Source organism: Fusarium subglutinans (assembly GCF_013396075.1).
Source record: "Fusarium subglutinans strain NRRL 66333 chromosome Unknown NRRL66333_c0000099, whole genome shotgun sequence".
Classification (NCBI taxonomy): Eukaryota; Fungi; Ascomycota; class Sordariomycetes; order Hypocreales; family Nectriaceae; genus Fusarium; species Fusarium subglutinans.
This window is the reverse complement of record NW_023502162.1, coordinates 1-53854: the sequence shown is the minus strand read 5'-3', so window position 1 is coordinate 53854 and position 53854 is coordinate 1. Positions and strand designations below refer to the sequence as shown.

Sequence of the window (53854 nt, the reverse complement as noted above, 5' to 3'; positions counted from 1 at the left end):
TGCGATCAAGTGGACTTCGCATCAGAATCGACGTTGAACAAATAAGTGGTAATGTGCATGCCCGATTGAGAGCTGGAAAAGAAGCATGATAAAAGTGATATAAAACAAGAGCTGGTAATCGCGCGAAACCAGATATTGAAGTCTCGTAAGGGGTTTGAGAATCACATCACTAACGCTATTAACATCAAACTCAACAAAATCCTTGGAGCAATCTACCTACTCAAACTAGGGCCCTCTACACAAGCAGACAAGTTAGTTACTAACCCAGCATCTGGTTAATTAATTAAAACATGTGCCAAGTCGAGACAATATATGGCAAATTGTCTTTCATTCCAAGCAAGAGAGCAAGTTAAGCTATCCCACTGATAGTTTGGTCAATACCGCTCTTCAAGGCGCAGACAGCATATTCACAATACTGTAACTGGTCTTGTCCGTCCACAACGCGAGGCCTGGGTATCATGGTGTACGATTAGCAAACGAGCGGCTTCAAAACGGGCATGTCTGTGTTGTATATGTATAACCAGCTTTCGGACCGTCGGTGGCAGCGTTGACCCAGGCAATGACTCTTGGCTTCCTCATCCACCTTGAGGTGCAAGGTGCCGTCAAGATGCGGGTAGATGAATGGGGCTAGATCGTGGGATTAGGTCTTGGCGGACGATTGCGACTAAATAGCACAAAATGAGGCAAGCTTGTCAGCTGCCGCCTCTCTACAGCATCCCCAGTGTATAGAATCTGATATACAGTCCTCAGGGAGCAGGAAAACATCAGACCTTGATATAGAGTATCAAATTAAACTCAGCAAAGTTATCATAAACTCATGCTAAGGTAACTTAAGTCTTTTTCTCGTTTAGGATCGAAACCCTAAGTTTTCGTTCCTCCCATAGTTAGAGTATCTAAACGAGTATTCGAAGCTCATTTTCAGGTCACCAAGGGTGTTGCCAAGAACATACTACATGCTTATCTCAAGGGGGAAGTAAATTGCAGAGAAATCATTCAACAAATGACAGCACCTCACACCCAAAGAGGGCAATCCCACAGGGTTTTAGAGGGCTTCAAAGGGTACTTTGCGAAGCTGGATATGTTGTCTACTCATACCTCCATTGGCCTACACTGTTATCATAGACTTTTGGGTCATGACCAGATCTCAGAGAAGACGAGTGAGCCGTATGGGAAAATTTCGATGTTTGCCCTACAAGATGGTGAAAAATCGACTCCAAGTTAAAGATATTTACTTCCGCGTGGCCTTGCCGATCAGTCAACCCTCCAAAGTGTCGTATCAACGTCACAGAATTGCGTGATTACTAAGACAGGATCTGATCCATCATGACTGAGGGGAAGTAAAAAAAGGCGTGCTTCATCTTTTCCCCATTTGCCGGGCGATCGCTCCGACCGACACCCGCAATTGACTCGGGGAAACTTGACGCCCCAAGTCGGTGGGAACTGAATAAATACGCCCTAGCAACCGTACATATGCAAGGCTACGGAGGATCATGATCAGGGAAGTAATTGTATTCTGGTGTTGATGAAAGGATATCTTGTTTAAGATGCTTTGACAAGACAAGTCAGCTTGAACAAGATATCCGATAGAGAACATCTTCTAAAGCCCCAACAAGCCACGATTCTTCATGGAAGCAAGCCATTAGTGGATATAGATGTAAACCGTGGGTTACATGTGGATGAATGGGTGGTCAATTGGTCATGTCATGGAACATGTCCGTTGAATCTATTTCGTTTGCCCTTGCGCTCAAGATGGGTACTGAAGCGTTAGTAGACAGGGGGGGGTCAGTTAAAGAGGGACCCTACTGCAGCTGTAGCAGCGCTTGAAGAGTTTCCTTGCCGCTTCCAAGGTATGTACCAGGAACTGAATTGGTAATAAGAGATTCGAATAGGAAACTGATGATCCATGTTGTGCATGTCGTTCCGCTTTGTAATCGCATTTTGATATGTTGCGAGTTCCGAGCATTGACATTTCTTCAGCGTGTGAGCCGCAGCATCAGCACCTGTATCTTAACTATTGCACCTGTAACAACAACTGCAATATGCTCCTCGGAAACAGTAGATTTTACTCAAGATTCCCATCATGAAGCCCCCCATGGGCTCTAACGCCGCCGAGAGCGATGCTCCGACGACCTAGTGCCGCCTTGTCCGGTCATTTCGTCCCTGATTGGTCTTCTGGGTCGTCGGCGGCATGTATAAGCCTCAAGCTCCGAGCACGTCATTGAGAGCTAAAACCACGACCCCGTTGTTTTTTCCCTCTTTTCGGGGGCGAGGATACGTTCAGAGGATGAGGATTGGGTGCATTGGCCGATTTCGTCCGTTTTGCCTATGAAAACGCAATTTTTTCTTGCCTTACTCGCTGCATCATACACACCCCTCCAGTCCAATGAACCCCAGTAATAAAGGACGGGGAGAGGGACTAATCATGACAGGGTGGATGTAAGAATTGGATGGATATTGTGGTGGATGTGGTATCCGTACTCTCGTAGTGGATGGGCTTGAAGATCGAGGTACATACTTTTCTAATATCCCGCTGGGTAGTCGATTTAAAATCAAAGCACATCCTTCTCTCCTACTGTCCATTCTCATTCTTCTCGTCCTCTGTTTCTGGTCTGTTCGTCGTCGTCCTTCTCCGAGTAACACCTGTACAATCGTTGACCCCCACGATTGCGTGCTCCAACTTCTGTTTTCTTTTGCAAAGCCCCGAGAAGCGACTCGGTTTTTGACATTCTCGTTCATCCTCCTCTCTCCTCAACACCAAAACCACTTCACATCACAATGGCCAACACTCCTCACGGTGGTGTCCTTAAGGACCTCTTCGCTCGCGACCTGCCCCGCCAGGCCGAGCTCGAGGCTGAGGCTCAGAAGCTCCCTGCTCTTACTCTCAGCGAGCGACACCTTTGCGATCTTGAGCTTATTCTCAACGGTGGCTTCTCTCCTCTCGAAGGTATGCGCCTCTTGTTTTATTCGTGAAGATCTTTTGTTGCCCCCGCTGTGATGATGGGGGGTTGACTTCGGTGCCCCGCCCCCGCATCTTCCGCCTCCGGCGGGCGCTTTGCGACGGCGGCGATTCTGTCATGAGTGAGAAAGAATAGCGATTGACTGGTTATTCTATAGGTTTCTTGACCGAGAAGGACTACAACGGGTAAGTTTCAATGTAGAATCGTTCAATTGCTTCGTCCATGAGCTAACAGAACCCTCCAGCGTTGTTGAGAACAACCGTCTCGCTGATGGCGCCCTCTTCTCCATGCCTATCAACCTCGATGTTGACCAGGCCCAGATCGACCAGCTCGGTATCAAGGCTGGTGCTCGCATCACTCTCCGCGATTTCCGTGACGACCGAAACCTTGCTATCCTGACTGTCGAGGATGTCTACCGACCTGACAAGTACGTGATCATGGCAGCTCCCACTTACATGGGGCATTGGCGCTAATACGGATGCAACAGGGTCAACGAGGCCAAGAAGGTCTTTGGTAGCGACGATGATACTCACCCCGGTGTCAAGTACCTCTTCGACACCGCTAAGGAGTTCTACGTTGGTGGTAAGCTTGAGGCTATCAACCGTCTCGAGCACTACGATTTCCTCGACCTCCGATGTAAGTCACTGCGAGCAATTGAGGCCCAACATGAGAATAACAATGGCCAGTCACCCCCTCTGAGCTCCGCGCTCACTTCAACAAGCTCGGCTGGCAAAAGGTCGTCGCTTTCCAGACCCGAAACCCCATGCACCGAGCTCACCGTGAGTTGACGGTCCGCGCCGCCCGCTCCCAGCAGGCCAACGTCCTCATCCAGCCCGTCGTCGGTCTCACCAAGCCCGGTGACATTGACCACTTCACCCGTGTCCGTGTTTACAAGGCTCTCCTGCCCCGCTACCCCAACGGCATGGCTGCCCTCGCTCTTCTGCCCCTCGCCATGCGAATGGGTGGTCCCCGCGAGGCTCTCTGGCACGCCATTATCCGAAAGAACCACGGTGCTACCCACTTCATCGTTGGACGTGACCACGCCGGTCCCGGTAAGAACAAGCAGGGCAAGGACCACTACGGTCCTTATGATGCTCAGGTCCTCGTCCAGGAGCACCAGGAGGAGCTTGGTATCAAGATGGTCGAGTTCCAGGCCATGATCTACCTCCCCGACTCTGACGAGTACCTCCCCATCAACGAGATCCCTGAGGGCACCCGCACCCTCAACATCTCCGGTACTGAGCTCCGACACCGTCTCCGAACCGGCAAGGAGATCCCCGAGTGGTTCTCCTACCCCGAGGTCGTCAAGGTTCTTCGCGAGGAGAACCCTCTTCCTGCCGAGAAGGGTTTTACTGTCTTCATGACCGGTTACCAGAACAGCGGAAAGGACCAGATCGCTCGTGCTCTCCAGGCTACACTCAACCAGGGTGGTGGTCGCCCCGTCTCCATGCTTCTCGGTGAGAACGTGCGACATGAGCTGTCCCCTGAGCTTGGCTTCACCCGCAAGGATCGTGACCTCAACATCCAGCGCATTGCCTTTGTTGCCTCTGAGCTGACCAAGGCTGGTGCCGCTGTCATCGCCGCTCCTATTGCTCCTTTCGAGGATGCTCGTAAGGCTGCCCGCGACCTCGTTGAGAAGTCCGGTCCCTTCTTCCTGGTCCACGTTGCTACTCCTCTCGAGTTCTGTGAGAAGACTGATCGCAAGGGTGTCTACGCTGCTGCTCGCCGTGGTGACATCAAGAACTTCACCGGTGTCGATGACCCCTACGAGGCCCCTGCCAAGCCCGACCTCGTTGTCGACCTCGAGAAGCAGAACGTCCGATCCATTGTGCACCAGATTGTCCTGCTCCTCGAGAGCAACGGTCTCCTTGACCGCCTGTAAATGATGATTTTGGATGAATTATCTCGGGATTCAGCCGAGGAAGATACCCGCAAGCTACATCTACCTATCGCTTGAATGCGCATGAGTGGCGTGGCTAAAAGTAGCGTTGTGGTATGAATATTTATTATACCGCTCGCTCTACGAAAATTTGCAAATAACAGCGCAAGTGATAAACGGAATTGGCGTTAATTTGAATGAGACGGATGGGGAAAAGAAGCGCGAACGTGGTGAATGAATTACATCACGTTCCTGAATCAATTAGACGACGAGAATGTATCGGCATAGACTAAGTTAGGATCGATACAATGAAGATCATGATGAAACTATTTTCAGAAGCGAGCATATGCAAGTGATACGTGGGCTGCGTACTCGGCGGCCTATCACGAATGACAGTGTGACGGTTGACAGTTGTGTTAGGCTGTGAATGGACGTTGCAGGAACTCGTGACAGTTTGAGCGCTTAATCAATCGTTCGTTGGTTAAAGGTTTGGGCAGCACCGCTAAGAGTTGAGTGAGAATATGGGCCGTTAAGATGGAGATTGATGCGTGGCAGGCAGCTGTGGATAGAGATGAGATATTATATCTGAGTCATGTGAATCTAGGTAGTCTAAGGTAGCATACCTAGGGAGCTAGGTACCTAGGTAAGGTAGGCACCGGTTTGCATTCTTCAATAAGTGATATCGATACAAAAGGCCTCTCTCTGTCACACATTCTCATGTTCTAAATATGGTTCCATATGTTTCTACCAGGGGGTCACAGGCGGTTAAGATGTTGAAGGTGGTTGGTCGTCATTCACTCTGTGCCCAGCCTCCAACCTCGCATCTACAGCACTCCCCTGTAAGTCTCTTTTCATGGGTGTGGCCGTGCTCGGCTTCGGTTTGGTTCAACAAAGTTGGGCTCCACAGCAGAATTTGGGGAACGGGCCTTGTGGGAGGTAAGAAAACTAAAGGCCTCGATCCTGAGTAACAGAAATACTCAGGCAGGTATTACATAAATTCGATCAGGCACATGGCTGAATATTTTTGGCAGCTCAACTAAAGATCAGAAGATTTCTTGCTCCCCAAGGACCGGGCCACGGGAGACGGGATAAACGGGAGCTTCCATGATCGGGCTGTGTAGAGTCAAGATTGCGTATGCGTTTGTGTGTTTGTGGTGGCTCTGTGAATGACGAGAAATTGAAATTGGTGGTGATTTGCTTGTGATTTTTACTGGTTTTCGGTATCGAAGCCTCTTTAGAGGTTACATCATCTTTGTAGGTTAGTACTTTAGTACTTACCTTGGTAGCTCTGTGGGATCCCTTACAGTTTCAGTTGATCACCGCCGTTGAATTCACTCCCCAGCGAAAGTCCAAGCTTTCCGATCCCCTATTAAACGAGTTTTTATTAATCGCAGGCTGGGGAGCTAATAAGCGACTCTAATCAGGAACCATTGAGTCAATCGCCCGCATTTCAATACAGCCGTGCTTCTGACGGTGAGAAACAAGAATACCTACCTACCTAGGGAGAAGAATGAATGAATTACCTCCCTAAAGTGCTTGTCTTGAGGGTCTTTCTGTCCTGCCTTAGTGCCTGACTCTTCTCCCGGAACCTGACCTGAGACCTGGGCTGCAGGGAATGAAGCAACCAAGCCGAGCCTGACACTGCGCTTAGCTTGCTTCCATTCAATGCGCCTCACCTCACACACTTCTACAGCCAGTACAACCATCCCCTCTTTCTTCACGACTCTCCTTTGCTTCGCTGTAACCAAACTTGCCCAACGTTACCACTATTCTCACTTTTACAGCCTGAATCTCACTTTGCTTAATTCTCGCTGTTTTACTTTGTCATACGGCTATATCATTATCGACTCCTCCTTGCGCCCACTATTCTTGACCGCTTTCTTGAACTGAACAACCTTGGAATTATCGACGACAACCACGAATAACCGCGAAATCACTATCTGCCATACGATACTCTCAGCACATCTCCATGGTCCACCATGTCCTCCAAGGACCACGACCTTGAGGTCCCAGCCGACGAGCGGCCGCGTGAAAAGCCAAGACGCTCCAAATCTGAACGAAAGGACCACAAAGATCGCGACCGAGATCATGGTCGGGAAAAGCATAAGGACCCCGACCGCGAGCGTCGCCGACATCGCACCTCACGATCTTCTAGAAGCAAGCTCAGTGAGGTGAGCGACACCGTTTCTCACGCATCTAGTCGCCGACACCGTCACCGTAGGGAAAGGGACAGCGACGAGCATCAACACCGCCATCACCGTGCAGCTTCGACCAGTGACTTGGCTAGCTCAGACATGGCCAGGACGTCAACAGCTGCCACCTCTATACTTTCTGATCGCATCGGATTGCCTTACCCGTCTTTCAGCAAGGCACACAGTAAGGAGGCCATCGTTAGTCGCGACTCCCTGTCTCTTCCTCGCCAACGTAGTCCCAAACCGTCTACTCCTGAACCTACGGATGCTCCATATACCGCAGATGCGAGATCCCCCAAGGCTTCTGACAGCGGCAAGCCAGATGTGCCGCTCAGTCCACCCCGAACTGATCTCGATGCGGACAGAACAGCAGTGAACGAGGAGACACCAGAAGATCCAGCCAAGGAAGAATATCCAAAAGAGGAAGCCCCCGAGATTGAAACGCCAAAGGTTGAGACACCCAGAGAAGAAACCCCAAGGATCCGAACGCCTACAGAAGAACTCCCGGCAGCTGAGGCTGGTCTTGAACAGCCAAAATCAAGAGTGTCAAGTCTTTCTCGCTCAGCATCACGAAACGAGGAGCGGTCTCGTGTGAGTCGTCGGTCCGGAGTCTCGAGCCAAGCTACCTACGTCAAGTCTTCATCGCGCCGCTCTGGCGACAAGGTTCGCCGTTCTGATTCCCGGGCATCTAGCTCTTCTCATCGCTCTGTTCACCGAACATCATCTACTCGAAGTCACAGAAGGTATGATGTCGATGGTGCATCTTCTCCTTCAAGCGCTCAGGATTCGTCTCCCAGGACACCAACCCAGGCCCCATTCCCTCATGGATACCCGGATGCCAAGCCTGAGACTCCCTCAGTCATTGACGTCCAAGATGTCGACTCGAATCTGCATTCGAAGACGGCAACGCCTGCGTCTGCTTTTGGTGCTGCTCCTCCACCTCCTCCACCTCCTCCCCCTCCCGCGCTCGATGTTCACGATATGCCTCGAGTGGACTATTTGCTTCAGAACGGCGGCCTGGCTTACACAGCCCCTAAGAACTTCCTTTCTGTTTTACCCCGTCAGAATGGGAACCGACCTTCAAACCCACCTTTGGTCGGCACAGACACCCTATTTGCTCCCTTCCATAATCTATTAGACCAGTACAACACAGTACTCAGCAAGCAGGGCTCAATTGCCGTTGCTACCGGACACCGTTCTGTTGCTCGCAGGCTGTTGGACCGCCTCGAAAATGTCTTCTCTCGCGACCTGCCTCCTCATGGCTGCACTTGCATCATGTGCGATAACCCTCATGAAATTCACGATGGTCTCAACTGGGGCGACGTGTTGGAGTGGGTGAGTGGTCGAATTGACCTCCCCCAGTGGCCGCCCTTTGATCTTGCCGAAGTTGGCACCAAAGCTGCTGAAATCTCTGGTGACAAGCCCCCCCGACCTCAGTCACCTGTCCAGCTGGACCCTGATATTGCGGAGGAGTTTAGGGAGCACTATCTTCGCCAGTCGAAGAAAGTTCGCTCTGCTGTCGACCGATGGCTATCCAACACTGGAGAAACACCAGTGCCACCTCCCCAGGATGTCGATGACGAGACATTGTCCTTTGCTATCCTCACAAACCTTGACCCTGAGGACCGCCCTTACTTTAACGCTATCATGACTGGCTCGAAGGAGCTGAAGTCGTCTGTTCGTGCTCCCACCCCTGGACATCGACCACGAACAGATTTCCTCATCAAGACCGGTCTGGCCCTGCAGCGGCTATACAGATTGCAGCAAGTGCCACGAGACGCTGAATCGGCCACGTATCTGGTTAAGAACCCGCATACGCATGATCTCCTCGTTGCACTTTCCAACATCAACAATTCAGAATGGGAGATTCTCATTTCTGGACGCTTCGACGGCTTCCTCTGGTCAGGAGCTGATGATGATGTGCCGCAAACTCCGCACAACGAATCGCGCGGACCGACCCCGGCTAGTGCCTATTACAATACCCGAACGATGAGCCCTGGACCTCGAGCTTCCTCGTCGTTCAGTTCGAGAAACACGACTCCTTTTTCCGTTTACTCACGAGGTACAACACCAGCGTCTTTCGTCAGTGTCAACACCACAGGGATGCCTGGAAGTCGGCAGGCTGTCTCAAACGATGAGGAGATGGAGATGGCAGCCATTGCAGAGATTGAACGAGAGATCTACAAGGGAATGGAAACATTGGAGGATGCCTTCGAGAAGTTGCACAAGAAGGCCGAAGTTGTCCGGAATGCACTGCGCCAGCGAGGGGCTGCTTTGATGCAGAACTTGCAGAACCGCCGTCGCATCGACGTGCTGTCCGGGCCCAACTCTGGAAACTCCCAAGCTTCAGGCTATGAGCGCCCGGCTTGGGCTGGCGAGAGCGATCGTGATCCGGGAAGTGACGATGACTGGGCATTTGATGATGTCGACATCATGCCCGATGATTCGGCCAGTAACATCAGTAGTTCGCGACACCGACGACCTAAGAGGCGTACGGAACGACGAACACCTGCCCCGATCAACGAAGAGGATGAGGATTGAGTGTCAGACACCACGATACCCAGAACTCCATGGCATGATGGGGAAGAGTTATATGACTGACGACAGAAACGTTTGAAGGAAGCGCATCTTTTCCAGTATAGAGATCTCGAAAACCATTCCAATGGCAATTGTCACGAGAATTTGATTGATTCAATAACGACTTGTGAGAGCACACTAAGATGCTTGAGATTGATTGTCAGATACCACGCATGCATTCCCAACGTTGGAAAATGGGGACTACGCTATACCTTGACGATGATTGATGGGGTTTATTTTTTTGCTTTGCTTTTACTCATTCTTGCTATGTTGTTTTTACTGCCTCGTTCTACGGTGGGAAAAGAAAGACCGCAATGGTCTATCATGAAGAAAATGAAAGGCCACTCACTGATGGTGACGAATTTGTCAAAGTTTGTTCAGCGCTGGGGTTTTCTGGCCCAGGGCTGAAAGTATTTGTCGGGGTCTTGTTAAGTTGGTGGATGTGTCAACGGGAAGGGAGGGGTTCTGGACGTGAAGGATGCTTGGGTCCGGTCGATGATCAAGGACAGATGATAGAAGGATATACCTCTGGCAGATTTAATGATTGACAGGTGGAAATAAATGACCTGCTCCTTTCAAGACCATTCATGCAGTGACTTGATGACGATGAATGCATTAAGCCTCTGTGTGATTGCGCGTAAGCTTTACAGGAGAAATAGTATTGCTTGCCCGGATGTCTCGTGATGCCTCATCGTACATTAATATGGCATCACGGCTATACCGAGACAGCTGCTATTTACAGCTAATCATAGCTCGAATCCATGAATATCATTCACGCTCATTCCTTTCCATTCCGTACAAAGCTTGAAGCAATTCCCAACATCTCACACAAAGAATTGATGAACAGTCCAATCGATGATTTCCCCTTTTTCACCTCCTTCCCAGTTCCTGCTCCTCCCTTGCGTATACTTTCTTAGTCTTCATTCCCCTTCTCAATACTCCAAGCCACGCGTCTTGGCAAAGGAGATCAGTGTCCATGTGCACTGAATCGAGCATGAGGCTGAGATTATCTCAGCCACGTAATTATACAAAAGATCTACCCCAGCAGAGTGCGCCTGAAGATCTTGGTCCCTTGGTCGCTCGTTCCTGGCAGAAAAAAGAGAGAGGCCGTTAAATATTACAACGAGTTAGGCGTCAAGTAGGCAAATGGTCTCAGATGACGATAGGTCTTCAAACCGTGGTCTATTAGCGAGAAAAGAAATTTTGGCATTCGAGAGGACCCCTCTAGCTGTAGAGAGACTCCAGGAGGTAAATAACGCCAAAGATAAGGAAAGCAGTGGCACCGCCCACAGTGACTACAGAGTGTTAGCTCGTCTATTTCAACAAGAGACTTATAGGCTGTTAACTTACCAACTTTCAGGCTGACTCGGCCGGCAATAGCTCGACCACCAATAACAGCAACACCCGTGCAGATGGCATGGCCGCACGTAGCACCCAAGGTCACCCACCAGTAATCCTGACCGGCTGCCATAGCAATAGTGGCAATTTGACTTCGATCACCCCACTCGCCGAGGAAGGTCATGATGAAGGTCTGGACCCAAGCAGGGCTAAGCAGCAGAGAGCAAAGGTTGGTAGCACCCTGAACAATGCTGGCAACAGCACCTGAGCCCGACCGAGCATCTCGTACAGGTGACTGAGAAGGCGATCGAGGAGGAGACATCAGACGGTTGCTGGGTCGAGACCTGCGGCCATTGCCATTCATACCCATCTCCAGAGTATAGGCAGACACAGAGTCGCCTCGCTTCCGGCCCATCTCCTTTTCCTTCTCGGCAAGCTCTTGTTCAACCTCGTGCATCTCAGCAGAGACACCCTCGTTAGGGTCCATCTGCATGCCCTCTCGCAGCAGCTTCGCACCGAAAACAAAGAAGAGGCCAGCAGCGAGAAAACTGGTGACACGTTTGGGGATCAGAGTAGGAACAGCATGGCCCAGAACAGCTGAAAGAACAGTCATGACGAGAAGAGCACCAAAAGCGGCAGTGAACACAACCATGCGGTCGTGCTTCATAGCCATGAGAGCCGCAACCAAGAACGTCTTGTCACCAACTTCAGAGACCAAAATCATGGTGAAGGATAGCACAAAGGAGTGGAATGGCTGGATAATACTCTCGTCATCATGGTGTCCATCGTGTGTCTTCCCTCGGCTCAGATCGATGGGCTCAGTCTTTGTTGAGTCTTGAACGGGTGTGTTCTGTCCAACGGGTCGGTCGGGAAGATCGGCAGGTTTCTGTATAATTGTTAGCTGTATTTACGATACTACAGAAGCAGTCTTTGCTCACCTCCAATCCTGCAGTGTAATCGTGCTTATCATCATTACTAAGGACAGGCTTTGCAGCTTTGGGCACAACATCTTCTGCCTTCGCGCTACCAGCGTCGTCGCCAAGCTCCTTGGCCTTGTCCCCCCCAGAAGCACGAATCTTTTCCTCTTCACTGTGTGGCAGAGGAGGCGCCTCCTTGGGTGATGAGGGTTTCCTGAAGGTCTCCTCGCCAGCGAGATCCTCTTCAAGTTTTCGGGCTCTGGACCTCTCGGTCACACCGCCTTCGGTTCCAGTGGTGCCTTCTTGGGCATGGACTCGATTAGTGTCGAACATGACACCATCATTGGTTTCGGGGATCTTTTCGCCATCTACGACAGTCGGGTCTTCTGGTCGGCCTTTGAGTCCAGGAAGGGAATCTAGGTTGCTGTCGATTTTTGGAGCAGTATCGGTTCCAGTTTTGGGCTCTGTGCCAACTCCAGCACCTGCTGATGCACCCGTTCCAGCTCCGGCTCCGGCTCCAGCCCCCGAGCCAGATCCTGCTGCAGTATCGGAACCAGCCTCAAGGGCCACTTCAGGGGTCTTCTTGTGATCATCTATTTCGATAAAGGGTCCGTGGTGAGGCTTTCCGTCTCTGCCATCAACGGGAGCATATTTGGTTGGAATATCATGACGCTTTACGCCGGTCTGGGGCAGGCCATCGGTCTGTTCTGTAATCGCGGCTCCTGGAGCAGGTAGGTCGGCAATATCATTAGAGGCGAGCGCATTTGCTACGGCAGGGAGGAGGAGGAGGACCAAAGACGAGTGTGTGGTTCGGATCTTCATGATGGGCAGTTGGGGTCGTTGTTGTTGAGTTCAAGAAAGAGATTCGATCGTCGGGTCGCAAAAACTGTCGGCGGTCGAGGCCGCAATTCAAAAGGAGAAGCAGAGCGTCGAAAAAGGATGATTGATCAGTAAGTTTGAAGCTGACAGCCTTGCGACAATCGAAGTCGCGTGTAACGTAGCGTAGGTAGAATAAACTTTGCGGAGATAGCCTTGATGCTGACTTCAAACAAGTACAGGCACCAAAGGGAATAAGAAAGGGGTCTCCCGCAAGGCGATCAACGTGCGGAGCCAGGATTGAGCTACACGTTGACTACTTGATTCAAAGAGAGAGAAAAAGGGAGCTGCAAGGTTGGAACAGGAATGAAAATGGAGGTTTGGATGTTGAATTGGATGATCTGGATTGGCTTGGATTTACATAGGGGCAACCAAATGGAAGATCCGCTCCGTACTCGATACAACTCCTCCTCCCTGCCCCGTATGCCCCGTCTAGCCCGTCCCAACAGCTGCAGCCTTGAAAGAGCCTAAAATAATGGCTACAGGGGTGTCACCCTGCTGAAGGAGGACCCTAGGACGTCCAAGTTCTGTGGCGACGTGGCCCCAGCCGTGGGGCGCTAAGCCTTATGTTGCCTAGAGGCCAAGTATTTTTACCCAAGCTTCAGGGGCCGAAGTGGCATTTCCATGATGCTAAACAGGGGGATACTCATTTCCAAATCCAAAGAACAACACTATTCATTTACTTGCTGCAAGCAAAAGCAATTTCCTGGAAGTATTAACATCATGAACAGCGAGTCTCGTGCTCTCGGTAGATACTCCTTAGACATCGCGTCCGCTCACGAATCGTGGCACTAAAATTGGCACCAATTCATTCCATCAACTGAATCTTGGACTGTCGTTAAAACCACAAACAGGAGCTGCCAAGCAGCATCGGATGTCGGCAATAATATTCTGGACCTCAAAGTTGTTTTGGACCATTGATGCAGGGGGAAGGTTCTCAGTTGAACGCGCGGAAGCCCATCGTTTTATCACATTCTTGGCTTACACCACACTGATATCATGTTTTTCCAACAAGTCTCCAAGACGCTGCTGCATCTCTTGAAGCACCTTGGATCCGCTAATCATGATACTAAAACGAGAAATACTTGCTTGATTGGGGAGGCCATTTCTTCGCGTCCATGATGCTATTATGAAAGGACCGATTTATCGGCTCAGGCCTAGGTAAGGTTGGAAGTCTGGAGAGTCAGGTATCATAGTTGCTTTGGGAGGGACGCTCCTTGTTGTGATGTCTCTGTGCCCTCGTCACCAATAAACGAGATATCTCAGTTGTGACTTATCAATGTACACCTCGACTCATTCCCTGTTCGGCCTTTGGGACGCCCTGAACAACTGCGATCATTTTTGGACTTTTGCAAGAAGCTGGGCATGGAAAGGATGGGCGAGTTGTGTCTTGGAATGGCCAGTGTTCATCCGATGTAATGCATGAATGAGCTGAGCGAATTATTCCGGCTCAGCTAGCGCAAGAGTCCTGTGTCAGATACTCCAGTGAATTAGGAAGATCTTTTTTTTTTTTTTTGTACCATTCAACATGTTGGTCACACTTCTCCGTAGCACGATGATAATGTACACATGTTAAGTAAGCGTCGTCAGATTGTTTCGTGACACTTCCAAACGAGGATTGTTGCAGTTCTGACCTCCCATTGTTATTGAATAGGCGCTATTCTAAGAACACCATGTGTAACCTGTGTATCTTTTGCTGATGTGTCCAAATATGCAGTTGATATCAAGACACGCGGTTATTTTAAACTCCAATTCGCCAGGTTTTTGAGTCCAGGGTAGCTAATCGCGGGGCTTATCTTATCTCCGGTTAATGTCGTCACAATGGAAGCTCCGGGAGCTCCCCATAAGTTGACTTCACCCAACAGATGCAGCATCACACTCATCGCATCATTGATGTTTATTAACCCGCTGTGACCCCTGTGAAGAATTATAATGCCTGAAGCTCCCATATACCCTGTAGTATAGTTACTTTATATCTTTCCGACCACATCACTTCAATCTTCACCGTATCGCCCCTCCTAGCTCTCGTGCTTAGCAAGCATTCTTTATCTGCTTTCATCTCGACCTTCACTCGATTTGCCAGATCTCACCACTTGAAATATGGCGCCTCTTGAGGGTGAGAGGAGTTCGCAACCGCTCTCAGCAGATGCAAGTGACGAAGAGAACCGTAACGACAGTACACGTGAATCATCGGAGGCAACGACTTGGTACTATCGAATGGAGGAAGAGGAAGACGAGGATGAGGAAGACCCAGACTACGAGGATGAACCTGATGAAGAAGATGAAGACGATTTTCGAGGTAAGTTCAACCCGTTGCTTGAGTAATACCATGTTTTACCAATCGCATCATATAGGTGTTAATGATCGAGATATTGAAATATTGATGGAGAATGGAGGGGATGACGACGAGGATGAGGAAGACGAGGACGAGGTTCAAGGAGTTACTGACGAGCAACGACTCTTTAACATTGTACGAAGTAAGTCTCGCCTTTTCAGCGATGATTAAAGACATGCCTGACATTGGGGATGAAATTAGCCGGTGCTAGAACAGGACTCCTAACACGGAGACAACTCATTGCCTTGATGCAGAGCCCCGATCTCACCAGTGTTTTATTCCAAGATAATCCTAGAGACGACGCCGAGTTCTTGAACAACTGGCCATTCAATCGAAGTCTAACACCCAAGGACCCGGATCGCTTCCCGAAAGTGCCAAGTGAGCAGGGCTTGAAGCTTATGCGATCAGGAGCTTTTGGTGCAAATGACTACAACCCCAGAGCAAAGAGATCACTTGCTGTGAGGATGCTCGAGCGGGAGTTGGCCCTGGGGAATCGCGAAGATCGGATACGAAATAATGCTCTTATCAACCAGGCATGAGCCCAGACCTTTCTATCAAGACAATTTGACTGACAGCGTCCAGAGTCTACTACCAAAATCAAGAGCCGAGAAGATCATCCATTTCGATGACCCCGTGTATTCTGGACAGTTTTCGGACGATGGAAACTTCTTTTTCGCCTGCTCTCAAGACTTCAAAGTACGAATGTACGACACCTCCAGCCCATACAATTGGAAGCATTACAAGACAGTCAGCTACCCATGGGGACAATGGACACTCACAGATGCATCATTAAGTCCCGACAACAAATGGCTCGCGTATACTTCAATCCAAAGTATGGTCTCCATAGCTCCTACAGATCCAAATGATACCGGAGATCCCTATACACTGGATTTAGACAACAGCCCATTGCAAGGATACCATCGACGCGGCTTCGGTATCTGGTCTGTTAGGTTCTCAGGCGATGGGAGAGAGCTGGTGGCTGGAACGAGCGCGGCCTCAATCGTGGTATATGATATCGAGTCTCGGACAGTTCTTCACCACGTTCGCGGCCACTCGGATGATGTCAACGCCGTGTGCTTTGCTGACAAGATGTCACCGCACATACTTTACTCGGGGTCCGATGATACAACGATCAAGGTCTGGGATCGAAGAAGCATGGGCGATCACCGAGAAGCTGGCGCCTTTGTCGGCCACATCGAAGGCTTGACATACATCGACAGCAAGGGAGATGGACGGTATATCCTCAGTAATGGAAAAGACCAATCGATGAAACTATGGGATATACGAATGGCCATGTCAACCGATCGATTCAACGAACTTGATCCGTCAGCACATGCAAACACCAGTGGCTTCGATTACCGGGGTGGCATATATGACGACGAGGACTGGGATGTGCACCCCCATGATAATTCGCTCGTGACCTTCCGAGGCCACAAAGTCCTTCGAACTCTTATCCGATGTCACTTCTCACCTCCAATGTCCACTAATTCACGATATGTATACTCGGGCAGTACTGATGGCAAGGTATACATTTGGAATATGGATGCGAGCTTGGCTGGAATCATAGATGTTAAGAAAGCTACCATGCGCACTCGGCCAATGGATAATCGACGCCGCGCCTATCATTCCGATGAACCAAGCAATTGGCGCACTTGTGTCCGCGATGCAAGCTGGCATCCCACTGCCCCTCTCCTTGTTGGTATGTTCTCCCATTTTCACTTGAAAAAAAGCAGCTAACATCAGCAGCGTCTGCTTGGAATGGGTATAACATGGCAAGAGGAACATGCACGCTACATTCGTATAACGACAACGTGGATGATGAAGGAGAACCACCGATGGGTCAGAGTGTCAACAACTTGCTCAAGGAACAGCCTGAGCTATACCAGAACTCAACATATACAAATGGGTTGCTTTTGGGTTAAGTTTGCAAGAAACAGCGTTGGATATATTTTGTACAGTTGGTCAGTTTAGCCAGCAGTCTTGTAAAGGATATCTCTCAACCCCATGTGAACCGCGCCTGAGACGTGAAAGCACATCCTTCTCATCCTCACGGCGCTCGATCAAATTCCAGCGTAAGAAGTGTGTCGCGTGCCCGCCATAATTTCATTTAACTCCGCCCCAGTGAACGTACTCTCAGCAAGAAAATTGTTGTGATCGCCCTCGCATCCACCCCCGCTGTGCGGGTTTTTAGATTGTCAAGTCGCCACTATCCATGATCTCTTCATCGCCTGATCGTGTGATCGTTTATGCGCTACCGACGAGGGCGTGGTTGAGGGGAATGTGCACTGATGACTTGTTAGAGAACATTACACCTGAAGGAGATTGGATATCATACCCAGCTTGACAACGTAGCCAACAGCGCCCATGATGAGGAAACCAACGCCAACAGCCTGGCAGAGTCGCAGGAACTCCTTCTGGTCAGCTGCAGAGCGGTATGTTAGTCGAGGTAAAAGATGTGAAGGCGCAATGAGTCGGCATACGCTTGGTGCATCGTCGCACGAATTGAACTCCGTCCCTGACGAACTCGGAGGGAACCTCGAGGATCTCTTGAACCTGGTCGGACATATTGTGTGTGTATGTGGAAAAGAAAGGGGAGTTATTAAAATTAGATGCCGCGAAAGAAGAGATGTAGCTTCGTTGAGTAGAAGAAAAGGTAGAGTCGTCGAATGGAGTCGGAGTCGCGAGGGGTTGAAGAAAGGAGAGTTGAAGTTTAAAGGGGACTTCTTTTTGTTGGTGATCCTAGCTAACCTAATGGACAGCACAGCACAGCTCTGTTCTCTGGCCTCTCCTCTCATGCGACGACGTGTTAACAATTACCTTATCTAATTTCCGATTCGGGGCAAGGCCAGATTGACTTGGGCTCGGGCCGAGAGATGACCCGGGGCCCTCGACAGTTACATTTCAGTGGAGCCAGGTGGCCTGTGGGGAAGGAAGGGCGCTGTGCCTGTGCCTGTGCCTGCTCTCTTTCCCAGCTTATTTCCCCGGGCCCCAAACGCGCAGGCGCTAGCGGGTAGACGCCAGCTTCCACGAGTTGCAGTGCTTTCCGTTTGCTTGCGAAGCTCTTCCCCAGAAAAGAAAGCGTGAAGCTCTCTTCTTCCTTCCGTCATCCGCTAACCTCTTTTCCTTCATCTTTCATCGTCTTTCACTCTCACGACAATTCTTGGTCCAAGTTAAACAGTGTTTCTGACGCTCTAATCACGACAAATTGCCTGCTGACCTGCCTTCTTTGCGATCAAGCCTGGGGCGCGCCACAGCCTGATTTCGATCAACGACCAAAATCGACATTGGAGCACGAGCGCTGGGATCCCTAACACACGTAGATCCCTTTAGCTAGGCGATTCTTTGCGAAACGAGTCCGATCGCGATTTGTTTCGATATCGAGATTTGGGAAAGGAGGACATTGATCGGGCTGACGGCATCCTCTATTCCATTGTTCCCCATCTGTATCTGAGCGCTCGCTCGGAATATCGGGAGCTAGACAACGAGGATTGCAAGCACAGAGCTTCGTCCTGAGTATCGCATCTTTGAGTCAAGAACCATCTTATCAGGGGTTATACCTATAATAGGGCCCCAATCTTGTTACGAGGAGTGTACGTATTGCAAGCTTCCAGTCCAATTCATTTCTCTCGGGTGTACAAGGCCTCTGAGTCTTGCGGGCGGCGTTTGTTAGCGATGGAACGTTCAATGGCTGATAACTTATGTGTAAAGACCAGAGGCCAACTCTTGTATCTCGCAGGCAGCCTAATTATCACATTTGACCATATCCTCATTACTCCCCAGATCTCTGCACGGCATTAACCTGTGCCAAGTGCTTTAAATCGGTAAAAATGGCTGAAGAAGACTTCGAAATCGATATCTACGGCGATGAGAGCAACGACCATCAGCAAGATGATCACCGAGGCGATGGCAATAACCAGGACCATCATCACCAAGGTGATGATCGAAGGGATAGTCACGGTGACCAGAACATGGAGGAGTACCACGCCGACAACCACCACCACCACCACCATGCGGGAGACGGCCACACTTCAAGTCATCATCAAGCACATGGCTCTCAACAGGGGACGAAGAGGAAACAGGAAGATGATGGCCGACCAGTTGACCAATCTGCGACAACTTCGCTCATGATCTCGGAACTCAATTGGTGGAACACAGATGATGATATTCGAGGTTGGGCGCGAGAAGCCGACTGCGAAGATGAGATTAAGGATATCACCTTCAGCGAACACAAGGTCAATGGCAAAAGCAAGGGGTACGATTTTCTTAGCTCCATCGGGATCTAGATGACTGACAGACTCGTAGCCAAGCTTACATCGAGTTCTACTCTCCCCAAGCATCTACAGCCATTAAGCGTCGTATCGAACAGATCATAGCTGAAAGCCAAGGGGCCCAGAAGAAGCTCACCTTGACCTACTGGGCCACTACTAACAATCCCTTCAAGACCCTACCCAAAGATGCCCCTGCCAGGGGCAAGGATCAAAACCGTCCACCATCCGGCTCATACAACAATGACCGAGGCGGCGGTCATATGGGCGGTAACTTTGGTGGTGGTTTCCGAGGAGGAAGGGGTGGAGGCTACAACCGTGGTGGCATGAACCAAGGTGGTTACAACCGGAACTTCAACAACAACAATAATATGGGCGGCTACAATAACATGGGAGGTGGTTACAATGGACCCATGGGTGGCGGTGGCGGTGGTAACTTTGGCTTCAACAACCGTGGAGGTATGATGGGAGGGGGCATGCGTGGTGGCCCTGGTGGTATGCGAGGTGGTCGAGGAGGCATGATGGGTATGAACCCTATGGGTGGGAACATGGGCGGGAACATGGGTGGAATGCCCATGGGGATGCCTGGAAATATGGGCATGGGCATGATGGGACCTAACGGTATGCCTGGTAAGTGATCCTTATTATTAGAGAAACGAGGCCTTTTGAGTGCAAAGCTAACATATATAGGTTTCCAAGGAATGCCTCCCAACTTCAACCCCGGCTTCGGTTTCAACCAGAACCAGGGCGGCGGCGATTGGGGCAACCCGCATGGAGCAAAGAGACCACGACCAGAGTAGAACCCCGTCAGTGGGCCTAATCTTCAGCGCCAAAGAATCCCAATGGCGCCTCAGAGTGCAAACACAAGCACAAGCACAAGCGTGGACAAGGGGAAACAGGGACAGCAATGAGAGTCTCATATGTCTGCACTTAATTCCGATCTCTAGGCCAAGGATGAGTGCGTTCTGGGCAGTTTGCGAACCGGCACGAATATGCTACCGAGTGAAAAATGTTGAAGGATAATGGACAGCAGTAACTGGGCACGTGTAACATAGATTATGGATGTTAAGGTTAGGGCATTGGCGTCAAGAAGCGTTTTGTTTAAGTTTCGTGCCTCACTGAAGAGGAAGCTACCTACGTGAACTGTGATCTTGCCAATTTAGACTGGGCTTGGGCATATAAAGAGCACGAAGTCTTCTCCCTGATCAATTTCCTTTCCTCATCACACATCCTTATCACTCAATGGACTACCCCGCCCCCAGAATTCACCCGCCCATCACGATGGACACTGAACAGCCCGTTATATGCATCAGATATCGCGCCGCCTGGCCTTCCCTTCCCCGACTGCCCCTAGACAATTCACGAACGCAACTACCAACCAGTATCCAGGATCGACAAGGCCAAATCTTCGACCGAGTTGAGAGGATCCTCCGAAAGAACAACATCCTAGGGCCAGAGACTGAAATCGAACTGGTTGTACGCCGAATGAACCCAACTGTCTTGATCAAATCATCATGGAAGCAAGACAGCAAGACAAAGTGGGCGCAAGCGGTCGAACAAATCGTGGATGCCATGAAGAAACACTTCCGAAGCGCAATCGAGAGAGGCCTTCACGTTGAGATGATAGCACCGCAAAAGTACGAGACGGTGTACATCGGCGTGGTGGAGGAAGAAGAGGTACCATGGGACGACATTCGAGCTATTGCCAAGCGCCATCTCGACTCCTCTTCCGCAACACGCAACTTTCTAAGCACTCTCACCCTCACCAGAAGAGGATTCTCCAAGCCCGAGGAGAACCCGATCACCGTGTTCATTGGATGCCTTGAAGATTCCGACGAGACCAAGTGGGATGAGATTATTGATGGCATCGAGTCCGAGTTTCGTGAGAGGGGATGGATGGACATTGTTGTGCACATTGAGCACAATTGGCCATTCACTAGGATGACTATTGACTAAAAGATACGACTTTGGATCATGGATACACAGTACATCAGGACACAATAATGGAGGATGTGCAGTCAGCGGGCTTTGGATGGTGGAATCCCAACTGAGTTCCAGCGTCAAGAGAAGGCGCTGGGATAGCACAGCGCTTAGTCTAATCCAGCGTTTATTTGATTACTCGAGAGCCACAGAACTGGGGTGCAAATGAAGTATCATAGAGCTAATTGACTTTAACAACAACATGTAGCTCTGTCTTACCCCAAAAACCCAGACTCATTCGTCTCATTGCTCTGTTTTGCAGCCTCTTCTTCCCGACGTTCGCGAAAGGTCTTCCGCGGCCACACTGAAATATGCTCATTGCTAAAAGTCGGATCTTCTTCTCTATTTCTAGAGCGCGCAAAGTCAAAGACAGAGTGGCGAAAGGTCACTATGTCGATCTTGTTGGGGATGCTGATGAAGATATCCTTCTTCCATTGGTAGACAAAGATGAGGTAACGGATTGGAAAGGGGGAATCTGCCGAACGAGATCGGCTTGATATTGCTCGAATAAGACGTCTCTCCAGGTTTTTGTTGAGATTTCTGGTTGTCATATTGAGTTGAAATATTGGAAAGTAAATAGCGCTGTGTTGGAAAAGGTCAAGTTGTTGATGCGGATTGAGGTGGTCGCGTTGTTAGTCATGCATCGTATCCGACGTCACTTGATCGGCAACAGCAGCGATCAGCTACAAGATCACAGTCAGGAGCCATAAAGCGAGACTTAGTGAAGTATAGAACACAAAACAATGCGTAGAGGATAAACTGTGAGTTACTCAAGTTGTCTGAGGCTTTGCATCATCTTTCTGATTGTTACATGCAGCCTGCAGCCTTTGATACCCAAATTGCCTACTGTAAGCATCCATCTTGAATATAGGGGCATCTCAGGTCAAACAGAACAATTAGAAATCCTTCCTTCAGTGCCTACATCCCTATAGCACCGCCTCTGGTAGGCAGTGTTGCCTCGGTGGTAGGTGGAAGGCAGGCATAAATTCGTCTGATGTTCAAGAAGGAAAGAGCACCCCCTCCTTCCGCCTTCATCATCCCCTCAACACACACGCTCTCTCTCTCTCTCTCTCTCACTCTCTCTTAGACATAAACCACGTGCAGAGATGACTCTCTTTTAGTCGAAACAACATCACCTCTCTTTTCTGAGAATATCCTCATCGGCACTGATTCTGACCGACATGCCTAGACGCAAGCGTCCTCGTGACGTGGAAGAATATGAAAAATACCAGGGCCTTGTCATCTACATTGGGAACGTTCATTACGATGCCAGCCCAGCCGACTTTGAACAATTTCTTCAAGGCCATGGTATATCATGCACACTTTACTGGCCTGAAGCTGGAGAAAGGTCTCATGGCGGATGGTGTTGGGCTCGCTTCCATCATCATGACCACGCTAGCCATGCGATCAACAACCTCAACGGCGCTATTTTCTGCGGAAGAATGCTCAAAACTGGGCATGTAGCCACCAACTCTGTGAGTCTCTCCTCACTAGATGCATCCTGAAGATGTAGCGTGCGAATGATCCAAGTGGCCTGACTAACATCATCCGAAGAAACGCGCTCGATTCCAAGACGGGCCATCGTCCTTTCAGGACCGCCCTGAAATCTATGATAATCCATTTCGACGAGAGAACCCATTTCCATTCCCGAACGGATTTCAAGCCTTCAATCCTCACACTTTCTTTCAGGATTACAGCCAGCTGAAATACCCAGGCCACTCGTTGCACAACTACCACCGGCCGGCCGAGCATCCTGGCTTTTACCCCTCCGCAAACAACCGACGGCCAGCGGCCCCCTTTAGGCAGAGTGCTAACTACGGAGTGCAGTACCCGGACTCCTACCCGCCAAAGAAGACGGAGCATCTGGATCACCGTCACATCCCAAAATTGCAGGATGTCTGGAACGCAGACAAACCCTTCCTTAACACTGCGAACATCTTCGCCAAAGGGATCAAGATATCGGGACTGGCAATCACGGTCAACCAAGGACAGACCCCTCCAGATGGGGCAGTAGCTCTTTCAAGGCCTGAGAAACAGGACTCACAGGATGGAAGTATGGACATAGAAATGACCGAGTCACTCCCCGAGCTCTATTGGCAACCGGGCCGCCTCCTTGGGCCAGACCCCCAACAGAGAGCTACAATTTCTCATGCCGAAGGCTTTATCAGACCGGCTGATATGGGTAATAATGTCCTTTCGGCAACGTGCCGAAGCCACATTGTTGTATTCAAGCGCCCCCCAGGAGTTGGACTTGGTTGGGGTGACTTTGATCGCGTCTATGAGTGGCAGTTACTTGGCCGCAAGGTAAGGACAAGCAATTCATCCTGAGTTTTAAGAAGATCACCGGCTCATGTATCATTTAGGTTCAAAAGTCGATGGTGCGAGCTCAGAGGTTTCAGCAATCGAACTCTCCCCACATGACCTTCATTTCCGAGTTGACCGGCTGCCTTCATATTGTACGAACAGATTCGACCAAGATTGAATCTCGAAGAAATCTCAAGAAACCCAACTTGTGGCAGAAGCTCAAAAATGGCCAGAACTAAAGGAGGAACCGAGACACATTGATGTCAACCAAGGTTGAGCGAGTGTTATTTTGTCAGATGCTGAGATCTGTACATGAAACAATCTTGTCAACAAGATGGTGAGCTTATAATGGCACATGAAGGATTATTTGGCAGTAGCCTGAGGTAAGACAAGTATGAAGAAATAGGCAATGGATCAAGTAGCGGTGTTAGGGTGAAAATAATCGATCATCTGGCCGACTCATAGCTGTTTCTTGACATACATACATGTGAACAAATGACTAGCGCAACAAAGCTGCTCAACGTGTAGATTACCACCAATCCGTTTGTCTGTTAGTACCTAGCCCACAAGCTTCTTCAAATGATCCCTTCGCCAGCGGCATTTTGTACGGGCCAGTCTTGCCAGCACGTTTCAACGCCCAGCTCTCCTCCCGAAAGTTCTCACATCCCCGGAGCCACTCGGGCTCGATAGCTGTGACTGTCTCCAGGAACTGACAGTTGGTCATGATGAAGGAGTCAAAAATGACCCATCTGTGGTTGAGTCCCAAAAGGTTGCTTTCAGGGGATAAACCAGCTTGCCAGTTGTGATGAAGAACTCTGTAGCGGTCGTTCCCACTGCCCACGTCGCTGAAAGCCACACGATGACTGAAGGCCCAAGCAAGCGCTTGGCGGAGATTGTCATCACATTCAGAGGTCTCGAGCGTGAATCGCTTGGGCTGATCCTTGAATAGATCGGCAAATGACTTCCTCAGCTTCATGCGAATACGCTTGAATTCTTCGAGAGCACGCACACTGAGAGAGTTGCCTGAGCACCACTCCGATATGTCGACGTAAACTCCCTCATGTCTAAGATCCTCGGCCTCGTCTTCCTTCTTCATATATGCGTCCACTGCGTTGAGCTGTGTGATGTGATCAGAAGTGAAACAGGCGAATCGATGTGCCTGACCTGCAGTGGAATAGAGGCCTTGACCACGGACAAAGATAGGATGCCGTGTGCTTCGAATGGCGGCGATGGTTATCATGTCACTACTGCAGCCGAGTTCATGAGCCTTTTCAAGAGCGTTGAACCATACCGGGTGGACCGGAAGTTTTGAAGCCATCTGGCCCTTGGGAGTGATAGTTCCAGTATCGTCAAGATATCCCCTATTCTTAGTTAGTACCAGAAAGAACGAGACAATGAAAACGGAAGACATACATAGCAAGAAGATCTTCGAGAGCGCGAAAGAAAACCTCGGGATCAGGCTTGTCAATAAAATCAAAATTGGCCACATCATCGAATCCCATAGCCTTGATCTGTAGAACCAAGCGAGAAAGGTCACTTGTGTGAATGGAAGCGGGCGTTGTCGGAAGAAGAATCTCATCGTAGTGCTCCTTCGTGTAAATGCGATAGCATACACCTGGCTGATTTCGACCAGCGCGACTGGCTCGCTGCTCTGCTGCTGTTCTAGAGATAGGCCCGGTAAAAATTGTCCTGAGGCCGATGCGGGGATTAAAACGCGACTCAATACAAAGCCCAGTGTCTGGATATCATGGTAAGTTTTTCCAGTCAGAAATTAAACAATGACCTGGCAATAGCTAACATACCAACGATGTAGACAACACCATCAACCGTCAAATTGGCCTCCGCAATATTGGTAGAGATGATGCACCGACGACGGGACGATCGTATGAGGACTCTTTCCTGTTCTGCTTTGGGCAACTGAGAATAAAGGGGCAACACTTCAAGACCCCAGGTTGCGGATCGCAACTGTCCACAAGCATCTTCGATCTCGGCAGTAGACGGCATAAAGACAAGAATATCACCATCGCCAGTAGTCTGATGGATGTGTTGAGCAGTATGAAGAGCTAGACTAGCGTAATCAGGGGTTGCTTCTTGTAGATAACGGATCTCGACTGGGTGGTCTCGACCGGATAGAGGGAGATGGTTGCCTTGACCGAAGTAGTCCAGGAAAATATCTACGTCCGGGGTGGCAGACATGATGACTACTTTAAGATCTGGCAAGAGTGGTAAGGCGCGCTTCAATTGTGCCAGAAGTAGGTCAGTGGGGATGGTGCGCTCGTGGGCCTCATCAACAATGACACAACTCTTTAGGGGCATGTTAGAAAATGGTGAAAGGCGTTGGATACAACACTTACGAATTTGCCGAAAGAACCGTTGCCTTGAACCAACTGCACAAGCATTCCGTCGGTCATGTAGCTCAAGCGTGTTTTGACTCGGGAAATCCGCTTGTCGAAGCGAACCTGATATCCCACCTCTTCACCCACTCTGACATCTAGCTCAGAGGCGACCTTCTCTGCACCTGAAATAGCAGATGGCCGATGGGGCTGTGTGCAAGCGATAGGTTTCGATGAACCAAGTTCATCGAATAAAATGAACTGGGGTATCTGCGTAGTTTTGCCCGAGCCCGTTTCGCCAGACACGACAATCACCTTGGAAGTTAGTGCAATGCTCCTTGAGGTGAAGAGTACAGCTACCTGGTGTTGATGATACAGATCTAGAAACTCTTGTCGTTTCGCTGAGGCTGGGAGCCTCCGACGGATATTAAGCAACTCAAAGTATCTTCTGCTGTGAAGATCATTTGCGCGTAGAGGGTGAACTTCACCGTCTTCAAGACGGAATGCATCTTCTGCAGTTGAATCGCGGAACCATTTGTGATCCATGGTGATACATAAGGTAAGAAGACTGTTGCGGATGGTGAAAGCAAAGGGAAGCTGCAATGAAGCTGTGCAGCTTTGAGAAAGTAAGTGGGTTGAGTGCTCAGATCTGAGGCATCCGTGCCTTCTCGTGTCGTCTACGAGCCCCACGTGATGCCGCTTCCATTACAGGAGGAAAGAGCTACCTAAGGCTGTAAAACTGGACTCAAAGAAAAGGGCGAAGGCAAGGCAAGGTCAGGCAGTGCTTGCATCTGTTGACAGTGCCAAGAACAACAGCTGCCAGCTGCCAGGTAATCTCGTGCACTCAAAGGTGCAGTTGCCCCTGAAAAGGGGCATCAGGGGAAATAGGAGCCAAGAGTATGATTAAAAGAGAAGCTCTTAGTTATATTTCAGAAAGATGCAAGCTTTATTCTAGAAGCGTACCTTACTGTGCCACCGGTCGTGATTCACTGTTAATTTTATGTGGTCATCTTGAGGTAATATGTCGAGTTCTAAATTCAGTAAACTAAAGCTCTAACCCTAGCTCTGCGATAATGCTCCAAAGCCTCTAGAGACAGCTCCTAAGCCTATAAGAAACTCAGTTCCGATGTTAGAGAAGAATATGAGAGATAAATTGTTGTTGGTCTCTGTTCGGATTCATAGAGAAGAGGTCACATCAACGAAACTCAAGTTCAGTTCGTGAAGAAGCTGATACATTAACTAAGTGAGATAGAATATATCATTGGTAAGAAAGCTTCTGTAAAGATTAGGAGAAAGTAACCTAGTCATTTTCTAGAGAGTCACTGGCCTGGGGAGCTCCATCTGAGTCTCAACCTTGCTATCTCTACTATTATGATTGACCTAGAGACCCTAAGGAAACACCATATAAGCACGTTAGTTGAGTGAAGTATCATGGGGAATTGTGATTCCAATACGTAGTTGCCGTAAACCTCATTGTCTTACCTAGGTACCTCACATTGTTCCAACACTGCATTTTAGGCTCGCTATTTCCCGGCTCCTCTCAAAGAAAGACGAACAGTTAATGATATCAGGCTGTTCAGAGAAATAGAACTTTCAGTTCATTCTTCTAGAAGCTTGTGTTTGCAATTGTTATGCATGCTCCCTGCTCTCTGACACGGAGACCTGCATTGGAACAGCATTGATATGCCTGTTTCTCTTTCAAGGTTCCTATATTCAATCAATCTGCTGCAATGCAGTGATACGTAAAGCTTGGTAGAATCCGCAATTATCGGCGACTTGCATATCCCTTTATTAGACTGGTGGCTGTTGGTTCAAAACGCCATTCAACTTATCCGCCCTTTGCCAAGGCTAACTGCAAACTCTCAGAGGCAAACATTCGTTCAGGGTCTGTGCTAGTGAATGTGACTCGAGTCCATCCATGTTCGAGCTAAAGATGTTGAACAAAGAAAGTGTTCTAAATATCACATGTGTCGACCAATGAACAGCTGTTTGTCGTTTGTTCCAAGCCGGCACATGTTGTGAAGAGATTCGATGGCCTTTGATCTATAAATACCTAACTCTACGGCCCAAGATTCAAAACATCATGCCAACAACAACAACAATCAACTCATTGGGCTCTAGTGATCCCACATTTACATTGTCAATCAACAACACTGCAATTCTCAATCCCTCCCACTTCGCCAATATGTCGACCGCACAGGATTACCACTCGGATGAGTGGACAGACACTGATTCAGAAATCAATTCAGACGACCTCGTGGAAATCGATTCAGATGAAGGCTCAGAAGCTGGTTCAGAAGCTGGTTCAGACGATAGCTCAGACGATAGCTCGGATGACGACTCTGACGACGGCTCAGAGCTTGATCGTGATGTTTTCGGTCCTCTCGTTGACATTAGCGAGGATTCCATCCTCGCTCTGGCCACTAGAGTCGCCAAAGGTGTGCTTCCTGTTCTCCCAGGCAAGGCAGAGCTTCTTAACACGGTTTCCGGGTCTTACAACATTGTCCACATTGTGCAGCTGGAAACCGTCAAGCTAGTTATTCGAATTCCCGCCACAGGCTGGGGTGATGGAATGACAAAGGCAGCAGAGGATGCCCTTTCATCGCAAGTCGCAACAATGCGCTTCATCAAAGAACAGACTGGAGCGCCTGTGCCCGAAGTGTACAGCTGGGACCCAACCAACAACAACGAGATTGGTGCACCTTTCATCTGCATGAGCTTTGTTACTGGAGAGACCGTATCTAGTGTCTGGTTCAAAGATTCAATGGATGAATCGGCGCGAGAACAGTTTCGTCTCAATATTCTGACCAGCACTGCAGCCATCATGGCCAAGTTCTCTACTATGACCTTCGACAAGATCGGCTCTCTCATGCAAGCAGAAGACGGTTCCATCTTTATCGGTCCAGTGTTTGAATGGGACGAGAATGACGATGGCAGTGTCCATGCTAAAGCTACGCGCACTTACTTCTCAACAGACGAGTTTATGGCATGCAGCATTGCGCCTTCAACTAAAGATGACAATTCGTGGGGACGTGCTGAGGACAAGTTGCTCAAAGTCCTCTTGGAAAACGCACCATTCCTTCGATCTCATTCTCACTTTGTTCTCTGCCCACCCGACTTTGACTCCCAGAACGTTCTTGTTGATGAACAAGGAAATGTCACTGGATTGATTGACTGGGACCATTGCCAGACAGTACCACCTCAACTCGGTTACGCCTGTTATCCAGGATGGATAACTAGAGACTGGGATCCTTTGATGTATGGCTGGCCCCATTCGCCAGGCTTTGAGGATTCTCCCCAAGACCTACAACGATATCGAGCGCACTTCAACAAAGAGATGTGCAAGGAATTGTCTGGACAGGGAGACTCCGCTCTCACGCAAGACTCTCACATTGCTGAAGCCATTGCCATTGCAGCGTTCAGCTCAATGAACAGGCTGGAGATCTGTCGCAAGTTTGTTGAAGTTGCTTTAAATGTGGACAAAGGTAAGAGTCTGAGTGTTGTTTTGGACATTGGAGATGATGATCTTAACAAAGAAGACTGGGAGGAATTGAAAGACAAGCTGAAAGCTTTGGTGTGTTCGTCGGCCACACCCTCACGAGAAGGTTAAAAGGAGTTGAGATAGGAAACAAAGAGGCCTAGAGAATTGATTCATGTTCGTTTCTGTATAAGTACTGCCATAGGATGACTCGAGAACATAGCTATAATCACCAATAGTATCACAAACGTTTGAATAATTATTTCCACGAGGACAACTACTCAAATACAATCCTATAACTGATCATTCAACCTCCATCATGGGATGCAACAAGAGAGACGGAAAACATCATTGGTTAGTAAACCCCCAATGGATGACTACAGAAGCTAACAAGACAGCCCTGTGTGCAATCAAAGTGCCAAAACACGATGTGTGAAGAAACAACATCTCGCTATCTGCAGTAAATGTAAATCTGGCTATTCATTGAAGCACAATCGTGAATGCCCCTATTGCTATGACAAGGAGACCAAACAGGAAAGGAGAATCGCCAAACAGAAGAATGCCATCCAGGAGGAGGAGGAGGAAGAGTGATGTACTGCGTTCTGTATAGGAGAGAAGAGGAAGAAGAGAAAGGAAGCTGGAGAGATAAATCAGGGAATGATGTGCAGTTTAACATGTTTGGGCATAGAGTGGCTTAGTGTGGACTACAAGTAGTTTCTACACTGAGCGGGGATGCTAGAGCGAGTATCTTTCTTGCGTTGGTTTTTTTACATTATAATTGCTTTTATACGAGCATCAGACCTGTCAATGTTTTGGTGTAGCATAGTTTTATGTTAAGGAGTTACTGTAAATAGCTGAAATTCATCAAGGCTTTTCGATGCCTTAGATCTGAGTTCCATTGTTGCCAACGGGCTCGCTCGGCTGCACTCAGTAGCACGTTAGTTAAGATAAAAGCACCGATTTACTGTGCTAGAAGGGGTGACTGGTACTGACGGGCTGGCGCTTGGCTTTGGTTCTCTGTCTGGCTTGAAACCTCCAGGGATAGTGGGCTCAATCGTTACTCTGATTCAAGGCCCGTGCAGTATTTTTGACATACAGCCTTTAAATAGAAATCTGAGTCTTGGGGATTCAAGGAGGCGAGGCTTCAGAATATAGAAAGTGATAAGAGAAAGCAACTAGAGACACCTGCTGATCGCGCAGTTACTGAAGGTCCTTTCGATTCACAGGAGCTCCTTTTCCAGATATGGAAGTGAGGGTTCAGTGATCAGAAACTGGCGAGAATATGTTCGAGAGTTAGTACTTTGCGAGGATGGATGAGGTCAGATGCTTAAATGTTGTCTCTACCGTTTGGGGGGTAAGCATTGTTCCCCAGCAAGGCAAAGCAAGTTGTTAATAGCGGTACTCTTCCTCAGGAGTACTGTTGGATTTGGTACTGGAAGAACATAGATATGGCCGAGCAGTCACGAAGAATATACGACGTATGCAACGTTACAAGTTGGTAGCTGTAGTACATACCTTTGCACAACAGAGGCGGTGAGCATGCTACTTGACAAGTCGTCGGTCGACATACTTTGATACCTTAAAAAAACTCCGGGAGCTTTTCAAACGAAGTCTCATTAATTAACAGATGAAGAAACAACTAGCCCAACAGGGAAGACACACCTTTATTGGTTGACACACGCTAAGTTAGTCTGATGTTACAACTGGTTTGCTTGCGCCTTACTGTCCCTGATCTTAGCCTTGCACAACCCGAGATACGGTCTTACTACACGTGGGAATAATTCCGAGCTCTTCGCAACGAGAGTCAATTGGGTCAGCATTTATGCAAAGTTTTGTGTTTAACCGGTGTAGAGATCTTGACTTCGTAGGCTGGAGGGTTGCTATACAGACCCCAGTGAGCTTGGCCTCATGCCGTGGAGGTATTTCAATGGGGTTTAATTGCATGCAAGATAAGAGATAAAACTCATGACTAACAACGAAATAATACTTCTTTTTTAGTACCTTCCTTTGGGAGATAGATGTCTCCTGTGTAAAAGTGTCTCCATGCTCCACAGAATAAGCGTTCGTATGAGACCCAGTAACAAAATGAAGTTAGAACACGATTAGGTTAATTAGCTCACGATAAGCGAAAAAGTAAGTATTTACGAATTACCCAACCTTGTACTGTAGTGTTTGATATTTCCATGCACTTGGACAGTGTGTTTGCGTGTCGCCAAACGGTAACAGGTGCGCTTCAAAGAGCGTCAGCCATTTCTACCTTAGTTACTACCTCATACTGGCATGGGGTGAGACCTTATTAGCTAATAGTGTATACTGATTGTCTCCCAGCCATTTGCAACCTCCCTCGAGCATGAATGTCTTTACCCATGTTTGACTTCATAATAGCCACCTAGCTTCACTTCCGACACAGCAAGGACAAGGACAAGATTTACCGTCGGTAAATAGGCTCTTGGCTCCCAGCTTTGAGTTATCGTTTGCGCATCTAACTTCAGAACCATGCTTCAGGTAATCGCCAAGAGTTATGAAGCTCACAAATGCTGGTTTCTCTGGGGTTACAAGAGGCTTTTTGAAGCTGCTTTTCTCGCTGTTGTTAATTCTGATCCCTCGATCTTCGACGACACGAAACCCCGCTGCGATAAAACCACTCATCACATGTAAGTCTCGCTTAGGAAGAGGAGCAGAAGGGAGAACTTCCAAGGCTAATGCAGCTTCTAGTACAAAGATGCCTCCATTTTTCTGTAATGAGATCTGGGAACTTGTATTCTCCCACTTCGAGGATACCATAGACGTCGATGACGGATCAGATCATGGCCTTTATCCATCCCCCAAAGACACTGATATTCCAACTCTCAAATCACTGTGTCTTGTCAGCCATCAGTTCTACCAATTGGCCAGGCGCCATCTGTATCATACAATATCGAGCGGAAAGCTATACGATCAACAGAACAGTACAAAGATGTGTTTACTCGCCCGTACGCTCCTCTTGAACCCGGAACTCGGGTCAGAAATCCGTGCAATCGATCTGAGTTCCATAGGAAACTGGAAAACTCCCTTGGTCAACAGTGACTTTTGGCCACCAAGCATTGGACAGGTTGAACCTACTCAGCTCCGAGACTTGCTGAGGGAAGACATAGAAAGATACTCTGCCACTGAAGCTGGGACGTGTTTTCTTCTAGCCCTCATGCCAAAGCTTCGGATGGTCGTATTGACAGACCCCCAGACACATTCCAAGGCACTGAACTGGATCCTGGGGGGGGATTTGAGGACTCCCCAGCCTGGCACAGAAGATCGACCAGAACCAGTTGCGAACTACCTCGGTCAGCTAGAGGAAATACACTGGTCACCATTACGGACCAAACAAGAAGACTCGGGCACTTGTAGCACGGAATATTTACTACTCCTTCCCAAGATCAAGCGACTCTTGCTATCGCCTTTTGCACCCACCTTCACTATTAGTCCTCTCGTGGCCCCAGACTTTCAGAGCGGGCTACAGAGTTTGACACTCGACGCTGGTATGATCAGGCCCGCCTTCCTACACTCCAGTCTTTCTCGATGCAAGGCCTTACAGTACTTGGATCTGGATCTTACAGATTGCTACGACGTAGATAAGGAGGATTTGACGGTGAACCTGTACGAGTTTGGAAGCATTCTCAGAGAGTTTGGAAAGCATCTTATCAGCCTAAGGCTGAGGTTTTACGATTGCGAGGAGTACGCACAAGGCAAGATTGGCTCTCTACAGGGACTTAAGCGCCTCCGACACCTTTCAGCTCCAATATTTGTACTTGCAGGTAGGCTTAAGGACGCAGTCCCACTACCGGAAGTCTTGCCTGAATCTGTTGAGACGCTCGAAATGGATTTCGTTGATGTGTGCAGGGGGGACTCAAATAGCGACACTCTGGTCACAAAGTCTGCCGCGAACGACGACCGAGTGATTCGCTTCCTTTACAACAAACGACTACCCAAACTACAGGAAGTTGTATACGGTTATTATACGGACGGCATGGATGACAGGCTCACTAACTTCACCAAAGTTGAGGGCTGGAGTGTCAAAAACGAGGCACACCTACGGCGCTCGTTTACTCGAGAGCCTTATTCTCGGAGGCTTGAGCTAGTACGTGGAGAATAGGATGGCAAGATGGATAGGATATTGGTTCACCCTCCCTACCTTACCCGCACCTAATGAGATAATGAGACCATGGCTTGGAAAGAGATGATCAATTTGAAGGAAAAGCAAGCAGACTGTACTATGACGAATTTGTTTCATCACCCACATACGAGTACCCGGTGTGAATATACGGAGTTATTTCAGCTGAGAGAAGAGATAACTTGAGATGGAGCAGAGACGGTTTTCATTGGCAACCTGCAAGGTATCATTCCAGACTACGACAATAGTCTTGATTCAAGCCACAGTCTTGCTCGTGCATATCATGTTACTCGTGATGATACCCTACCTATCGTGGGTTACACAGCATAAGTACCTCACAAAAGTACCTTTTGTACTTAAGCACAACCTCAGCTGCCAGCCTGATCAGCCCCGATCCCATCCCATCGGCATCCCGTCCCATCCCGTCCCATCTTTTCTGCCCTCATTCCATTCTAGCCCCAGTTACCAAATACCACCCCAACCACTATAATCATGCTTCTGCACGTGCCCGATGAGGTTTTGGTTCACATTTGTTCCATCATCGAGTGTAACGATTGGGAAGGCGGCTGGGATACCAAGTCCTCCTACGAGGCACTCTTGTCTCTGAGCCGCGTTTGCAAGCGTTTGCGTGGGATTGCAGAATTCCATCTCTTTCGAAGCATTTTTGTCCTCGAAGAGGACCCTGATGAGAAATGGATGCAACTTGCAAGGCGCCTGCAACAGGATCCTGGGCGAGGTCTCACCACGAGGACGTTCTACTCCCAGAGATACGATCCCATGGCTCATCCATACTTCCTCAACTTCATGACCAACTATTTCCAAAAGCTCTGCTCATCGCCTGATCGTGATAGAATCCCCTCAGGTCTCAGGACTGTCATACAGCATGAGTTGGAATTCATAATATTCGAACGGCCATACAGAAGTTTGAAAGTGCTTCTCATGCTTCTCATGCCAGAACTGAGACACCTCGAGCTATGGCTTACCGACCTCAAATCTACACCATTTCTTTTGACTGACACGTTTGAAAGTGACCAAGACTACGGTTATGCTGGGTTTGAGCCCAACAAAGACGGTCAGGGTATCAAAGGTATCCCGAATATCTTATTTTTCCGCCATCTCGAGTCAGCAACTCTCAGATCCTATGACGACAGACTGGGCTCCCCAATAGGGAGTACAACAGTCTGTGGTCTCTTCAACCATCCAAGCATCAAGGCTCTGACATTTGACGGCTTTGCATTGCGGCATGCTACTTGTCTGAAGTTGGACTGGAGCAAGGCGCCCAGCAACCTGACAAGGCTCGACCTTGAAAACTGCATCTTACAGCCCAAGTCCCTACAGTGCATCTTGGAGAAATGCACAAGCCTCACCCAGCTCAATATAGCCCTCATAGGCAATGGAGACTTAAAAGATCCAACTCACAATTTGGCGGAGTTTGGTGATGTTCTTAGAGAGCATGGGCAAAAACTGGTCGAGCTTTCAATCGCCAAACCAATGTGGGATCCTCACGTCGCTGACTGGTGTAACTACATCGGATGCCTCAAGAAGCTGGAAGTTCTGAGACATCTATCCATCGGTAGGCTCAACTTTGTTGGGCCCGTAGATGAGGATAACAAGAGGTACATAACTATACACGACAAACTTCCTCAGTCCTTGGAGACTCTCACCATTCAGGCAGAGGTGACGGGTTGCTCGTGTGACTTGTATAGAGTCAGACAGACGGAAGAGGTGGTTTGCGACATGCTCCAGTATGAACCACTCCCACCGGGCTTGAAACAAATCTACATGAAAATGCTACCGGGGCCGGAGGCTCGAGGTTATGAAGTGAAACAAGGTGATGACCTCAGGGGCTGGCAACTCGGGGAAAAAGCTATATGGGTGCGGAGAATCAAGAGGGAAAAGGAGGACGAGGGCGAGAGTGAAGTTGAAGAGGACGAAGAGGGAGGGGACGAGGAGGGAGGGAACGAGAACGAGCAGCGCAGGAAGTGTATGGGGTGCAAGAAGTGGGAGGAGTATGATGAGTATGACGAGTATGAGGAGTGGGAGCAGTGTGGCGAGGACGAGGACTACGAAGAGTGCAACAAGTACAGGGTGATTCAATTCATCACCAGTGCGATCAAGGCTGGATAAGGTAGTTATAGTACAAAAACCCTCGTACATCTCATTTAAGTACACGATCAATATGAATTTTTCATTGCTCCGATTATCTTCTCTTTGCTGCAAGGGTTGTGGTTGAGCCTGCTTACAGTACAGACCCAAGATATCACCCAACATTAAGGTAGGTGGATATCACAAGGCTGGGTGTTCACCCATTATTTCCGTCCACTTGCCGAGATATTAATAGGACTTACGGATACACAAACTCAAATTATTCCCGTCAAACTAAATCAGATTGAATATACAGTTCCACCCAAGAAACTTCAGCGCTGATTCGTTCTGGTCTCTCGGTAATTCTTGAAGCTGAGTCAGTCATGGCCTAGCCGGTTAGATCATCGCCAGAGCTTAAACATCGAACCACTATCATCATCCTCAGATAACGAGCCCAAATGGAGACCGCACTGCCTAAACTAAGGTCAATTGGATCTGCCCGGAATGCTAGCACATTAGTACGGGCAACATCTTGTGCATCCTGCTCTTCGTCGTCACCGAGGAGCTTCACAAGCTTGAACCGCCCCCCACCAAACTATCCAGGCCATGTTCCTCTAACGAGAGTTGAGCGGGCTGGGCTGGCCATTGGTGCCAGCGTAATGTCTTTTTTCGATCCCTATCGCCATGGTATGCGAATCTGTATCCTGCAGGACTCCCCTGTTGCTCTGGCTGACCACCCTCAGACCTCATCGCTGCTACCGGCGAAGCCACAGCTGCACCCTACTTTATCTACCGTCTGCGCGACGCCATGCTTGCAGATCCAACCGGCCGCCGTATCCTCCGAGCTCGACCTCGAATCTCCTCCAAAACCCTCTCCCTCGAAGCCCTACGTGCACTACCCGAAAACTCGGTTGGCCGCGCCTACGTAGGATGGCTCGATCGCGAAGGCGTCTCCCCCGATACTCGAGCTACAGTGCGGTACATCGACGACGAGGAGTGCGCATATGTCATGCAGCGATACCGCGAGTGTCATGACTTCTACCACGCTCTGACTGGTCTGCCTATCGTCCGCGAGGGTGAGGTTGCACTCAAGGCTTTCGAGTTTGCGAATACGTTACTTCCCATGACCGGGTTGAGTATCTTTGCGGCTGCTACCATGAAGAGGAGCGAGAGGCAGCGATTCGCCTCGATATACCTACCCTGGGCTCTGAAGAACGGGGCACGGAGCAAAGAAGTCATCAATGTCTTCTGGGAAGAGAGACTTGAAGATGACGTTAGTGACTTGAGAAAAGAGCTGGGTATTGAGCAACCGCCCGATATGAGAGACATACGAAAGAGGGAGAGGGAGGAGAAGAAGAGACTCAAAGAGCTGAGAGAGCAGGGGCTATGATTGTCTGCGTGTCTTCTCCCATCTGACTTCTCTTGCAATACTTGTACTCTACTGTATTAAATGTCAAATTCAGAATTGCCAATTAGCGCTGTTATTAGAGGCCAAGATTACTGTTACAAGATTCCCGATCTGCGAAGTCAATTGAATCATGCACATCATCAATCATACGAGTAGAAAACCCAGGTTTTACCCTCAACGTCTGAGGAAGAATTCCCATATTCTGCACCTTGAGCCATCACATGCGTTTTGTTTCCTTTCACTCGAGACAGAAAAGCAGGTCCCGCCCACGAATTTGCCTTATTTCCTCGCTCTGATCCTCCATTCAATGGTATCTCAAGCACCTCTTACAGGTCCAAATCGTCGTCATCGTCCCACGCCTTGCGTCTGCTCACAACAATCTTCTCCTCCTCCTTACTCTCCGACATAGCGTTCAGAAGCTCCTTGAGTTGTGCTTCAGTGACCTTCTGTCGAAGCTGACCGGTTTGCGCAAGTGTGATAAGTCGGTTCTCGATGTCGGCGGCGCGCTCCTCCTTCACAAGTCGGATACGGCCTAGACGGTCGGCGGCTTCGGGGTGGAGGATCTGGTTGAGGATGTGTTGACGAGCTTCGTTTTGCTGCTGTCTATTTCAAGGTCAGTAATACAGTACCGCACACCATGGATCGAGACAACTGACTGGCGCTGCTGCTGTTGTTCCTGACCAGAAGAACCGCCTCCACTGCCACCGGCTTCAGCCTTCAGTTGCTCCAGGCGAGCTTTTCGTAACTGCGAAGAACCTCAGTGATGAATTCCCGATGAGACCGCAAGAGTGATTTACCTGTTCTAACTCTGCGTCGTCCATGATTTTGATACGTGACGTTCTTCAGCGTTTTGGTGAGTCGCGAGATCAGCCTGACGACGCGGGGCTACTTTGCACATCGTAGGAGGGGCATTGGGTTATGTAAGCAAAACCAAGCAACACATTAAATATCATGATACCGTACTACCTAGGTATTGATTTGGTGTCAAATATTCTGTTAATTGACAAAGAGCTGTTGAGTGTCTTTAGCATGAGTAATTAAAGTGTTATTGTGAAATCGCCAACCAAACTATAGAATGCCCCTAGCCAAAGATGCAATTCGTTACCACCCTAAGGTACTCTACAAAAAGTCATTTTTCAACATGCGTGATTGAAACTTCTGCCTAACATCGTTTGGTGATGCCTCCCGGATGGGTATGAAAGACCTTAACCTTGTCTGTTGTTCAATACGTCGGGCCTTGATCATCTGAACCATCAGTTGATTCGTTGGTGTGTCTATGCCGAGAATCTTAGCCCGCTTCAAGAAGTACCCATTCTGATAGTTAATGTCTGTTTGCAGGCCCTTGTTGATGCGTGTCAGCAGATCACTGGGGGCTTTGCTCTTTCCTGTGATGCGACGGTAGCAGAACTTTTTGAGCCCTTCTCCGCGGAGGAACTTTATGAGATCGGGTGAGTCTTGGACCTCAGGCATATTCTCCATCACTAGAACCATTTCCCCCAGAAGGTTGTTCATCATTTTTTGAGCACTTCGATTTTGTAGCAGACCGTGGTATGGAAGGTCAAGGAACACACAGACGGGCTCAACAGCAGCCGTGAACATAACCGAGGGTAGTTTGAACCTTAGCCAGTGCTCGTAAGAACTAAAGGTTGTGTTGAGATCTTTGGCCCTTCTCAGCGAACTCATCATACTAGGCTGTTGCTCAACAGGGATATAGAGCTCCTTCTCCGCATTTAGCACCGGGTCGGCCTTGGTGAAGACTGTTCGCCCACGCTTTAACTCCTTAACAGAATCCCTGTACCGGTTGAAAGCGAGCGCATGGGACATATGGCCCAGGTAAAAGTTGGGCTCAGGCTGGCTTCCGTTAAAGATTTGTTGGCGGACTTGCTCGAGCACTCCCATGCCGTCATTAAGAAGACAAATCGATGTTTTATCATCGATCCGATCTTTGACTGAGGCGATTGCCTTGACAGCTTCAAAGCCACGACCGGTAACAATCAACTCATCGATATGCGAGCGGTCGGATTGAGGTACAACATCGTTATCGGAGATGGCTACATTCTTCTCGACATATGCGTTCTTCCTTGTTCGTTCTGGTTGAACCTTTTCGACATTTCGATATCTTGATTTGGGCATCTGGCGAAATGGCACCATCTCAACAGAATCATATACGCTACATAGAGCGTGGGCGATGAATCTCGATCTGACATCTTCGCCCAGGATATGAATCTTATGTACTGGTCCAGATCTCGCTGCTTCAGCTGGAATGACAACCGAGGGGACGTAGAATTGCGACGCAGGGCTTGTTGATGTAGGTGTGACAGACTCGGCTTGGGTACTAGAGCTTTTCCATGGCCGTGATGGCGCACCGCCGAGTTCTGGGGGTACGGCCTCTGGTTTCTTCTGTTCTGTCGGAGCCACTGCCGAAGCAAAGGGTCGTGTATAGCCGAAACTGGGGCTACTTCGGAGCCATCGGGTCGATTTTCTCGCTATTTGAGTGGTCGCCCGCGTCTTCATTATAATTTCCAGCTTGAAGTTGGTGATTGAGTCGTCGTAGGGAGAAAAGGTGGCTCAGAAGCTGAAAGATCGAGATTTAATATGCGCATGCGCGCATGCAGACTCGAGCGAGAGACGATGGAGGCTCGTCTTTGGGAGTTGTTTTTTGGTAAGTCTGATTTAAAATACGTCGGTTTCTTATCTCGTCAGTTCGTGAAGGCGTTGAGTTGCGTTAGAGCTGGTGATGTCGATACTAAATTGGTGATCCGTTGAAGAATGACAGAGGCGAGTCCGTTTTCGCTTTTGGTTCGACTTGGACCAGAGCCAATCAGAGTAACAAGAGCCTGACGGGAGTTTTGATGATCAATAGTGGGGTATAGAAGCATCAATAATTGGCCAATGAGTGCTCGGCTCCGATATCGTTTGGCCTGATGCTGAAAATAGTGATGTTGAAGGCTTCACACAATGAGAAGGGAAATGCAAGTAACAAAATCCTTGTACGGATCCCACTGAAAGGAATCCGCAATTCATAAAGAGTTTGCACTCTCAGCATTCTTTTGTTCTCAGCTTGAGGGAGTTCATAGCCTGCGGTACCTTTTAGTTGCATTACTTCGATTCATGAATGCAAGAGCCACTAAGCCTTATTGGGTCTCATGGTTAACAAGTTTCTGCGCCTGTGCGAAGTCTTTCATGCGACGACGTGAACATCACAACACTGCGCCTCTCAACATTCCTAATCACAAAGCCCAACATGACAGACGTCAAGGACATCACGCCGGACCTCGATCGGCTGGACAATCAGCTCGATGATCTTGAAGAAAAGCTACAGCCTTTGCTGGGCAACCTCGAAGGCATGGCCTCTCAGTTGCCCCTATTAGACAAGGCGAAACTGTTCTCACTTACAGCTTACGCGATCGAATCCCTAATGTTTTGTGAGCTAACTCTCTTGCACCTGACACGACGCCACATGATCAATACTAACAGTCGCGATAGCATCACTGAAATTAAATGAGGGCAATGAAGCTCAAACACAAGCCGTTCTTACTGAACTCAAGCGAATTCAGCAATACTTTGGAAAGATCAAGAACATCGAGTCTCCCCCAGAGCCTGAAACGCGTACCCTGACTATTAACCAAGAGGCTACCGCGCGTATCCTCAAGGCGGACCTGGTATGTAACGGCGAAGCCATGACAGATCCAAGACTGAGACTTTACAGGGCGACAACAAGACAATCAGCAGCAAGCTCGCCGAAAAGATTGCAGAGGAACGAGCCAAGGCACTGCTCAAATCTGTCGAGAACCGAAAGCGACCAGCAGAGGAGTCGCCCGTTCCATCTCAGCCCGGTTCTTCTGCCGAAGGAAAAGATAAGAACAAGAAGAAGCAGAGGAAGAACAAAAAGAACAAGGCGAAGAACTGAATTGCAAAGCAGGATTATTATGCTGACGGGCCAAGTGGTTGGAAAACGCACAGAAGTCTGGCGCCAGCTGTTGATGGCCGAATTCAGAGCATGCAGCTTCAGGAGGAGGCTTACAATGATACCCAGATTGTGTCAGGCAAATAGATGGCTGGGGACCTATACGGCCCCCTTTGAAAAGTTGAATTCATTGGGCATGGCGTTTGGGCATTTGGGGTTGACTTTTTGATTTGGGGAGCTAGGGGAGATAGTGATGAGACAACTACACTTAAACACCATACTCTTCTGAAACGCAGTTTGCTTCCGAAATTTGCTTTCTTATGGGACACCATGAACTTTGAATCCAAAGGGGACGCGAACTTGTGTTTCAATTGGCATATGCTTGTAAAGTTAAGATAAGGCATCAAATTACAAGAGTACCTTACTGGATAGTATCTGCCTTGTCATCCGGCATCGCATTAGTTACTAAGTTCTGTCTACTGATTTCGGCTCTCAGCCACAAGTCCCAACTGCAAATAAACATCTAGCTCACAACTTAGACATTATACCATAATGACTACCTTAGGTAACCAATTGCTACAGCCAAAGGCTAATAAGAAGAAAACCTAAAAGATGACTCCTTGGCCGGCCTTGGGGGCATAATAAGATGGTGCCTTCAATCCCTCGGCCAGGCATCGCATTGGATTCATGGTAAAGGAGAGCTCTTATCGCGTTAATACGTGGAAAGATAAGGCAGAGAGGTGACTAACAATTTTTCACCCCACCATTATCGGACGTGAGTCAAGGGGAGTAATCGCGGGGCACCATAACCCCTCCAAGTTCCTACCCAAGGCCGTGATTTCTGTTTCCGCAACGATTGAAGCAGAAAACAAAGCACAACACAAAATGGCGGTCATCTACGTCGACGAAGAAGCCGGAAGCGATCTCCCCGAGATTCAGGGCACTGAGGCCGCCCCCTTCAAGACTCTTCTTGAAGCCTACTACCGCCACGGAGCCGAGTCCGAGTACCAGGTTAAGAAGAAGGACGATGAGGAGGGTTACAAGCCTGCTGCTAAGTCAGCCCTGAAGAAGGCTGTCGCCTACGCTGCCCAGCAAAAGAAGAAAGCCGAGGCTGCTGCTAAGCGAGCTGAGAAGGATGCTCAAGACGAGGCCGCTCGTTTGGCTGTTCTCGAGGAGGCCAAGAAGCTGAAGATCACTAACGACCCTTCACTTCCTGAGCCCATTGCGATCAACCTCCAAGAGACCGACCCCTCAAAGATTGGTACACTCCGAAAGAGCAAGGATGAGCCTACTGAGGGAGTCAAGCGCGTCTCCGTTCAGGGCCGTGTCAACCGTGTTGCTAAGCAGGGCGGTCTTATCTTCGTGACTCTGCGCCGCGGTCTCAACTACATGCAATGCCTCCTTTCTGGAGATCTCTCCAAGACCTACGATGCCCTTACTCTTTCACGAGAGACCTCTCTGGAGATCATTGGTGAGCTTTGGGAGGTTCCCGCCGGTGCTCACGCCCCTCTCGACCGAGAACTTCGCGCCGACTACTTCAGGGTCATCGCCAAGGCCCCTGGTGGTGACGAGGCCTTCACCAACTTGGTTCCCGTTGACGGTGACACCAACACCCTCATGAACCTCCGCCACCTTACCCTCCGCCACGAGAAGCCCGCCGCCGTCATGTTCGTTCGCGACATTGTCGAGGATGCTTTCCACACCGTTTACAAGGAGTTGGATGTCAAGAAGGTCAGCCCTCCTGCTCTTGTGCAGACTCAGGTCGAGGGTGGTTCTACTCTTTTCAAGTTCGACTACTATGGCGAGACTTCATACTTGACTCAGTCCAGCCAGCTTTACCTCGAGACTGTCCTACCTGTCCTTGGTGATTGCTACTGCATTGAGAAGTCTTTCCGCGCTGAGAAGTCTCTTACCCGTCGCCATGTAAGTACCTCTATATGGAAACTAGCCAGATATCATATCCGAGCGACCGCGTCTAACTTGGATGTAGCTTTCTGAGTACTCCCACGTCGAGGCTGAACTGGATTTCATTACCTTCGACAACCTCCTAGACCATCTTGAGCACGTCATCTGTCGTGTGATCGACCTGACCCTCGAGAACCCTCTTGCCGCTGAGGCTATCAAGAAGTACAACCCTGACTTCGAGAAGCCTTCTCGACCTTTCTTGCGCATGCGATATTCCGACGCCATCGATTGGCTGCGAGAGCGTGGTATCAAGAACGAGGATGGCAACGACCACACTTTTGGCGACGATATGTAAGTGTTTTGCAAATTCTGAATGCACAAAGACTGACTGGAGGCCAGTGCCGAGGCCGCTGAGCGCAAGATGACCGACGAGATCAACCGCCCCATCTTCCTCACTCACTTCCCCGTCGAGATCAAGTCCTTCTACATGTCAAAGGCTAAGGACGACCCCCGCGTGACCGAGTCCGTCGATGTTCTGATGCCTGGAGTTGGCGAGATTGTCGGTGGCAGCATGAGAATTTGGGACTATGAGGAGCTCATGGCCGGTTACAAGCGAGAGGGCATTGATCCTACGGGGTACTTCTGGTACACTGACCAGCGCAAGTACGGATCTACTCCTCACGGAGGATACGGTCTGGGAGCTGAGCGGTACGTTATCTGGTACTTCTTTGATTTCATATATACTGACAACTGTTTAGATTCCTGGCGTGGCTCCTGAAGCTCTGGACTGTGCGTGAAGCTTGCTTGTATCCCCGATACATGGGCAGATGCACACCGTAAACGATGCGCTTTATGAGATGTATAACGAAAATGGAGTACAGGGCTTTGATATAGTAGAACAGACCGCTCTAGAGTTAACGTCTAGAATGAATTTGCGAGACTGCTTTACTCACCGTTTGTTGCACTTACATTGGCACAAGACTTATATCCGATACCTAGTGAAATGCCATGCCCGATATCTCCGTCGTTGAAAGCGGTCGTAATCAATCGTAGCCTTCACTGGCCTCATGACTCAATTAATGGAGGTGCCCACTAAAAAGTTGCCAGCGGCTGTCAACGGAAGGTCCTGGAGTGCTCTGGACCCCTGGCGCTTTGGGGGAATGCCTCTACCGAGGCCCTACTGGCCAATCTTCCCCGTCCCTCGTTGAAATTTGCCCCTCATGATTGGCTGTTTCGATATGCGCCTCCGAAATCCGTGCCTCCGGTATTCTTTCTTTCCGATCTTTCTCCTCATAACTCAACATCTCGAACTTTGTTCTTCAACACTTGAAATCGCATCACCAAATCTCCTACCAAAAACCACAACACAACAACTACAATGGCTCGTCAACGATCTGTCGGCCGCGCTCCTTCGCGCCCTACCGCTGCTGCTCCCAAGCCTGTTCCTCAGCAGACTCGCCCTACCGCCACCCACGCTGCTCCTCCCACTGCCGCTCACCCTCCTGCCCAGGCCATGCCTCCTCAGGCTGCCGGTTCTCAGGGCCCTGGACTGTTCGGCCAGATGGCCAGCACTGCTGCGTAAGCATCCCCTTGCGAATCTACAACAATTGGTGTCTTCGGAGTTTCTAGTTCTAGGTGGAGCAATGTACTCCAGAGCACCTGTAGAGCTCATGCTTCCAACACGTGTAGCTAACTTGTTCTCAGCGGTGTCGCTATCGGTTCCTCAGTAGGCCACGCCATCGGCGGTCTCTTCTCCGGCGGTTCCTCCGAGGCTGCTGCCCCCGTCCAAGCTCAGGCCGCCCCCCAAGAGCAGTCCTGGAACCAGAACAACTGCGCCGGTGTCGCCCAGAACTTCACAAAGTGCCTGGATGAGAACAACGGAAACATGCAGATCTGCAACTGGTACCTTGAGCAACTCAAGGCTTGCCAGGCCGCCGCTGGTCAGTAAGCATGGACGAATGAGAAGCTGAAAAGAGAACAAAAGGGACTTGATATCACTATGGGAAGGGAAACGACATCGGGGATATATATCTCCCGACAGCCTGCATGCATATAGGAATACGGCGGGGAAATACTACTGTTACATCTCAGCACTGTCAATTGTATACTACAACAAAAAAAGACATTACTGCCACTCAAATTGGGAAACCCCTTCATTCATCTTTCTCCTCCTCTTCTGGCCGTGGCTCAAAGTTCAGCTTTGTTGTGTTAGCAAGTTCGTGATAAAGAGTGGGATACCGAGTCTTACTGAATTTCCATTGTACAACTGTTGATCTCTTTGCTGATCTCTGCGATTCTGGAATGACTGAACACGCTCTTGAGAACTGGCCGGCGCATCGCTCGTAGGACCTCGGTGCCCAGTGCGCTCGTCACCACCTCCGAAAAGACTGAATATCCATGTAAAAATGCTGAGAATGAATCCAATAACTCTCGAAACAATACCCTGTGAATCATCGTAGGCAGTCGTAAACTTCTTTACGGGAATAAGCACCAATGTCGAAGATGGAAAAAGGCCGAGATCCCCCAACGGCTTGTCCTCCTCAGTCTCGTCAATGTTCTTATTCGGTAGAGGCGTGAGGACCTGCTTGAACGTGTATGGCTGCGAGCCGTCGCCTCTATTTTCGTCCACCCATTGTCGGACCTCTTTTAGGTGTGCAGTCGTCTTGAAGCGGTTCCTCAATGTTGATCCATCGAACAAGCGGACTTGAAGAGCCGTTATCGCGCCAGACTTGGAGGAGCTCGACAGCTTGGTCTCTGGTGCGCTCACTAATGCTGCTGCGACGTCGCCGCCCTTGAGGTTATCTAGTTTCTGCTTCTCACGCTGTTCGGCACGTAGACGTCGCTCTGCCTTGTCGTCTTCGATGCGCTTGAGGATCCGCGCCTTCTCCTCTTGATCTTTCTGTTTCTTCTTCCTTACTGCCTCAGCTTGCTTGTGAGCTCTAGCGTTATCCGTATCCATACCAGCTTCGGCCTCAGCTTTAGCTTTCTCTTTCGTCCTTGCGCGTTCCTCCTTCACCTTACGCTCATTCTCCTCCTTTTGGGCTTGCAGCCTGGCGGCCCTCTCAGCTAGTATTCGACGAACATTTTCTGACGTTGATGGAGCCGCTGTTGGTGGAGTGCTCTGCTGTTCGGAAGCTAGGGGTGTCTCTGTCTGGGGCTGTGGCGGGCTGGCCTGCTCTGGTGCCGGGGTTGGCTGGGTTGTAGCTGGAGCCGGAGCTGGAGCTGCAGGTGCAGCAGTGGAGTTGAAAGCCGTCTGAACTCTCCGCAAGAAATCCTCTTTGCTGGTCCCCGGTGTGATGTACTCCTTTAATTCTCCATTCTTAATGATAACAACAGTCGGAGTCCGTGGTAGAGGGAAGATCTGAGCTAGATATCCGGCTTCCTCGGACCCAGCTTTGAGACGGAGCGAAATAGAGTGCTCCTTGAGTAAGTCGCTCAGCTACACCGTAATTAGCCCCATCACATATGATCTGCAGATTTCCGTAATCCTTACCGTATCATCGACCAGAAACTCATTTTCCCATTGTGTGCTCTCGTCGCTTTCATCTAAGATGCATGTGAGCTATTGCGTGGGTCAGGGTGATGACAAAACATACCTGTCACGAAACATAGAACAAGTTTCTGCTGGCCGACGGCTGTCGAGATGCCTTCCTGAAGGGTTCCCTCATAAAACATGGTGAATTATGGTGAAGATGATAAGCTCTTGACTTGGATTATGGAAAAGTTGAAGATAGTGGGTGAGTGAGCAAGATAAAGTTGCGACGTGTTGTCAAGGCTAGAGCTGTCTCGTCTTGATTTCTACTCCCTTGAGAATTGGTGAATATTTGTCATGCAAGTAAAAAGGAAACACGTCTTAATCAGTTGTGTAGCAAGTAAATTTGACGGTCAAATAAGTAAAGCAAAAGGTTACTGGCAAGAATTAACTCCGATCATGTCTGGTTAATCAAGGCCTGAATGGATGTAAACCAAGCCATCATGAGTGAAGGCAGAGCAGCTATGAGAGCTACCTAGCTACTGGAAGGTATGACGCTTATGGCATCACGTGGCCCTAGCTTCAGCGCCGACCTGCGGGTTTCGGGGGCTTACTCAGCGGTCTTGAGCTCGCCATCCAGTAGAAACTTTGCAAAGGATCCAACATCCATAGGAGAGCGAATGAATGAGTCAAAGGGAACATGTAACACATATTTTTGCTGGTCCGACTTTTGTTTTTCTTTCTCTAGATTCTCCTTGTGAGAGTGCATTGATCCCAAAATGCTCATTGATCCTGCTTTTCTGCCTTGGGCAGAAAGTAAAGGAGTCAAACTAAAAGGCGTTGAGCCTCGAATTCTTCCAGGTCGTGGTATTGGTATCGTCGCAATTCGCGATATCAAGGTGAGTAATAGATCTCCTCCCAAAATTGGTCTAATATTTTGCAAGCCAAATGAAACTATTTTGAGTGTGCCAATGAAGGCAGTTCGCACTATTGATACAGTGCCAAAGAACATCACCGAAGCCCTTCAAGGAGTCTCGGTTCATGGCGTTCTAGCTGCTGAGATTGCTCTTGACGAAAGTGATGACTTTTCTATATGGAAAACAGTTCTGCCAACCCGGGAAGATCTAGAGGCCGGTGTGCCCATGATGTGGCCGAGTGAACTCCAAGCCCTTCTGCCCAAGAGGGCCAAGGATATTCTGGATAATCAGAATGCTACATTCAGACGCGAGTGCGAAATTGTTCTAAAAGCATTCCCCAAGTTGACCAGAGACGAGTACTTATACTCTTGGGTGCTCATCAACACCAGAACCTTCTACAACAGCATGCCCAAGATGAAAAGCTACGCTCATGCTGACCGACTAGTCTGCATGCCAACAGCCGACCTGTTCAACCATGCTGATCAAGGATGCAAGCTCGCCTATTCAGCGCTGGGATACAGCGTTCAAGCGGATCGAGTCTATCGCCAAGGTGAGGAAGTCTACGTATCGTATGGGCCTCACTCAAACGACTTTCTTCTTTCCGAATACGGATTCATTCTGGATACGAACCGTTGGGACGAGGTCTACCTAGATGAAGTGATTCTCCCGATGCTGAACAAGACACAGCGTGCCGACCTTGAAAGTATCAACTTTCTTGGAAGATTCACTCTCGATGACCAGACATTAGGCTGTCACAGAACTCAGGTCGCGTTGCGAATGCTATGCTGCACACAAAGGCAATGGCAGCGATTCTTTGATGCTCAAGACGAGGGGCGATCGTCGCAGGCTGAGGTAGATGAATTACTGTTGACCGCACTGAAAGATTTCTTGAACATCATCGGAAAGACTCTGGGCGATATAGATGAGGTAGAAGGCGGCTCGAGTAGCCAGCGGGAACTCTTGCGGCGCAGATGGCAGCAGATTGAAGCGATGGTGACCAAGACAATAGATACACTTTCATGAGTAGTTCTGTATCTATCCTAATACTGGCACTGGATAATGTGTGATCATGGTTCCATTCGGGAGCTCAAGTAATGGGCACAGCAATAACATTTCTATGTGAATGGAAAGGAAAAGTTGGGACAGCTTCATGGCAGATTTACCTGCATGCTTGTAGTATAGCTGGTTCCATTGTTCAGTGCCATCGACCCTGAAGTCCATGACAGGGTATTAATTATCGCGCTGGAGATATAGGTAGGTAAGTAACAAAGATAAGCCAAGATCAAACTACTGCCGGTTATGCAGTTTGCAGATCATGGATCGCAACCTAAGCTGTTAATGATGACCATCACTCATGCATACCCGCACTTGGTTCCTGGAGCGGTAATAACACCATCCGGCCCAAAAGATCCGGGCCCCATTTGCAGGGTTGTCAGATGTCAGAAGTCTACTCAAGTGATGCCACGAATGGCCATGTTTGGGGGTCATTCTCACATGTCTCAGCAGACAGACAAGAACCCACGAAGGAAAATAGAGGTACTAGTCTATATCACCAGCAAATGAAGAAGAAGCAGTCTCCCTCTGGTTGTGCCGTAATTGACCCCTGTCCGGTACTTGCTGGTAACTGTCATTGGTCCACGACCGCGGTTACATTTTGGCTAAGTAGACTTAGTATAAGCGCTACCAATATAATAAGAAGATGTCGTACGATAAGTTCGGCCGTCGCCTACCGGCAACAGGCACAGGCACAGGCACAGGCACAGGCACAGATCGGTTGGGCCTCAATGCGAATATTCTCAAAAGTTATTGGTTTGTTTTATTCTTCTTCTTGATACTAACGCCAAGTTCATACAGACTTATCAATGGTAGCTTTTGGAGAGTCGAGACAATTGGCCAGATGCTAGTTAGCAATGACTCAAGGCAATACATATTTCTCTCAACAAGCATCCTCCCAGTTGTCTTTGCCTATTTAGACTGGTGTTGTTGGGCACTTCAAGTGCCGTGTAGTTAAATAGTCTCAGTCAGTCAGGTTTGCCTTGATTGGTGATATCACCCGTTCACCGTCGTAGGGCAATCCTGTTTGGAGAGCACGATGCTGCAGCAAACATCTGCTAAGAAGCCCAAGATGTCTATATATGCAAGCCATAGAGCATCAAGTAACGTTGCATGATAACATACACTATATATACTGGCAACTCTCCTTGTTCATCAACGCAAAGTCTCCATACCTTACTCGAGACCTACATACACTCAACGGCGGGAGTCACTAACTTGTTTGAGATTGACAGCATTCACACTGTGCCTTATTAGGCAGTTCTCAAAGAAGTCGCCTCTAGCGAGAGTCGAAACATCCATTGGCCACGTTTACGCCGTTTTACGGGAATATCGAATAGTCTAAGCCGGAAAGAGCCCCAGAGTTGCAGAGCGATATTATATCATTGTTGTCTCTATAACAAGAGTCGACAATTGATGATAGTGACCAGGGTCATCCTGGTTGATTCACATCCCCGCAAACCTTAAGCCACCGGCATCACTTGATTGCCTCTCCTCTCTCTTGATATCATCTGAATTCTATCAAAAGAGAGGCCAAAGACTCCAAGACTGAGGACTGAGACTGACTTCCAACGACTCATTTCACTATGGCTGCCTGCAACACCTGCAACAAGGAAGAACCGGCAGTTCAGCTCAAGCGGTGTGCCAAGTGTTCTACCACTCAATACTGCTCTCGGGATTGTCAAAAGGCCGACTGGAAAGCCCACAAGAAGATCTGTGGCAAGCAGGCAGATTCAGTTGCCAATGCCAACCTCCCTGATCCAGACGAAATGAGCCGGTCTCCAAAAAAGGGACTGGAGAAGTCTGTTCCTAACCCCTTTACTCGTCTCGATAACGGCACTTATCTGCACAACCGTCCTGAGAAAGATGTCTATCGGCTTCTAATTGACACCTATCGTCTCCGTATGGACGATATGTACAACCTTGAAGGTCAAGCAGATGGAGACAGTCTCTATGGCGGTGCTTCAAACGGGCTTCGAGGTTTTCAGCGTTTCTTACGACAAGCATCAATCCGAAGAGGGCTGCTCCCTTCGTGGTGGTCACCAGAGAAGCAGCAGGAGTGTGAGCAGTTGGGAATGGATTCAAGTCAGTGGCAGAACTTGACGAAGAAGACAAGTAAGCAGGAGATCATTGACTACTATGGGGATCCTCGTTTCCCTATGCAGTTGCGTATGGTTGGAGAGGCTGTTTATCTGAGCGCCCCTGGAGGAGGTGATGGTTCACAGATGAGAAAGATGATGGCTGCGATGGAGGGTGGTGGAATGGAAGGGATGGGGATGAGCATGATGGATGCTTCGTCGATGCGTCGCTGAAGGTGTTAGAGCACGTCTGGACCCAATATTCTGCAAAAGTTGTAAATTGAAAACGTCTCATCATGTCATAAAGTTGACCAATATTTAGCTACACGCCCATATTGGCGGGTTGGTGCCCAGTACACATCCTAAAACCCTTCTTGAGTCCAACAGTCAAAGTCGAAAGATGATCTCCATCCATAGACCTTGGGATGTCCCAACTTAGTCCAGTCCGCTGCGAGTTCCAGCTCCGGGACACCATCATACCGCGGTCCAAAAACGACATTGTCTGACTCCATCACGACAGCTATCTTGGTTTCGTTCTCCTTCTGGCACTGTTTAGCACAGTCCCTTAAGACGATGACTTTACTGATCTCGAGTTTCCCAAAGTAGGGGATGACTGCCTCATACGTTCCACTCCAGATATAGTCCCCTTCGCTTGCGCAAAACAGAATCTTGAGAACGAGGCAAGCCTGCTTGGCAAATAGGTCGTCATAGACCTTGGTCGTCTCCTGGAATCTGTCTCCCAGCTCATCTACCATCTTCCAGAGAGGTTTGCTCTCTTCCTCCGGCACGGGGTTGGCCCTGTGTTTGATGACAGCTATCATCGCAAGCGCAGCCTTGAAAGCAAGGAAATCCACAAAGTCAGCCCTCATCACCGTTTCCGGCTCGGCTTCTGGGGCTCTCATGGCTTCCTGCGCCTTTATGATCTCCTGTGCTGAGGCTAGGATCGCCTTCCTTGAAGCGTCAAAGTCGCCGACATTACCAGGATTCATGATTGACTGTTGCCATTTGGGCCAGTTCAGCATGAGCTCAAATGTGTGGTAGAGGATGTTGATACTGGCGCGAGTGAAGGCCTGCGGGAGATAAGGGACATATCTCGGGTGTCCCTTCGTCCAATGCTCCGGAATCATTGCTTTCAGCTCCTTCATCTCTTCGAGCGTTCGCATGATCGTTGCCCCAGTAGCGTCTTCTCCCATTAGGATTTGGCTTGTAAGAAGACCCGATAGCATGGCTATCTGGCGGATAGCTTCCTTTTCAGCGAGGGGGTACTCTTCCACTACAACCCTGGGCCCCAATTGCGCGGGGACTGCATGGGGCATTCCAAGGAAGAGCGACAGCTGTCGGTCTCGAATCCATAACTCTTCCCAAATACATCGATCCAGGCTAGACCGGCCCTGGTGTACTCCCAGCAGCATGGCGTTCTCAATACCAGTCCTAATACACTTCCATGCCTTGGTCGGGCGACCTATGGAGAGGAACAGCTCGCCTTGGAGGAGCAGGGCCTGGACAAAGTCGATGTTGCAGACAGGTGTTGAGCTGATTCGGTACAGAGCCTCAACTTTGGAGATACAGTCATCAATGAGTAGGTTTGGTTCAAAAGGTGGTGGTGCTCGATTGTCGGCGTATTTGAACTTCATTGGTATCTCCTTGAAAGAAAGGCAGAGCCACACGATGCATTTTGCGACAGCGCCAGGGTCTGGTGGTTTCTGGCGGTTTGGGGACAATGACTTGTCAATGAAGGTGAAAGCTGAATTCTCGTTTGTTGGAAATCCAGCGTCAAACAAGATAACTGTTTCGACAGGGGAGTCGTCGTCGTCTTGCTGTTGGTATGACACCGTTGCTAGAGGCCAGCTCGCCCAATTCTGGGTGAGCCTGTTGCTATGTTTGAGAATCCGGGACAGAACCGACGTGTCGGGTACGAGCCCCTGAAGCGATTCCATCAAACGGGTTGGTGTCTGTGGTATCTGTGGGGTAGAGATGGTTAGACTACTTCAGTCATCATGACCTTGAGAGCCTCCAAAGTGATACCAACCTCATATAGCTTGCTCACAGAGCGGTAGCTTGGCTCACTTCTAGACTCAACTCGTTTGCTGGGTTGCGCGTCAAATCTGCGAGCCAAGAACTCGATTGCAGTCTCCATATGAATCATTTGTGACTGAACTTTTCTGGAAAGAAGCGAGAACTCTTGGAGGATCTCATTTTTGGCTTCTGAAGATGAGTCTTCATTCTGCGGCTGGCAGGTGAGGGAGTGTCTGCTGCACTGCTGACACTCAGCCTTGTCGTCGTCAAAGACGCACTTCACTTTCCGACGACGACATTCGATACAGCTCGTCGACCCGGGCCGCTCATGGGTTGGTGGGTTCTCCATGACGAAGGACCATGTAAGCCTGGTCACGAAGAATAATAGAGGAGAAGGAGAAGAAGAGAAAGTGAGGCGGGCACCTCAGCCTACTTGTACCCAGGTGATTCGTGGCGTTTCTTGCTTATCTCAACAACATGTATGTCTCAGTTTTATGACGAAACCTCCGTGTAATGCAACGCATCTGTTGAGTGAGAGAAGAGGAAATATCCGTGTTGGTTTATTGGAATCGGACCAAAGGGTCCTAAACATCACGGGTGGCCGCAGGTGGTTGCAGCTGAGTACGAATATTGCTGCGAACCCATCTCCGACCACCCAAAATGAATTCTTAGACTAAAACTGGCTTTAGCACGCTTATACAAAGCTACGAGCGTTTCATCTGTTTTTGCTTTTTTCGGAATCAAGGGTTATTGATGTGTTTGAGGCAAGCTCATGGTGCAGCCTTATTTGCTCTGATATTGAGGTTGATGATTCCAGAGACGCTAGGTTACACAACACAGTACGATGTCACACAGGATTCCCTTCTTGACTACGGAGTAAGCTGTGTATACACTGTCCTAGACTGTATAGGACTGTTTGGTTTAGCTCGTCATGTGCACATGTGTTGAGATATGGGTGCCTCAGGCCTACCTATCCCTTGGTAGATAGCCTGCCCACTGGGCCCTAGCTAGCTTCCCTAATATATATATACCTTCCTAGTCCCGAGAACCTTAATAGGTTATAAGCCCTTATAAAAACACTATATATAGAGAAAAGGCTCTTTTTTAGCTATTTTCTAATTTTTAAGCTATTAAAAGCATATATATACCTAGAATAGAAAGGCATTATAAGATAAGCTTCTTTTTACTAGTATAATTACTAAGTTAAGGTTAATATATACTAGCCTAGTACTTTATATTATATTAAGAAACTATATTAAATTAGAAAATAGAAAATACTATTAAAAGTATAATATAAAGAAGTAAAGTTTATTTTTTTTTATTTTTAATTAGCCTTATTTAATATATATTTAAGAATAATCCTTAGTCCTTAATTACTTTATATATTGCCCTGTATAATAGAATTTGTAAAGTAAATACTTTATTATTATATAGAAAA

At 49.0% G+C, this 53854-nt stretch overlaps 22 protein-coding genes across 22 annotated transcripts; 15 read left to right on the top strand and 7 right to left on the bottom strand.

The window, feature by feature from the left end:
• Nucleotides 1-2775: 2775 nt before the first annotated feature.
• On the top strand, nt 2776-4839 carry FSUBG_7646 (sulfate adenylyltransferase; the record flags this gene model as incomplete). The annotated part of the gene is made up of 5 exons (XM_036685973.1): nt 2776-2944; nt 3115-3142; nt 3202-3384; nt 3445-3593; nt 3644-4839. 5 exons carry the CDS (start codon nt 2776-2778, stop codon nt 4837-4839), a joined length of 1725 nt encoding a protein of 574 aa, XP_036536832.1.
• Nucleotides 4840-6815: 1976 nt separating this feature from the next.
• On the top strand, nt 6816-9569 carry FSUBG_7645 (5-methylcytosine g t mismatch-specific dna glycosylase; the record flags this gene model as incomplete). The annotated part of the gene is made up of 1 exon (XM_036685972.1): nt 6816-9569. The coding sequence occupies one exon, from the start codon at nt 6816-6818 to the stop codon at nt 9567-9569; it is 2754 nt and encodes a 917-aa protein (XP_036536831.1).
• Nucleotides 9570-10829: 1260 nt separating this feature from the next.
• On the bottom strand, nt 10830-12682 carry FSUBG_7644 (GCR1-dependent translation factor 1; the record flags this gene model as incomplete). The annotated part of the gene is made up of 3 exons (XM_036685971.1): nt 10830-10900; nt 10956-11829; nt 11882-12682. 3 exons carry the CDS (start codon nt 12680-12682, stop codon nt 10830-10832), a joined length of 1746 nt encoding a protein of 581 aa, XP_036536830.1.
• A 2154-nt stretch (nt 12683-14836) lies between these two features.
• FSUBG_7643 (WD repeat) lies at nt 14837-16993 on the top strand (the record flags this gene model as incomplete). Its single annotated transcript, XM_036685970.1, has 5 exons — nt 14837-15035; nt 15091-15213; nt 15273-15529; nt 15654-16770; nt 16818-16993. The coding sequence occupies 5 exons, from the start codon at nt 14837-14839 to the stop codon at nt 16991-16993; spliced, it is 1872 nt and encodes a 623-aa protein (XP_036536829.1).
• Nucleotides 16994-17315: 322 nt separating this feature from the next.
• FSUBG_7642 (transport Sec61 subunit gamma) lies at nt 17316-17636 on the bottom strand (the record flags this gene model as incomplete). Its single annotated transcript, XM_036685969.1, has 3 exons — nt 17316-17356; nt 17407-17493; nt 17552-17636. The coding sequence occupies 3 exons, from the start codon at nt 17634-17636 to the stop codon at nt 17316-17318; spliced, it is 213 nt and encodes a 70-aa protein (XP_036536828.1).
• A 1262-nt stretch (nt 17637-18898) lies between these two features.
• FSUBG_7641 (heterogeneous nuclear ribonucleoprotein HRP1) lies at nt 18899-20136 on the top strand (the record flags this gene model as incomplete). The annotated part of the gene is made up of 3 exons (XM_036685968.1): nt 18899-19323; nt 19374-19966; nt 20027-20136. The coding sequence occupies 3 exons, from the start codon at nt 18899-18901 to the stop codon at nt 20134-20136; spliced, it is 1128 nt and encodes a 375-aa protein (XP_036536827.1).
• Nucleotides 20137-20578: 442 nt separating this feature from the next.
• Nucleotides 20579-21292, top strand: FSUBG_7640 (uncharacterized protein; the record flags this gene model as incomplete). Its single annotated transcript, XM_036685967.1, has 1 exon — nt 20579-21292. The coding sequence occupies one exon, from the start codon at nt 20579-20581 to the stop codon at nt 21290-21292; it is 714 nt and encodes a 237-aa protein (XP_036536826.1).
• Nucleotides 21293-22497: 1205 nt separating this feature from the next.
• Nucleotides 22498-23859, top strand: FSUBG_7639 (uncharacterized protein; the record flags this gene model as incomplete). Its single annotated transcript, XM_036685965.1, has 3 exons — nt 22498-22791; nt 22871-23620; nt 23680-23859. The coding sequence occupies 3 exons, from the start codon at nt 22498-22500 to the stop codon at nt 23857-23859; spliced, it is 1224 nt and encodes a 407-aa protein (XP_036536825.1).
• Nucleotides 23860-24149: 290 nt separating this feature from the next.
• FSUBG_7638 (ATP-binding protein PRP16) lies at nt 24150-26499 on the bottom strand (the record flags this gene model as incomplete). Its single annotated transcript, XM_036685964.1, has 4 exons — nt 24150-24981; nt 25034-25358; nt 25423-25924; nt 25975-26499. 4 exons carry the CDS (start codon nt 26497-26499, stop codon nt 24150-24152), a joined length of 2184 nt encoding a protein of 727 aa, XP_036536824.1.
• Nucleotides 26500-28036: 1537 nt separating this feature from the next.
• FSUBG_7637 (altered inheritance of mitochondria 9 mitochondrial) lies at nt 28037-29563 on the top strand (the record flags this gene model as incomplete). Its single annotated transcript, XM_036685963.1, has 1 exon — nt 28037-29563. The coding sequence occupies one exon, from the start codon at nt 28037-28039 to the stop codon at nt 29561-29563; it is 1527 nt and encodes a 508-aa protein (XP_036536823.1).
• Nucleotides 29564-31927: 2364 nt separating this feature from the next.
• On the top strand, nt 31928-33557 carry FSUBG_7636 (uncharacterized protein; the record flags this gene model as incomplete). Its single annotated transcript, XM_036685962.1, has 2 exons — nt 31928-32085; nt 32147-33557. The coding sequence occupies 2 exons, from the start codon at nt 31928-31930 to the stop codon at nt 33555-33557; spliced, it is 1569 nt and encodes a 522-aa protein (XP_036536822.1).
• A 510-nt stretch (nt 33558-34067) lies between these two features.
• Nucleotides 34068-35702, top strand: FSUBG_7635 (uncharacterized protein; the record flags this gene model as incomplete). Its single annotated transcript, XM_036685961.1, has 1 exon — nt 34068-35702. The coding sequence occupies one exon, from the start codon at nt 34068-34070 to the stop codon at nt 35700-35702; it is 1635 nt and encodes a 544-aa protein (XP_036536821.1).
• A 617-nt stretch (nt 35703-36319) lies between these two features.
• Nucleotides 36320-37050, top strand: FSUBG_7634 (ubiquinone biosynthesis coq-4 mitochondrial; the record flags this gene model as incomplete). The annotated part of the gene is made up of 2 exons (XM_036685960.1): nt 36320-36347; nt 36404-37050. 2 exons carry the CDS (start codon nt 36320-36322, stop codon nt 37048-37050), a joined length of 675 nt encoding a protein of 224 aa, XP_036536820.1.
• A 344-nt stretch (nt 37051-37394) lies between these two features.
• On the bottom strand, nt 37395-37889 carry FSUBG_7633 (programed cell death; the record flags this gene model as incomplete). The annotated part of the gene is made up of 3 exons (XM_036685959.1): nt 37395-37671; nt 37725-37813; nt 37866-37889. The coding sequence occupies 3 exons, from the start codon at nt 37887-37889 to the stop codon at nt 37395-37397; spliced, it is 390 nt and encodes a 129-aa protein (XP_036536819.1).
• Nucleotides 37890-38187: 298 nt separating this feature from the next.
• On the bottom strand, nt 38188-39582 carry FSUBG_7632 (dsDNA-binding PDCD5; the record flags this gene model as incomplete). The annotated part of the gene is made up of 1 exon (XM_036685958.1): nt 38188-39582. The coding sequence occupies one exon, from the start codon at nt 39580-39582 to the stop codon at nt 38188-38190; it is 1395 nt and encodes a 464-aa protein (XP_036536818.1).
• Nucleotides 39583-40312: 730 nt separating this feature from the next.
• On the top strand, nt 40313-40978 carry FSUBG_7631 (small unique nuclear receptor co-repressor; the record flags this gene model as incomplete). Its single annotated transcript, XM_036685957.1, has 3 exons — nt 40313-40493; nt 40555-40730; nt 40778-40978. 3 exons carry the CDS (start codon nt 40313-40315, stop codon nt 40976-40978), a joined length of 558 nt encoding a protein of 185 aa, XP_036536817.1.
• Nucleotides 40979-41860: 882 nt separating this feature from the next.
• FSUBG_7630 (asparaginyl-tRNA synthetase) lies at nt 41861-43720 on the top strand (the record flags this gene model as incomplete). The annotated part of the gene is made up of 4 exons (XM_036685956.1): nt 41861-42898; nt 42966-43231; nt 43280-43588; nt 43639-43720. 4 exons carry the CDS (start codon nt 41861-41863, stop codon nt 43718-43720), a joined length of 1695 nt encoding a protein of 564 aa, XP_036536816.1.
• Nucleotides 43721-44258: 538 nt separating this feature from the next.
• On the top strand, nt 44259-44828 carry FSUBG_7629 (uncharacterized protein; the record flags this gene model as incomplete). The annotated part of the gene is made up of 2 exons (XM_036685954.1): nt 44259-44458; nt 44585-44828. The coding sequence occupies 2 exons, from the start codon at nt 44259-44261 to the stop codon at nt 44826-44828; spliced, it is 444 nt and encodes a 147-aa protein (XP_036536815.1).
• A 205-nt stretch (nt 44829-45033) lies between these two features.
• On the bottom strand, nt 45034-46555 carry FSUBG_7628 (UBX7 UBX (ubiquitin regulatory X) domain protein; the record flags this gene model as incomplete). Its single annotated transcript, XM_036685953.1, has 4 exons — nt 45034-45078; nt 45129-46319; nt 46374-46426; nt 46477-46555. The coding sequence occupies 4 exons, from the start codon at nt 46553-46555 to the stop codon at nt 45034-45036; spliced, it is 1368 nt and encodes a 455-aa protein (XP_036536814.1).
• Nucleotides 46556-47131: 576 nt separating this feature from the next.
• FSUBG_7627 (set domain protein) lies at nt 47132-48292 on the top strand (the record flags this gene model as incomplete). The annotated part of the gene is made up of 1 exon (XM_036685952.1): nt 47132-48292. One exon carries the CDS (start codon nt 47132-47134, stop codon nt 48290-48292), a length of 1161 nt encoding a protein of 386 aa, XP_036536813.1.
• Nucleotides 48293-49908: 1616 nt separating this feature from the next.
• On the top strand, nt 49909-50634 carry FSUBG_7626 (MYND domain protein; the record flags this gene model as incomplete). Its single annotated transcript, XM_036685951.1, has 1 exon — nt 49909-50634. One exon carries the CDS (start codon nt 49909-49911, stop codon nt 50632-50634), a length of 726 nt encoding a protein of 241 aa, XP_036536812.1.
• A 128-nt stretch (nt 50635-50762) lies between these two features.
• On the bottom strand, nt 50763-52765 carry FSUBG_7625 (uncharacterized protein; the record flags this gene model as incomplete). The annotated part of the gene is made up of 2 exons (XM_036685950.1): nt 50763-52322; nt 52388-52765. The coding sequence occupies 2 exons, from the start codon at nt 52763-52765 to the stop codon at nt 50763-50765; spliced, it is 1938 nt and encodes a 645-aa protein (XP_036536811.1).
• Nucleotides 52766-53854: the final 1089 nt, after the last annotated feature.